This window comes from Jaculus jaculus, chromosome 1 (genome assembly GCF_020740685.1).
Source record: "Jaculus jaculus isolate mJacJac1 chromosome 1, mJacJac1.mat.Y.cur, whole genome shotgun sequence".
Taxonomy (NCBI): Eukaryota; Metazoa; Chordata; class Mammalia; order Rodentia; family Dipodidae; genus Jaculus; species Jaculus jaculus.
This window is the reverse complement of record NC_059102.1, coordinates 22,097,601-22,149,980: the sequence shown is the minus strand read 5'-3', so window position 1 is coordinate 22,149,980 and position 52,380 is coordinate 22,097,601. Positions and strand designations below refer to the sequence as shown.

At 43.9% G+C, this 52,380-nt stretch overlaps 1 pseudogene; it reads left to right on the top strand.

The window, feature by feature from the left end:
• The first annotated feature begins 35,453 nt into the window (after positions 1 to 35,453).
• LOC101612075 lies at positions 35,454 to 35,879 on the top strand (annotated as a pseudogene).
• The last annotated feature ends 16,501 nt before the right edge of the window (positions 35,880 to 52,380 follow it).

Genomic DNA, 52,380 nt, shown 5'->3' with positions numbered 1-52,380 from the left:
TGCCACAGAGCCACAATCCAGCTAGAAGGCTAGAACCTAGCTTTCCCTTTCGTGCCCCTCTTCCCACCGGCCACATTCCCTATGGGCCTAAACAAGCTGCAGGGGGGCTGAGGCGTGCGTTGGAGGGGCCATCCTCATGAGATAGGAGAGTGGAGCAGAAGAGGGTGGAGAAAGGATCTGAAGTCAGAGGCATATGAGGGACTCATCCTTCCCATAGCCCTGCTCAGCCAGGAACTATTGGTATTTCCATTTTGTTCGGAGGGTAAACTGAGGCAGGGGAGAAGCTCAGATGAATTGACAAGGCAGGATGCTCGTGCGAATTCAGATCTACGTGACACCATAGCTCAAGGACAAAAGTGGTATATGTCATTTAACTCTCCCAGATGGCAGGCTGTAGTTAAGGCCGGGCCACCAGGTCGTAACCTTGAGAAAACAGGACTTGCTATGAAGCCATGCTGCCTGGAGGACCCCAGTACTCAGACGGGGTTGACTGAAGAAATGGGCTACTTGCTGGGCAATCAGGGGGCTCCCCTGAGTCCTCCTAACAGAACGCCGAGAGCTCTGTGAGGACTGCGTAGCCAGGTCGCCTCTGTCTACTCCTGGGTCACCTACCTCTCTGAGCCCTCAGCTCATGTATTGGGGACATTAATTTAATATCTTTCACTTATTGATTAGGTCCATTGTGAGGTTAAGATAGAATAGAATTTAGGTAAAATAATGAGCCGAATATCTGCCAGTGATTGATAGTGACTGTAATACCTCTTGTTAGGATTTGCATAGATGTCACATCCCAGGGCTAGGGTGCAAGACCTTAAGCTTGGAAAACATGCTTCTTATTGAGTCTTTGGGGACAAAGATTTGAATCCTAGCCAAAAAAAAAAACACCTCTTACAACTTCAAAAATCCCTCAAGGTTTGTTTTCTGAGAAGAGTTTCTCTAGGTCAATCAAGATGAACTAAGTCAGTACACAGCAACAAATGAATCAGCACCTTCAGACAACAAAGTCTGTTTCTTGCAGATGTTGCATGTTAACTGTAGGTTTTTCCAGGGGCTTTGCTCTTAAAGGTCACTGACTAACCCAGACTAAAGGAAGCCGTATGCTGACATGCACCTCTGTAATTGCCGAGGCTGGGAAAGAAGGCGGTGGACTCTGCACCCATTCCATATACCACTTCTGTTCACATTTCACTAGCAAAATTAGTCCTGCCGTGCCAGGCATGGTGATGCACGCCTTTAATCCCAGCTCTTGGGACACAGAGGTAGGAGAACTGCTGCGAGTTCGAGGCCAACCCGAGACTACTTACATAGTGTATTCCAGGTCAGCCTGGGCTACATCAAGGCCCTACCTTGAAAAACAAAAACAAACAAACAAACAAAAAATCCTGCCAACCCCAAGTGAAGCTGCTGTAAATGAACTCCAGATGCCTGCACCACCTTGTGTATCTGGATTTACATGGGCACTGGGGAGTTGAATTCAGGCCCTTAGCCTTTCCAGACAAGTGTGTTAAATGCTAAGCCATCTCTCCAGCACCCCCATCTGTCCTTCTTATCTGATTCAAATCCATTCAGTTTGCTGTGCCTATTAAATTACCCTCAAATATTTATGTTCATGCCTGTTAATTACTGCTGTTCTCAACTTTGGTCACAGAAACTTCTTTTTGCAGTCGGCAGTGACTCCTAGGAAGACCCAAAACTAACTGTTGATTGCTCAGTGCTAAATACTAAGTATATCACCCCTCCAAGGCTTGGGGAAAATGGTGAAGAAGAGGGTGGAGAGTCAAAGAGCCAGAGGAGAGGGAAGAATCTGTGGGAGCCTGTCTTCTGGACTGAACATGGCCATTGTATTCAAAAACTCATGGTGGCTGTGGTTTCCTGCATGAGACCTGCATGATCTTGGACTCCTCAGCAATCAATCACGAATGGCGAAAGAAGGGACAAGGCCCCATCGTCCTGGAGGAGTGAGTGGCAGCTAAGAATTGCGGTGGGGGGGGAGGCATTTTCTTCAGTAGGGTTGACAGTGACAAGTTATCTGCGCTTTAGTAAATAACCCCTCACCCATGTCCATGAGAGCAACCCTAATTAACAATGGAACACACACATGCATCATCATCATCATCATCATCGTATAGAAGGGGTTATACTTCAGGTAGAAGCGGTTCAGTAGGAGAAGTGGAGGAAAAAGAATGTAGTGGGAGGTAATTATGATCAATATATTGTAACCATGTGTATAAATTGTCAATAAATAAATATATATAAATATGGAGCCTGGAGAGATGCCTTAGTGATTAAGGCACTTGCCTGTGAAGCCTAAGGACCCAGGTTTGATTCCCCAGAACCCACATACACCAGATGGACAAGATGGCACACGCATCTGGAGTTCGCTTGCAGTGCCTGGAAGCCCTGGCATGCTCACCCCTCCCTCTGTCTCATAAATAAAAGTTTCAAAAAATTAAAAATACATATAGATAAAAATCGTTTCAGTCATCCCTTGTAGGTTTGGGAACATGCATTAAAATCCTGAGCATATCTCCTGCTACTTGACATGGCTTTTTCTTGTCAAGCTCTTCCTCATCTCTTCTCATTCAGTCTGTCTTCGAATTTAACCACTCTGACCTCTTTTCAGCTCCTCAAGAATCTAAGGTAGGTCTCTACTGCCCTTGCACATACTGATCTCTCCTTGCAATGGTCCCCCCACCCTAAGTTTTTCTCTCCAATTCACACTTATTTTATTTCATTATTTTATCTTTTAATTTTTTTATTAATTAGTTTTGTACTCAGTGAATACAGTCAAGTTGGTACCATTATTAGGCTCGTCCATGTCCTACCCTCTCCCCCTGGCCCCTCCTTGTTGAGGTATATGGGTCATGCATTGCGGAGTTAGCCCACAGTTATGGGTAGGAGAAATGTTTCTGTGTATCATGACCCAACATGTGGCTCTGACATTCTTTCCGCCCCCTCTTCTGAAAAATTTCCCTGAGCCATGTTGGGTTCATTTTGTGTCTGCTTCAGTGATAATGTGTTGGGAGCCTCTGGGTCTCTGGATATCTGATTTGGTAGGAGTTGATTGTTCTCTGTTGTCTTTTAGTTTTTGAGGCAAGGTCTCACTGTAGCCCAGGCTGACCTGGAATTCACTCTGTAGCCCTAGCCTGGCCCCAAATTCTCAGTGATCCCTCTACCTCAGCTTCCTGAGTGCTGCGATTAAAAGCTTGTGCTACCACGTCCAGCTCAATTCATGCCTCCTCCCACCCCACCCTACCCAGCTTTTTTTTTTTGTTGCTTTTCTGATTTGTTTGGTTTGGTTTGTTTTTTGTTTTGTTTTGTTTTGTTTCAAGGTATTATTTTGCTCTAGCTGAGGCTGACCTGGAATTCACTATGGAGTCTCAGGCTAGCCTGGAACTCACAGCGATCCTCCTACCTCTGCCTCCCGTGTTCTGGGATTAAAGATGAGCCACCATGCCTGGCTTCAATTCACATATAATGAAGCTCAGATCTCACCTTCTCATGAAGATCTATGTACTTTTCAGACTAAATTGAGCCTTTTTTCATGCGCTTCTTTCACATGGGGTATATCACAATGATAATTCAATCCTTATGTTTTGATCTCTTCCTCTCCCTCTGAAGTGTCATTCTTGACTTTCCCCACCTCCTTTCCCTACATTCCTAGCATGGAATGCCTTGTACAAAGCACATACTGAATATCTTCTTGTCAAATTCCTAAATGCAAGACACGATCAACTATGTAATGAAGAAGAGTATGAATGGCTCTTTACCTTGGTCAGCCTGCTCAGGCAAGGAAGGCTCTAGAAATTACAGGGATTCCAGGAGAGATACAAAACTCATAGAGAATAAGGGATCAGGACCTCATGGGTCTTGGGGCAGTCATGTATCCCAGTTTGACATCAAAGTAGGAAGTAGATTTCTTATTCATCCCCTATCTCTAATAGTATTCCGAGTCAGAGTTGAGGCGACAGTTTAGGTGCAAGGGAGAATAAGGGCCTAGATCCCCAGTGGTGACCAGCCACACAAGGTGGGGGTGTGTCACCACTGAATAGAATTTCACCACAGTCCAGAGCAAGGCAAAGCTGAAGCTTGGAGGTAGGTAAGTACATACATGCAGATCTCAAAGGAAGGCCCTTTCAAATATATTACAAGGAAACTAGAAATGGCCAGAGATAGCCTTATCTTCATCTTTTCTCTCTGGGAGCCAGTGTTTGTCAAAAAGAAAAGAATTTTCATGAACAAGAGGAACAGAGTTACTTTTCAGGGTTCCCCCCACTTTTCTAGTGAGTTCAAAGTAAATAAGGACGGCACTCAGTAAGTGTCATTGGGGAGGAAGATCAATTTAAATTCAAACTAAGACTCACTTTTAGAAGATTTCTTAAGAAACTTAATTTTATTACTTTCAAGGGCATATAAAAGCTCAAAGATTTTCTCTTAGAAAATGTATTCATTTGGGCATTGTAAACATACTTTATGTAACTGTCTTTGGCTTTTAACTTACAAATTTCCCAAAAGAAATAGCTTCCCAAGTAAAGGATCAGTCATCAACCCAGTTTCCAATTATTTAAATTACCCGATTAAAAAAAAAAGCCTGGCTATTAAGTCAAATCACAATTGACTGTGGTTTTAATTAAATCTATTCCAGCTGTCAGTCATCCTCACACTACTAAGTGGCCTCCAGCTTAGAAGCAAGATACTGGGGAACATTCTCTGAGGTTACAGGGTGCAGGTCCTTCTCAGCTCCTCTCATTACAGGCCTGGTTGGATCATGGAGCCAACTTGTTCCTCCCTCCATCTTATTGCTCATTCAGTTCTGCTTATGAGAAGGCAGAACTCCCCCTCCCGTAACAATCACAGCACAGCAACTGCTCCCAGGAGCTTCGCTTCTGCTCCTGCGACCCTGACCCTTCTTCATCTCCATCAACCACTGGACACGCACAAATCACACACAAGAACTGCAGAATTCCTAGTCACCGCTTGAGGCTATGGATGGACTAAATAAATGATAACGCCTGTAACGCTGGCTTTTCTCTAGGATATTCATAAGTGGTGCCCTTAGAGTAGTCTGTATCAATGCCTAGGTCACTCGCTCATTAACTGGTGAATAAATATAATCTAGACAAAGAGTGCATGGTATCTGAAGCCTCGTCAATTGATCAAATCCTGCCATGAATGAAATTTTAACCTTGCAGAGATAAACTTTCCTTGACTTTCAGCACTGCGGAGTTCTGACATGCCTGTGTACACAGTGTAATTTTTTAGTAGTGATAATAGTAACAAAAATAAAGCTACCTGATTGGCTAGTTAATACCCCCCTCCTTTTTGGGCTACAGTGAGTCTTAGACACACTGTGATTAAATAGCACGGTCAACTGGCTCTCCTCAACATATGACCTGGTAAACCAGAGGTGGCACATATACACATATGTATCCTGTTATTAAGTAGGCATCTGCTTCAGGGTTACAACATGGCTTCTGTTCAGATGTGTCCAGAATTATAATTATTCTGAACCTATAATTATAGCCAGACCAACTACATTATCCACACTTGTGAAGGCATGTTGAATGTAAATTCAATTTGTGGTTTTTATTTCTCTCCCTGCTTCATTTTCCTCATCTGTAAAACAAAGCTAATAATAATAATGCTGCCTTTAGAGTGTAACAAGGAATAAGAGTGAACTTGTGCCATGCTTTTAACTCTAGTGCTGAAGCAGTTAAGTCTGGGGGATTGCTGAGAGTTTGAAGTCATCCTGGCTACATAACAAGACTTTGTTTCAGGGCTGGAGAGATGGCTTATGGTTAAGATGCTTGCCTATGAAGCCTAAGGGTCCAGGTTCAATACCTCAGTAGTCACGTGAGTCAGATGCACAAAGTGGTACATGGGTTTGGAGTTCATTTGCAGTGGCTAGAGGCCCTGGTGCACCCATTTCTCTCTCTCTATCTCCTTCATAAATAATAAAGAAATACCCTTGTATCAAAAGAGAAAGAGAGAGAGAGAGAACATAAAGTATAAGTCATTGAGACAGTACCTGGTACACAGCAGATACCACATGGGTACCTGTTGAAGATTTGAAGCAGGTATCATTCACATTTGCTTCAGTGAATCCTAGTGGACAAAGGGGGAGTTTAAGAACCACAGCTGCCCCAGCTTCAAACCCAGCACATTTTCCTCCTCACTTACCAACTTGGGGTTTTTCTTTTGTAACATTAACAAGACCATTGACAAAGTCAGTGAGGCCTGTGAAGCAGCCATTCCTGACTGCTTGATGTAAGTAAAAAAATCAGATGAGCTGGGCGTGGTGGTGTATGTCTTTAATCCCAGCACTCGGGAGGCAGAGGTAGGAGGATTGCTATGAGTTCAAGGCCACCTTGAGAAAACATACTGAATTCCAGGTCAGTCTCAGCTAGAGTGATACCCTACATCGAAAGTCCAAGAACACACACACAAAAAAATAGAACCAGATGGATGGAATGTCACTCTCAGACTATCCCCCAGGAAAACTAAGTACATAAAAGTTTGTATCCCTGTTCAGCCGCCTCATAATCCCCCTCTAATGTCATTAATGGACTTTGGATTTAACAATGTGTGTTTGTAGTAAGGCTGTCATGGAAAACAGTATGGTAGTCCCTCAAAAAATTAAAAATAGAGCAGGGTGTTGTGGTGCATGCCTTTAATCCCAACATGAATGCTATTAGGTTTGAGGCCTGCCTGAGACTACAGAGAGAGAGGTCCAGGACAGCCTGGGCTAGAGTGACACCTACCTCAAAATAAAAAATAAAAAAAATACAAATAGAATTATCTATTCTCTCTGTGTGTCTCTAATTATCTCTCTTTCTCTCTGTCTCTCACTCTGAAAAATATAAAGAGCTGAAAAGATAGCTTAGTGGTTAAAGCATTTGCTAGGAAGCCTAAGGGCCTGTGTTTGATTGATTCTCCAGATCCCACATAAGCCATACTCACAAAAGTTAGGCAAATGTAAGGTTGTACATGCCCACTAGGTGGCGAAAGTGTCTGGAGTTTGATTGCAGTGGCTGAGGCCTTGGCATGCCTATTCTCCCTCTTTCTCTCTGTCTCTCTCTCACTATAAATATAAAAAATAAAATTTAATAAAAATAGAATTATCTTCTGGTTGTGTGTCCAAAGGAAATGAAATTAGTGTGCTGTAGAGACATCTGCACTCCCATGTCCACTGAAACATATTCACAATAGTCAACCCCAATTTCCATTTGATGGATGAATGTTTGTGTATATACACAATGGAACACTATTCGGCCTCAAAAGAAGGAAATGCTATCATTTGTAAAGACATTGGTGAACAAAGTATATTTTACTAAGCGAAATGGGTCAGGACCCCAAAACTGAATACTGCATGATCTCACTTGTATATTGGATCTAAAGATGTTGAGCTCATATATGTACTGTGGGAGGAGGCAAGCAACTGAAAGAGGCTGACAAAGGATATGCATTTCAGTTAGGCATAAAAAGCAAGTTTTGGGGCTGGAGAGGTGGCCCAGTGATTAAAGGTACTTGCTTGCAAAGCCTGATGGCCTGGGTTCAATTCCCCAGATGCACAAAGTGATGCATGCATCTGGAGTTCATTTGCAGCGGCAAGAAACCCTGTCATGTCCATCTATTCTCTCTTTCTCTCTCTTTTTGCAAATAAAAATAAAATATACATATATATATGTATGTATGTGTGTATGTATATACACATATATATATGTATATATATATAATTTTTTTTTTGATTTTTCAAGGTAAGGTCTCACTCTAGCCCAGACTGACCTGACCTGGAATTCACTATGTCATCTCAGGGTGGCCTCAAACTCACAGCGATCCTCATACCTCTGCCTACCAGGTGCTGGGATTAAAGGTATGCGCCACCATGCGCGGCTTAAAATATTTTTTTAAAGTCAGTTTTGTATATTGTATTATATATTATAGTGTGCATTAAGGCAACTATAATTAAGATTAACACCCAGGAAAAGGCGACAAGAAAATTAGCAGTCCAAGATAAGTCTTGGCTATACAAAAAAGTTGAGGCTAGCTTGGGCCAGGAGGAAGGAAATACTGTCATTTTTTTTTTTTTTTAATTTTTTATTTATTTATTTGAGAGTGACAGACACAGAGAGAAAGACAGGTAGAGGGAGAGAGAGAGAATGGGCGCGCCAGGGCTTCCAGCCTCTGCAAACGAACTCCAGACGCGTGCGCCCCTTTGTGCATCTGGCTAATGTGGGACCTGGGGAACCGAGCCTCGAACCGGGGTCCTTAGGCTTCACAGGCAAGCGCTTAACCGCTAAGCCATCTCTCCAGCCCAATACTGTCATTTTTAAAGACATTGGTGAGCAAAGTATATTTTACTAAGCGAAATGGGCCAGGACCCCAAAACTGAATACTGCATGATCTCACTTTTATATTGGATCACAAAATAAATAAAAAAATATAAATTAAGTATGTGAGGCAAAGATATGTTATCTTGAAATGTATGTTTGCATGCAACTTCTAGTGTGTGTGTGTGTTGTTGTTGTTGTTGTTGTTGTTGTTTGTTGTTATTGTGGATTGAATCCCAGGGCCTTAATTATACATGCCAGGCAAGCACTCTAGAGGTCGCTGAACTACATTCCACAGCCCTCCTGCTATGATCTAAATGTGATTTGACTCTCTGGTCTTGTGCAGGTTAATCAGCATGTCATATGTAAATAGTAATAAGAGGGTGGAAACTTAATCCAAGCATGATTTTTAGAGGTGGGGCTTTGGGGAAAGAATTAGGGTTACATAAGGCAATTGGTAGGGAGACCCTCCTCCCCAATGACTGGATCCTGGCAGCTTTAAGAAAAGTGGAAAAGGGCCACAGATACATGTGTGTGGGTTCCTTGTCTCTTGCTGTGTGACACACTCAGGATTCTATTAGCAAGAAGCTCATCATCATACATGGCTTCTAGATCTTTTACTTCCAGAACTGTGCTCTTTTCTTCATAAAGTTAGTTTGCCACAGACGTTTTGTTATAAATGACAAAAGGCTGATTCATACACACTTCAATAAAGGGTTGATTTTGAGGCTGATGAAGATGATGGAGGAGGAAAAGAGGAGAAGAAAAAAAAAACATCCAAAGTCACCAGCGGTAGGGGTTATGGTTTGAATGTAAAAGTTCCCCTTATGTGTTTAAACACTTGGTTCCCAATAGGTTGCTCTGTTTGGGATGGTTCTGGAATCTTAGAGATGCAGGCTTAACCGGAGAATGTAGGTCACTATGAGTGGGCCTTGAAGATTACAGCCCAGCCTCCTACTGACCCCTGAGATCTTGCTTTCTGAGCCAGTGCAGCAGCCGCAGTTCCCTACTCCAATGGACGATATCCTCAGACACTGTGAGTCAAAATCAGCCCCTGTTCTCTTAAGATGCTTCTGTTAGGTATTTTGTGTTGGTAACAAGAAAAGTAACTAATACAGCAGGAAAACCAAAGGTATACTCTCACCTCCCGGTAAGCAGTAGGGCTTCGTGACTGTGGCCACTGTATGGCGACTATTAGCAGTAAAGGCAGTCTGAGTAACTGATGGTATCTCAGGCCTTCTTTCAAAGCCTCAAACAGGTAAAACATTATCACTAAGGCCCTTCAGGCTGGTTCAGCAAATCAGACAGAATGGAAATGCTAATTATGAGAACCAGAGCTATGAATTCTGAGGGACCCTGGGGAGAAAATGTTTATCTAGTAGTCTTATGTTGCTAGGGTTTTTATTAGAGACTTTAAGATTGCATTAAGTGATGCTCAGCTTAAGTGCTTTATCTGGAGATGCATTAAAAGCTTCTGATAAGGAATGCTTTCAAAGAGGTAGCAGCATTGGTTTGAAGGTTTGTGGGGTGAGTTAGGGGCACTGTAAGGAGGAAGGCCCGGGAGGCGGCTGGGTCCAATGGAGCACTGTAATGGGCTTGCTACAACCAAGAGCTGCCACTTTAACCAAGCCTCATGGTTCCCCTATTCATCCCTAGTTCCAATGATGACCAATGGCAGGACCGTGAGGGGAATAACCTTACCTCCAAGAAAGACCCCAGAACGAGGCCAGAGACACTCTTTCGTTTCTGCCCCATCATGGTCTCAGATTGCCAGGATCCTGAGTGCTGCACCTTCCTAAGGGCACAGGCTCTGGCCTGTTCTTACCCTGCCTGCTGCTCTTCTCCCATCCCCTCGCTCAGGGCCACTGGTGCCAAGGCCGTCTCCCTCTCCCTGGACCATTCCAAGCTCATCCCTGGCTCAGGGCCTCCCTGCTTCTGGTCCCTCCTGCCAGGAACATTCCTTCTCGAGATATCTGTATGGCTGATTCATTCTTATTTTTAGCTCTCAGCTCCATTAGCAACTTTCTGTTCCTGGCCTTGCCACTCCCCGCCCCCCCCCCCCATCATTGTATTTTGTCTGTAGTATTTATCACTATCGGAAGTTAACCTGTTACTTGCTTTTCCTGGCTCATTGTCCGTCCCCAGCCCCGGGAGCTCCCATCCCCATTAGGACAGGGACTTGCCGTCTTCATCACTAGGTTACAGAAATCCATTTGCTGGCTAGAAGAATGGATGATTATCCCTGTTTATTGATGATTTTTTTTTTCTGCCAGGCCCAGGGCTGTACTGTCTTTATAGATGCTAACTCCACATAGCAACCCTAAATAAAATAAATAAAAGGTAACCATTTACTTATCATCCTCACAGGACAGATCAGGTTTCACGGAGAGGTGATGCAGTTCTCCTGATGTCACTGTGAATGCGAACCTCACTTGAACTTGGCCATGTCTGCTCCTCCAGCACTCTGACTCTTGAGTTAGGAGTCAGCATTTTTTTTTTTTGTTGTTTTTTGTCTGCAAAGCGTCAGATAGTAAACATTTTGAACTTTGCCAGCCGTAGGTTTCTGTCACAAGTACTCAATTCTGTCATCATGTGAAAGAGGCAATAAATAAGCAAATCAATGGGACTGCATACCCATTCAACTTGATGCATCTTACAGGTGGTGGGCAGGAGGTGGCCCAGAGGCTACAGTTAGCTGATCCCTTCTCTTTTTTTGTGTGGGGGGGAGGGTTTATTTTGGTTTAAAGACTTGGGGGAAGCTCCACAATGTGGGGCAAACAACATGACCAGAGGGTGGATATCACTCCCAAGCCCATATAATGTGGACGATAGCAATAGGAAAGTGTGCCAAACACTGGCATGGGGAAACTGGATATAATAGTCATAAGCCCACCCCCAACAATATACCTCCTCCAAAAGGCTTTCATTTCCAGTTGTCGTCAGCAGGGGAACCTGGCATCCAGAACACCTAAGTTTATTGGGGAGACCTGAATCAAACCACCACAGTTTGATTATACATAGATTAAGAATAATGCAGAACCTGGTTGAACTAAAACAGATTGTTTAGTTTATAATCCTCTACAAATGTACTTGGAAAGAGAAAAGCAGTCAGATGAGTGAAGTTTCTGTCTACTCTTGGAAGAGAATATCACAATCTGACATACATTAGCTGATCCCTTCTTAAGTCCTCATTCTCTGTTATGCTAGAAAGGGGTTAAAATGAGGAGTTGGTGGAATGAAAGAGAAGCACTAAATGTGTGCTCTGTGAAAAGCAAGTCCCTTCGAATAAGGATAGCAGGTAGATAAACATTTAACCAAGGTTATAACCAGACCTGATTTCACATGCCAATACCCTCAAATGCTACATAAACTTCGATCCCAAGCAGGCCCCAAATAGTCATCATTGAAGCCAAAGTATCCTTAGTCACTATGTGAAACGCTGCCTCTTCCAACCATTGAGGCTGGACACTTGTTGAGTTTCTTTTTTTTTTTTTTTCCCTACCAGGCAAACTTAGGAGTTATTGATAACAGATCAAAGGCAGAGTGAGCCAGCCCAGAGCAACATCTCGCACTCTCATTGTGAAGATGAAAATCACTGATTGATAAGTAGTTGGTTAGTAATGTAGAATGGCTCTCTCTCAACATGGACTGTCAGCACTAAAGCCCATGGTCCACTCACCAGTCTCCTGGCTCCAGGCTGGGAGGCGAAGGCTGAACTCAGAGAAGGTGGGAGACCCAGGAACTAGGCAGAAGGGTTCTGAGGTGCTGTGCTGTGCTTGGGCAACATCAGTGTGGGTGAGATCCTTCGAGGGCTTGTCCTCCTTGAAAGAGACAGTGGATCGAGTGTGTACATGCACGTGGGCAGGTGCACTGGCAGATGTGAGGGGTGTGTAGTGTGCAGCAGGGACTGAGAGGGGCTAGCAAGGATGTGGTGTATATGTGTGGTACATGTATATGTGTAGTATGCGTGGCATGTACGTGTGATGTGAGCGTGATGTGTATGGTGTTCGTGGCGTGTGTGATATATGGCATGTACGTGTGATGCATGTGTGGCATATTGTGTGTCTGCGTGATGTATAAATGTGGAATGTGTGGTGTACATGTGTGTGAAATGGGTAGAGTTTGTATGGCGTGTATGTGTGATATGTGGTGTGCGTGTGTGTGCGTGTGTGTGTGTGTGTGTGTGTGTGTGTGTGATGCAATACTCAGCCTGTTCTTCCGGCTCAGATGGAAAATTAGGAACTCCCTTCCCTGGCGTAGCCCTAAGTCACCAGAGACATATTGGAGAAAATATTCATTTCTTTCTGATCCCAAAGATCAGAGTTCCACTAGCAGCAGCCAGTGAGCAAAATTCTCTCTGCAACCTGCACGTGATTCTCAGCTTTATTTCTTCAACTTTTGTGCGGTTTACTAGGCATGGACATTAAATATTTGAGTAAGAATACAGCCCGAGTGCGGCAGAGCCAGCGTCTCCCTGGGACAGCAGAGATGTATAATCAGCACTTAGGGCCTGGGAACGGCTCCTTAATCTTGGCCTCCCAAGCTTGTTTCCTTATCAGTAAAGGAATGAGTCAGCCTCATGCCTTCCTATCCACCCATTCTCTGGTGTCCTTAGTTGTCTGCTTGACCTCCGCTGCCTTTATTATTGTTTATAGCTATGTTTTTTTAAGATGGTACATGCCATTAACAATGGTCTCTATGGTACACTTGGAAGCTATAGGGTTGTGCTATCTTCCACGTGTTTTCCGTGTATAATAGTATTTATTAGTTCTCACAACTGCCTTAACCAGGGATGGACCTTTTAGCCACAGGCTTCTCTGATATGTAGCTAAGGTTCTAGAAGGAGACATGAGTTTCTCAAGACGACACAGAGAGTAGTTGGTAGAGCTGGGATTTGAGTCAGAGCTGATGTTGTTAAGAACTGCAGTTTTTAAACGCTCTGTAGGCCCTGATCTGACTAGACTCCTTCTGTTATTTTTTGTTAATTGGTTTTTATAATGTTATGCATGTATAAAATGTACTCCCTCATTACCCTCTTTGGTCTCCCTCCCCCTCCTGCTGAACTTAAGCCTCTTCTCAAATAGTCCTTCTACTTTTGTGACCTGTGTGTGTGAGAGAGAGGGACCCAGTAGGTTACTTGCATAAGCATGGTGGGGACTGTTTACAAAAGCATGAACAACTTACCAGAGGCTACACCACTAAGAAAATGTCTCCTCCAGCCAGGCATAGTGACCACGCCTTTAAGCCCAGCACTGGAGTGGCAGAGGTAGGAGGATCACTATAAGTTTGAGGCCAGAATAAGACTACATAGTAAATTCCAGGTCAAGTCTGGGCTAGAGCGAGACCCTACCTTGAAAAACCAAAAAAAAAAAAAAAAAAAAAAAAAAAAGGCTCCCCCTTGTTCCCTGTGATCCCCTCTCCTCTCTGTGAGAGAATGTTGACATTCCCAGTCTTGTGCAGATCCTGTCAGGTAACCATAGCTGTGGTGACTTCATGAGCACAAAGGCCACGTCAGATTCCATACAGAGTTCCACAGCACTCTCCTCTTTTTCTGGCTCTATTTCTACCCCCGCTTCCACCATGTTAAGTAGGAAGCAGTGGCACGTGTCCCACGTACAGCTGTCACCTCATAGTTCCTGACTAGTGGTTGATTTTGCTCCCCAAGGGAATCTGGAAATGTGTCAGTTGTCACAAATGAGAGAAGGGGTCCCATTGGCAGCCAGTGGGTAGAGGCCCAGATATTGATAAGCATCCTACAATGTACAAGTCAGTCACACAATAGAGAATTATCTGACCCAAGATATCATAATGCCAGAGATGCAAAGATTCTGATCTGAGCCAGATGTGGTGGAGCACGCCTTTAGACTATGGAGGCACAGATAGGATCGCCGTGAGTTCGAGGCCACCCTGAGACTCCATAGTGAATTCCAGGTCAGCCTGGACTACAGTGAGACCCTACCTCAAAAAAAAAAGCAAAAAAGAGATTCTGATCTAATGAGACACATTCTGCATATGAAGAACTCAAGACCCAAAAAGATGAGACACTCAGTCCAGGCATGATTGTACTCTGGAGGCCAAGGCAGAAAGATGGACACATGTTCAAGGCCATCATGGTCTACATAGTGAACTCCAGGTGGACTGGGATGCATAGAATAAAACCCTGTCTCCAAAAACAAACAAACTTAAAAATAGACATATGCTCAGGCTGTATCCAAGTCGATGGCTAAGTCCCGGTGAGATTGCCCACTGAAGCCTTTCTCCCATGTTCTGACCATAATGCCAAACAGCTGGGCACCAGAGGACCACTTGCTACAAGGGATGAGTTCAGTGGGAAAGGCTGTGCTGGTGCAGGAGTCCAAGGAAACCAAGAGCAAATAAGTTGCACCTATTGCTCTTTAGTTTATACACATCTCTGATTAAGCACCCAGGAAGCTTCCAGAAGATTAGGAGTACAAATCAAAGAAAACTTTTAAAAAATATTTTATTGGGCTGGAGAGATGGCTTAGAGGTTAAGTGCTTGCCTATGAAGACGAAGGACCCTGGTTCGAGGCTTGATTCCCCAGGACCCACGTTAGCCAGATACACAAGGGGGCGCAAGCATCTGGCGTTCATTTGCAGTGGCTAGAGGCCTGGTGCACCCATTCTCTCTCTCTCTCTCTCTCTCTCTCTGTCATTCTCAAATAAAATGAAAAAAAAAATTTTATTTATTTATTTGAAAGAGAGAAAGAGAAAGAGGCAGAGAAAGAAAGAGTCATTGCAAACGAACTCTAGACAAATGCATCCCCTTGTGCATCTGACTTATGTGGATCTTGGGGAATCGAACCGGGGATCTTAGGTTTCTCAGGCAAACACCGTAACTGCTAAACCATTTCCCCAGCCTAAAGAAAACTTTCTAATAACTAAATACTCAAGTTAAAAAGAATGATAAAGAGCTGGGCATGGTGGTGCATGCCTTTAATCCCAGCATTTGGGAGGCAGAGGTAGGAGGATAGCTGTGAGTTTGAGGCCATCCTGAGATGACATAATTCCAGGTAAGTCAGGGCTAGAATGAGACCCTACCTTGAGAAAACAAAACAAAACAAAACAAAACAAAACAAAAAGAATGATAAGGTCATATAGGTCAAGGTCAAAATCAATAGAAACTGATTCTCTCTAAAGTATATTGTATTATTGTTATTACCAACAGCCACTTTTTAATATTTATTTATTTTATTCACTTACTTGAAGGAGAGGCATGGAGATAGAGAGAGAGATAATGGACATGCCAGGGCCTCCATCCACTGCAAACAAACTCCAGACCCATGTGCCACCTTGTGCATCTGGCTTATGTGGGTCCTGGGGAATCAAACCTGGGCCCTTAGGCTTTGCAGACAAGCACCTTAACTACTAAGCAAGCACTCTAACCCTACTTTTGTTTTTGCACTAAAAGATGTGCTGTGTTCAAGGAAGAAATGGACAAGAACATGACAGCGTTTACCAACATCAGGGACAAGGCATGTCTTTGACCTCACGAGAGCTTGGTATTTTCCTGCATAGTTGCTACCACAGTGCAATGCCAACCTTGCATCCATGACCAGACCCAAACCTGCCTCATTGATGAACGTCTAAGCTTAGTGAGACTTGCTTATTTTAAGCAACTGATTATACAAAATCAACTGCAGCCCAAGAACTAACTATTGGGATCTGATGTGCCCTCTGGTCATTTTCTCTTCTTCATCAGGCTGTATGGGGGACTGCCAACACTCTGGACCACACTGACAGCATCAGGATAACTAGATGTATTCTGAGGCTTCATGTATCCAGAGCAGATCCTGTGACCTTGAGATAGGTGGACAGAGGCCCCTACCTTCAGCCCAGGCCAGGGACCCATCGGCTTCTGCAGCCATCTGTGAGTTGCCTCTAGGTGGAGGCTGGTGACCTGGGTTAACACAACTCTGAAGATCAACTTTTATCTTGAAATACCAATGAAAAATTCAGCAGCCTGCTAACATTGGGCACTAATGGCTTATATTTCCATTGCAACTGCTTTCTGAGATGGATCACTCCCTTTGAGATTTTCATGAGTTTGGCCCAGAAAGCAGATACTTGAGGCATTAAACATACAGGAGCTTGGGACGCCAAGAAAACAGTAGGTTCTATTTAAGGATCTGACTGTCACTGGCAGCTAAGTATGTTGGGGAAGTGAATGATATTTGACTATATCAACCCTGCCCCCTGCTATTGTGTGGGTAATCAGAAACTATGAACAGATCCCAAGGGCTTCTGCTTGAGTTTGAACAGGGGTGTTAGCCTCAGCGATAAGCAAGGTGTTGGACAGGATTTCCCAGGTTCTGAGGGAGCATAAAACAAAGAAGGATTGATTTTTCAAGTAATTTTTAATATATTTAATTTGTTTATTGGAGAGAGAGGAAGAGAGAGAAAGAGAGAATGGGCATGCTAGGGCCTCTAGCCACTGCAAAGGAATCCCATATACATGGGCCATCTTGTGCATCTGGCTTACATGGGTCCTAGGGAATCAATCTTGGGTCCTTCGGCTTCACAGGGAAGCACGTAAACTACTAAGCCATCTTTCCAGTCCGAGGATTAACTTTTGTTTGTTTGTTTGTTTTTCAAGGTAGGGTCTTTCTCTAGCCCAGGCTGACCTGGAATTCATTCTGTAGTCTCAGGGTGGTCTCAAATTTGCTGCGATCCTCCTACCTCTGCCTCCCAAGTGCTGGGATTAAAGGCGTGCTCCACCATGCCCAGTTAGGATTGACTTTTTAATTCTGCCCAATCATTGTATTAAATTATGCATAAATTGTCAATGGACAAACACTACCAGTTGATAAAAGAAAGAATATTTTATCATTCCAATACACACAGAGGCAGACTCTCAGAAAGGGAAGTTCCTTAGAAACCTGCCATGTTATCTTTAGTTCTTTTGTCACACCGTGCTGGGGGGGGGGGGGGCAGGCGGAAGTCTGCAGTCCATGTGGTTGCATGGGTGTTAAGGAATTCTTGGATGGAGGTGACTGCAGAGGATTTATGAGACTCAGCTGAATAAAAAGATATTCCAGGACAAGAGCAAACTGGGGAACAGTCACACTTTCCCCTCTGTAATGTCATACTCAACTGCTTGTCTAAGTACCCGTCCCTTCCACTGGACTGTGGGTTCCTTGAGAGCAACTGTGCCTTGTTGCTGAGTCCCAGGGCTAATTAGACGTGGAGCAGGGATCAGTGGCGTAGGGAGGGGCCACTGAAGGAGAAAGCACCCCAGGCACAGCGATGCTTCCCAGACCCATGAAACCTGAGCAGCAGAGGGGCACCTCTTCTCTGACACACGGCTCTAGTCCACACTGTTCTGCCGGGCGAGTGGTACTCCTACCCTATCCTGCAGATCCGCTTTGAGCATCAGCCCGTAACATACTTAAATGTGCCCTAAGGGAAGCTTGCTAAAGGTAGAGCGACTGTAAGGTGCCTGGGTCCCTGTGGGCAGAAGTTCAGCTCTTCTTCTGTCTAGGTCCCTATACTGTACAGGCCCTGGAGGGAACAGGGTGTGTGAGGCAGGGGATGGAGGGTGAGGGCAGGGAAAGCTAGCCTCAATCTGCTGCCTGGTCCCCTAGTTTCCATAGCAAAGTCCAATGTTCCCGTTTTCCCAGGCCCTTGTGCCTCAGAGCCGCCTTTTGGAATTGATTCAACAAACAAACAAATAATGGTGTTACCAGCAGCAGCTCTCAGAGTTCCCATCCACAGCAACCACCCCTTCTCTACAGAGAAACGCCAGCCCATAGGGAGAGGGATGGCTCAGCCTTTCAAGAGTTATTTAGGGTGTTTCTCTGGCCACCTTGGTTTCTGGCAAGAAGTGGAAGCCTGGTGCACAGCCACATTCCTGCCCTGGGCATGGCGGGAGAGAAGGCAGAGCTTCCTAAGAACATGGGGTGAGGCAGGAGGATGGATGGGGAAGTGAGGAAAGAGGACCTGCCTCCCCTCCCCTCCCCCTCCCATCTCTCCTGCCCCTCCCCCTCCCTCCTCCTCCCTCCTCCTCTTGCTTCTCCTCCAGCTGCTGCCGAAGCCGCACCAATAGTGATGGCATGCTTTCACTATTAGCACGTTCATGACACCCCGGAGCCCATCTCACATATGAAATCCTACTAGGAGTTGGAGAACTGGATTCCATCCACATGGGATTAGCAAGGCTACACAGGTTTTAGGAACCAAGTGGTGCCAATGAACTTCCCTCTTCTGAGCTGAGGGCTTTGGGCAGTTGCCTTGGGGTGTAACTTGCTATTGGGTCTTTGGACATGCTCTTCTTGGTGTAGGGTTTTCCAGTATAGCCGCCCAGTTCCTTTCACAAGGCCCAGTCCTCTGAGTCCCCCCCCCCCCCCACCGCCCGACCCCCATCAAATGTGGAGTTTCCAAATCCAGAATTCAAATGGTAAAAGGCTTGTGCACTTTAAATACTCTGTCCTCTTCCATCTTTTCACAATGCCTGTCTCCCTAGAGCATCATTGGCTGGAATAACCTATGGCCCCTGGGAGGTCTCTCTATGCACTGTGCTTGGAGAGCAATGGGCAGAGATTGACTATGGATAGGGGAGTAGGAGGGAGGCCTCAGCACAGAAAGAAGAGATGGTGAAGGGGTTCATAGAGGCTGGGGCACAGGATGTACCTCCACTGGGAAGGTGGGAGGCAATTAGAGATCCTTTCTTTCAGGAGCCTCAGGCACTGCCTTTCCTTTCTTCCTGTAGGCTTAGCCTTCCAACCACCTCCCAGGCACTGGCTTTGTCTGGAAAAAATGCTAACCAGCTCTTAACAAGTGCAGCTGCTAGCATCCTGGCCTGAAAATAAGACTGTGCCAGAACATGACGTTCCTGGGGCAGGACGAGTGGGCAGCTTGGGGAGCACGCATGAACAGTCAAGGAACAGAGCATGAGAGCATCCACAGACCCTCAGCCCCTGGCTCACCTGGCCACCTTCTGTTCTCAGAACTTCCTCAGCAGACAGTAGAGCTCTGGGCGGGTTCATCACAAAGGCCGCATGTTTGGGATTTGGGGAGAAAGAATACAGAGAATTGTGGCCTCAGGAGGGACATAGCTCCTGAGAAAGGTCAAGGGAGTCCCCAGGAAAGTGACCGTCACACTGTGGACAATGCAGGGGAGAGGGGTGCTGAAGGTGCTTTGGTGGAGATGGAGTGGACCAGCTCCTCTTCTTGGGCCACTGTGAAGGGGAGGGAGGTACACAGCTCTCTCCTGCCATGTGCTTTGCTGGGGATCAAGAGTAGCACTGAAGTGGCCACTCAGTTTTAGGGACAACTTAGTCCAGTTCCTCCCTTTTGTTCTCAGACTCTGAGGCTCCAGGTAAGCAGGTCCCCAGGTAGACTGGTGCCAACTGAGCCCATGCTGCATTCGAGATGAAGTGGGGCATGAGGCTGTCAAATGTGTTGGTTCGGGCTGGAGAGATGGCTTAGCGGTTAAGCGCTTGCCTGTGAAGCCTAAGGACCCTGGTTCGAGGCTCGGTTCCCCAGGTCCCACATTAGCCAGATGCACAAGGGGGCGCACGCGTCTGGAGTTCGTTTGCAGAGGCTGGAAGCCCTGGCGCGCCCATTCTCTCTCTCTCCCTCTATCTGTCTTTCTCTCTGTGTCTGTCGCTCTCAAATAAATAAATAAATAAAAATTAAAAAAAAATTTTAAAAAAAGTGTGTTGGTTCACCAAAGAGCCTTTTTTTGCTTGACTTGCTCCTACCTCCTTCTAAATCAGGTCCTTTGTCCTTTTTCTCTTCCCAGAAGGGAATGGCCTATCTATCTGTATGCTGCTTCTAATGCCTGTTGCCCAATTCAGCATTCATGAGGACAGGTGGCTTTCTCAGGGTGCCTGTCCGTCCTCTGTCCCCCATGCCACACACATAGGTACATCTCAGAATCTCTAGTTTCAAAGTCATCCCATGAAATTAAAAATCACATCTATTCTACAACTGAGGAAACAAAAGTTTTGGCTATTTAAATACTCAGGATTAAAAACAGGATTGAACCATAGATCTAACTGGCCTTCTGTCCCACAATCTATTATTTTTTTTTTCTAATAAGATCGGCACAACTAGGACAGTCCCTTAGACTAAGGGCCTTCACTTAAAACCAAATGTCCCAAGACCATTTCCTGGGAGAAGAGAGGAGGAGAGGTAGCTCAGAGAGGGCTCCTAATGTATAAGTCTGGTCACACAGCACTAGGAGTCAGAGCAGGCCCAGAGAAGAAAGGCGAGTCCAAGGAGTTTCCAACAGGAAGGGAGAGATCCCTCAGCTATAGGGAAGTCAGACAGTGCAGGGATATCTATATGATTGGAATATTAAGGGGCCAAGTCAGAAGAATGCAGTAAAGCCCAAAGCCAAGAGTCTAAGGAACACTCCTGGCAGGTGGCGAGGCCACAGGCTGAAGCTGGACCTGCCTAGTGTTGAATCCAGCTCTAGCGCTCACAGGTGTGGACAAGTTACTTCCCTCTTGGTGTGCTCCTCTAAACCCAGGGTGATGCCAACCCCTCCACCTCTTAGGAGGATACGTGAGATTCACCAAAGCGAAGCACCGTGGAAGTCAGATGCAAAGTCCCTCTCAGTCCCTAAGATGACTGTGGGTAGATGAACTTGGCTCTGGAGGCAGGTGGACGGCTCACAGAGCCAGCAGATCCTGACAGATGGGGTGCAGGACCAAAAGTGTCTCAGTCTGGGCTCGGCAGCAATGTATGTTATCATCATATATCCCCACCAAGGCTGCAGCCTGGTACACGGTTGGTGCTCACGGGCTTGTGGAAAGGCCCAGTGGAGCCTGTGAGAGACTCATCATGCTCTTACCGGGCCCCTGCTTTCACGCATGTGTGGTTTGTACACTCAGTCCCTCCACAGCACCGTGGAGCAAAAGCCTGGGCTCTGAAGTGTCCAGAGGTTGTGCTTGCTTATACATTGTCCTTAACTTACAGTTTGCTTATCTGCAAAAAGTACACATGTGTGCATGTGCATCCCTGTCCTGGGGACCGAGTCCACCAGTGCAAACCACTCAGAAGAGGGCTGGGCTGGCAGAAGGCCCCTCATCATGCGGGCTGTTATGACCACCAAGTCTCCTACTTGTCAGACACTATGGGGCTCCAGGACCTGGCTGGCTAATCAGACTCTCTCTACCAGCATTGAGCTGTCAGTGCAGAACAGGCAAAAGTGTTGGAACTAGCAATCACAAGGCAACATATAGTACTCCAGAGACCCAATTGTTCTCTTGACTTGGCCAGACCCTAGGGGTGGGGTGAGTGGGAAGGAGAAAGCTCCAAGTAGAAAGGACAAAATGTGATAGGGTTATGGCCATGGTGCATGCATAAAACTAAAATTAGGGCCTGGAGAAATGGTTTAGTGGTTAAAGCACTTGCCTGTGAAGCCTAAGAACACAGGTTCAATTCTTCAGTACCCAAGTAAAGCCAGATGTACAAGGTAGTGAATGCATCTGGAATTCATTTGCAGTGAGTAGAGGCCCTGCCTTGGCCATTCTCTCTCTCTCTCTCCTCTTTCTCTCTTTTTCATAAATAAATAGTGTGTGTGTGTGTGTGTGTGTGTGTGTGTGTGTGTGTAAACTAAACCACATTCATGTGGCCAGACAGGGATGGAAAAGGGCAAGGCAGTAGGTTGGATCCAAGCCATCCAGGACACGGAGAAGGGAGGAATGTTCCCCAAACAGCAGAGAGGAATCAGGCCCAGAGGTAAGCCCCTGCAAGGGTTTGCCCTCTGCCTCTCAGCATAGCTCTTAAACCATGAGGGGAGCGGGATTCACTCCAGTGAGCGTGGCAGACCTGTGGCTCTCATGTTTCAAGGAAGGAGGATGAGGCTCCAGAGAGGAAGGTCTTGCAGAGTGGTAAGCAGGAAGGAGACCCCACCATCAGCAGAGACCATATGGAGCACAGAGAGAGCTATGATCTCCTCCAACCACAGCTAAGAAGCAGCAATCTAGATGCAGGCATTTGAGAACTGAGACAAGAAGGGAACTATGGGGAATGCAATGGCAATGAAGATTGTGCCCAAGGCTAGGAACAGGAAATGCTGTTGGTGTGATTATTCTTTGACCCACAACTCACAGGGGCAAATCAGTTTTTAAGAATCACAAAGAAACACGAAAGCATTCTTTCTCACTCAACTAGACACCAAAATGGAATTGTTTTCTTTTGTTTTTACATCTTACCCTCTCCTCAGCCTCTCGTAAGTCGAAAGTTCATCTACATCCCCGGTGGTTCCATCCTGGCTGGATCAACCTGGAGCCCAGTTCTCTTCTGTAGGACTAAATCCTCTGACACAAACTGTCTGCCTGACCCAAACTCAGAAAGCACCACCCGGGTGGGTCTGTGTTGGGATGATAACAGACATGGCCCATCAAACACAGATCTCAGGCAAAGTGGGAAAGAAAGGAAGAAATGAGGCGCTCGGCTCTTTTGTTCTGTATTGTCAGAGGGTGCACACAAAGGCTTGGATTGTGTCACTCAGCAGAGTCTTTGAAGGCCGTGTCTCACTTACAAATCAGATTTGATGGTGTTTTAAGCCAAAGCAGAGTGTAGCGCCCGAGACACAGTGAGCACCCAGCTTCCTTCAAGGCCAGATATGAAGCCCCTCTCAGGAGAGACGGAGCTTGGAGAAGTGTGGCTCTGCAGGCAGATGGGATGCCAATGCGGCTCAGTTCGGGCTCAGCATCCACTCACTTCCGTGTCCCCATTACTTTTCATAAGTATCCCAAGATCTTCTCAAGGGCTGGGTGTTCCAAGCCAAGGTAATGGATTATACAAAGGCCCAAAGAGTAGCTACGTCCAGGACAATTGCCATGGGGCACCAGTGAACAAACTCAGATACAGGAGCTCCATTATAAATGTCCCTAATTCTCCAAAGCTGCAGGTAGCTCATGTCTAAGAACTCCCTGTGATCTTTCATGGTATTCCACCATTCTTTTCTCTTCCCTTGGTCTTTCTCCCTCCACCTGTATTTGCCTCTCATGTGTCCCACTTTGTGTCCCCACCCCCATCCCCAATTGCTTAAATACCTGTGTCCTTGACTGTGGTGTGTGAGGAATCACATCCCATCAGCGGGTCAGCAAAGATGACAGCTGTTGGGGACCACAACCCCAGGCCGCGGATGATTGAAAAGCTCCTCTGTGGGCCTATTTGTGTGGTCTGAGCCTAGGCCTTCAGGTGCTCGGCAGTAACCCCAGAATAGGCACCCCTGGCAGCAGCAAACACTCCCAGCACAGTTTTGCAACAGCAGAGTAGGAGGAGGAAGGCTCTTTCATCAAATAATAACCAGCTAGAGATAAGGCCTGCTAGGCTGACCCGGGCCAGCCAATCACAAGTTTCCTTGGGAACACAAGGACAGGCAGATTCTGGAGCAAGTTTCAGGCCTTGTTCTAATTTAATGATGCCGGGAGGGGGAGGGGATGTCTTCTGGTCGGGATTTTCTGACTGGGGAGTGAGGCTCTGAGCTCAATAGCTTCATTCTCTGTGGGGGCAGGAGCAGGGCAGCCCGAGGGGTCATGTGGAGTTCTAGGCTCTCAGCCTGGCTGCACCTACTTTGCCAAGAGTCCTTTCTCACTACTGCTGGGAAACTGCAAAGCAAGGCTTGAGTGGGGCTCAGCAGTGCCGGGGTTGGCAGGGGTGAGCGTGGCAGACAGCAAGTGCGCAGCTGCATGACGGCGATGCAGAGGAAGCTGTGGGAACCCCAATAGCTGGCCCTCCCTTGTTAGAAGTTGTAGTGACTGCACATGACCACACAGGACTAGTTCTCCATTCTTTATGAGCTACCGTTGCTTTTTTTTTTTTTTTAAGGCTGGATGATGCTTATGGTGTAAAGGATAGGTTCTGGGTTTAGCTGGCATCATGGCTCTACGTCTTATCAGCCTCTGGCTGAGTTACCACGAGGCTAAATGCAGGCACTCCCTGGGAAGCACAGATAAATCCATAACTGGTACAATTGAAACCTAAGAGGGACCCTGGCATGGTGAATCTCTTGTCCACTTAATTGGATCTAGGGTCACCTAGAAGACACATCTCTGCACATGTCTGTGAGGTAGTTTCTAGACTAGGTTAGTGAAGTGGGCAGAGCTACCTCCCACTGACACCGCTCCAGAGCTGAGGTCCTGGCCTGAATGAAAAGGGGGAAGCTAGTCGAGCTCCATCATCTCTCTTTCTGATCCTGACTGCAGATGCCTCACGCTCCCGTCGCCATGGCTTCTCCACCACGGCAGACTGTACCTGCCAGGGGAGCCAAAACAAACCCTGCCTTCCTCGAGCTGCTTTGCTTGTATTTGTCACAGCAAGGAGAGAATACAGGCTGTGCAACGGTTCTTTGGATAGCTGGCGTGTGCCTGGCTTCCCATCGTATGTCAGCTCCTGTGGAGAGAAATGAGCTCTCGTGACCGGGAAAACTGCTGTACCACAGGCATTTCTGAGCACCGTGCTTGGGTTGGTGTCCCCATCCCAGGCAAGAAGTTCTGAACAAACATCTGATAACCACTGATGTATGTGTCCTAACCAAACAAGTGCCTTCTTCTATCTGGGCTCAACCTGCACTGCCTGAGGACCCACTGCGCACCCATTCAACCATACACACGTGTCAAATGAATGTGGAAACTAATCAGTGGGCCACAAAACCAAAAGCATCTTAGCACCAGACAGTAAATGTAGATGATCACATTGAATCAGATGTGACGACTGGGGAGTAGTGGGGACTGGGGTGAGATACATACATACACACACACACACACACATATATATATATGTATGTATACATATATATATATGTATGTATGTATATATGTATGTATCCTCCAGCTAAATATGAGGAAAATGTAGGCTTAAGCTCCCTAACATCAAGAGAGTCTGAAGATACCAGTTAATATAAAGTCTCCTGATTTTTAATTTGGCAATTATACAAAGGAAACTACTTTTCAGGTCCAGAAGCCCACACAGTTTTGCAACTGTGGGCTGCAGTTGTCCCCTTTCATGTGGACAAAATATGCACTTACAGATATGTGTTTACCAACTCCTGCACAGTGGCCAAAGGTTCTGCATGAGCCTTGACATTCCTCCCTTCTGATTGTGTGTGGGTTTATCATTTGATTCCTTGGGGTGCTATCTTCAAATGCTATCAGAGGACCCTTGTACCAGAAGTCTTAAGCAGTAAGTAAACACAGATTTCTAACTCCAGGAACCACAGGAACAGACAGAACTCAGAAACCTGCTGTTGTAGTCAAGTTCGCATCGCTGACAGAAAACACCTAACCAAGAGCAGCTTGTGGGGGGAAAAGGGTTATTTTGGCTTACAGACTCAAAGGGAAGCACAGGAAAATGATGGCATGAGCACAGGGTGGACATCACCTCCTGGCCAACATCAGGTGGACCATAGCAACAGGAGAGTATGACAAACACTGGTAAGGGGAAACTGGCTATAACCCCCATAAGCCTGCCCCCAAAAATACACCACCTCCAGGAGGCATTAATTCCCAAATCTCCATCAGCTGGGAACCTAGCATTCAGAATACCTAAGTTTATGGGGGACTCCTGACTCAAACAACCACATCTGCTTTCAGTTATTTAATTTTTATGACAGAATTGTATGTAACTGAGGCTGGCCTTGAACTTCCGATTCTCCTGCCTCTATTTCCCATGTATAGGGATTACAGATATATGTCACCATGTTTGGCTGAAATCTGCATTTTAACAGCATGCCTGTGCCCTGCACATATTCTGAAGTATATTACCATTTAAGAGTCACAGACGGGCTGGAGAGATGGCTTAGTGGTTAAGCGCTTGCCTGTGGACCCAAGTTAGCCAGATGCATAAGGGTGTGCATGCATCTGGAGTTCATTTGCAGTGGCTGAAGGCCCTGGCACATTTATTCTCTCCCTCTCTCTCCCTCTTTCTCCATCGCTCTCAAATAAATATATAAAAATTAAAAAATATAAAAAAAGAGTCACCGACTTCTGTCTATAACCATACCACACTGAACACACCAAAATCTCATCTGATCTTGGAAGCTAAACAGGGCTGGGCATGGTTAGTAGTTGGATGGGAGAATTACAGACTCTAAGCCCCAAAGGGACTTGGGTGTTAAGATAAAGCATTTCAGTGTGTTTTCAAAGCTCTGGAAAACCACTAAGCAAGACATGATTTAATTTTGTTTTAAAATAGATAGCTCCAATTAATCCTCACATACTTCAATAGAGCATTTCACATGTGGTCCAGGCACTGCCTACAGCAGAATTGTCTTGACATTCTGTGGAAGTTCTAAGTGTTAGACCCTTCCCTTCTCATTCATAATTTCTCCCTCCCTTCCTCCCTCCTTCCCTTCCTCCTTTTCTCCCTCCCTCTTCCCTCCCTCCCTCCCTTCCTTCCTTCTTCCCTTCCTTCCTTCCTTCCTTCCTATGTATTCCACAGCACACAAGTAGAGATCAGAGAACAACTTGGGTATCAGTCCTTACCTTCCATGTTATTTGACTCAGGGTCTCTCTTATTGTTTGAAAGTGTGAGCACCAGAGTAACCGTGCCAGGAGCTTCAGAGTCTCCTGACTGCCTCCCACTGCATATGTATATTAGGATTCTAAGTATGTGTGCTGTTTATGTCCAGCCTTATAAGTAGTCTGGGGATCTGAACTCTGGTCACCTGGCTTTCATAGCAAGCACGTTAACCACTGAGGAATCTTCCCCAGCCCCTCGCAGTTTGTTTTTTCTTTTCCCTCGCAATTTCTTTTACATGCTACATTCATAACAGGGAATGTTACTATGGTGCTAGGTACTGGGCTAATAACTTTATATAAAATATAGCTAAGAAGCTGGAAGAACAGATACTATTATGTCCATTTTACAGATAAATTGAGGCTTGGGAAGGTAAAACACATGATAGGAGAATTATGGTTATATTTTAACAATATTTTTTATGAGACAGAAAGAAGCAGGGAGAAAATAGGTACACTGGGGCCTCTAGCCACTGCAGATGAACTCCAGACACATGTACCACCATCTGGCTTTACATGGGTACTGGAGAATTGAACTCTGGTCCTTAGGCTTTGCAGGCAAGTGCCTTAACCACTGAGAAATCTCTGCAGCTGTGGATGTGCTTTCAAAGGAAAAAATAGTATTTTTATCTTTTAGAGATACATAATAAGAAACAATAAATAGAATTCCTGGTCACTTACCAAAATAATATTATGGTGAGGTCAATGATGAGAAAAAAAAAAAAAAACCTGCCTTGAGCTGATCATAGTTAAAGGTGGGTGGTGGGCATGTTTTGGGTTCATTATGACTCTATTCTATTTTTTAATTGCTCTATTTTTCCATAATTCATGGGAATAAAAGACTTCCTACTACGTTGTGTCTAACAGAGCTTAAGAAATATATGGTTGTGAAATAATGGCATTATTCATTGCTCGTGCCTACCTGTATTCTAGTTATTGAGTTCTCTCAAAATCCAGTAATCATGATTCAGGCCTGTCATCCCATTCTTCTGGGGGAATTGCAAGTTCAAGGCCAACCTCAGCTATGGAATATGTTCAAGACCAGCCTGAGAAACTAATGAGCCTGCTCAAAATTTACAAAAGGTAAAAAGAGGACTTTGTATATAGTTCAATGGTAGAACTCTTGCCAAGTATGTGCAAGACCCCGAGTTCAATTCCCAGTGGGGGACACAAAAAAAGCCCCTACAAAAAGCCAAACAAATCTATGTGGATTTTTACAAGTGACTTTTCAGTGTTTATAAGCCCCCTCAATATCATCATCTTTTTCTGGTCAAGGACTTGCTAATATTATCACCGTACCTAGCATGAAATCTTGAGCTTGTGTGATACTTGATGTGTGCCAAAGGGGTAGAGGCACCTCATGGGCACAGGGAATGCAGACCACCTGCACACACACCTAACCGAATGCCAAATGGGAACATCACAAGCTCTCCTCCTGGGGTTTCTCTTTGAACCCCTGAAACACCTTGATCCTGACATCTCAGACTTCCTTTCACCTCCCCCTTTAAAAAATTTGAGCCATCCCTCCAGCCCATTGCCTTTTTTTTTTGGTTTTTCGAGGTAGGATCTCACTCTAGTCCAGAGTGACCTGGAATTCACTATGGAGTCTTAGAGTGGCCTCAAACTCACAGCGATCCTCCTCACTCTGCCTCCCGAGTGCTGGGGCTAAAGCACGCCTGGCTCCATCACCTTTTTTAAATCATTGCCTTTTCTATTAGTGAACACATGTGTGCTTGCTGTAGTAGTTTCAATGTTCCTCATAGACTCATTTTTGAATACTTGGTCCCCAGCTGATGGCAACTTGGGGAAGTTGTAGAAGTTTTTGTGAGCCTTGCTGGAGGTGTTTTGTTGGAGGTGGACCATGAAATTTATTACTCCAGTCATACTGGATATTCCTAGCCAAGCACACTCTTGCTGCTTTCTCCCGCCTAATGTGACAAGATGCCTTGCCCCAGCTGTCTGTTCTGCCATGCTTTCCCTGCCATGATGAAACACCCTCTTGAATCTGTAAAAGCTGAAATAAATCCTGCTTCTGGCTGAGTGTTTTGTCCCAGCAACAAGAAGGTAGCTGCAACTCTTGCTCAAGGGTGTGTGCTTGGTCTTCCCAGCCAGGCCAAGAGTTCCCTGGAGATGGGAAAGATAATCTTCAGCTCTCTGTAGCCTCCAGAGCCAGTACAGAGCCTGGCCTTGAGAACATAGGCAGATAATTCCAGCCCTGGCAGTCACAAGGTGCCCTTTCCAGATCCCACTTCAGAGCCCCTGCTGGGAAAACATAGCTGACTGCCAGTCTCTAAGTGCTTCCTGTCTGGGTCCACCATGACACTCTGCCAAGGCCACAGTTTCCCCCAAAGCCACTCCTGCTACATTCTTGGAGTTTCCTTGGGATCTAAGGCTGCTCCTACCCACGCCTTCCTTCTCTCCTCTCTCTCTCTTTTTTCTTTACTATGCTCAGCACTGCACAATAGTCCATGTCTTACTATTGCTGCTCCCTGGCCCTGTTCCTACCAAAGTATATCCCACATAGATCACTTAACTCCTCATGCAAGTTACTTTTCTCATTGCTAAAACTGAATACCTGATGAGTGGCAACTTCTAAGGGAAGAAGGCTTTATTTTGGCTTACAATTGGAGGGAATAGATCATGGCAGGAATGGCTTGACAGCAGGAACATGAAGCAGCTTGTCACAGTCTGCAGTCAAACACCAGAAAACTAACCTGACTCCCAGCCCTAGGAGACTGGGGACAGACATGCTGATTAATCAAAACCTATCAAAACAGAAATCCAGAGGCTACAGAGAACTCAGCACTAAATCAAACTGTCAACAGACCAGCCATGGCTCAGGAAACATTGCAGGAAGAGGGGGCAAAAACCCTGTCATAGGGTGGGCAGGAGTATCCTGAGGCATGGTTCCAAGCTAACCTACAGGGACTGACTGAGGCCTTTGTGACCCCACAGTGAATACATAATCCCACTGAGGAAGGCCACCCAGGGTAACAGGAGCCAGGGTGACCACATCAAGAGCATAACCTGTTATAATTAATATAAAAATTAATATTAAAGAAACAGAAAGTGAGGTCGGGCATGGTGGCGCATGCCTTTAATCCCAACACTTGGGAGGCAGAGGTAGGAGGACCACCATGAGTTCAAGGCCACCCTGAGACTACATAGTGAATTCCAGGTCAGCTTGAGCTAGAGCAATGAGACTCTGCCTTAAAAAAAAAAAAACAAAAAACAAAAAACACCACCAGCAACAACACCAGGTAAACAACAAGAAAGTGATAAATGTTCAGCTAGCTTTTCCTTTTTATTCACTCCAGGACTCCAGCCTATGAGATGGTGCTACCCACACTTAAGGTGGGTCTTTCCACCTCAATTAACCTAATCTAGAAACTCCCTCACAGACATGCTCAGAGATTTGTCTCCTAGGTGACTTTAAGTCCAACCAAGTTGATGATTGACATTAACCACCACAATTCTCTTTAACATTGGCTCTGGAAGGGCCCACATTTGAATACTTGCTACAAGGCCTTACTATATAGTCTTGGCTGGCCTTGAACTCATAGTAATCCTCCTGATTCAATATTCAAGTGCTGGGATTACAAGTGTGAACCACCACACCTGTCTTGTTCAAATATCCTACTTTGAGGTGAATGAATTGAGGAGTCTATAGCCTTGTCCATTAGATCTGGTGGTGTGACCCTGTGTGAAACATATCTCTACCAGAGTACCTGTGTCTTCTGTTTTTGCATGTGTATGTGTGATGTGTGTGTACATGTATGTATGTGTGAGGACAGTGATTCAATATTAATAAATACAGAAGCAGGGCTGGAGAGATGGCTTAGTGGTTAAGCATTTGCCTGTGAAGCCTAAGGACCCCTGTTCGAGGCTCAATTCCCAGGACCCAGGTAAAGCTATATGCACAAAGTGGCACATGCATCTGGAGTTCATTTGCAGTGGCTGGAGGCCCTGGCACACGCCCATTCTCTCTCTCTCTCTCTCTCTCTCTCTCTCTCCTTCTCTCTCTGTTGCTTTCAAATAAATAAATAAAAATAAAAAAATTTTAAATGCAGAAGCATTTTAAAGTGGATAAAGTACTTTTACAATGCAAATATGCCCATCTAGAGTTAAAAAAAATAGTTATTTTAACAAAACTAAATAAAAAATTTAATTTAAATATACAAAATCATCATGATCATTTTCTGCAACAGGAAAAACTGGGCCTAAGGTAGGCTTTTCTTCTCATGCCTTGGGAGGCTGGCATTCATTCTTTCAGTCTGAATAGGTAAGTATTTTCTCTGTTTTATTGGTAGAAAATGGGACAGACTTCGTGGCCCTGGGCTCTAGTCCAAGAGGCAGGTCCTAGGTTCCCTCCTTAGAGTAGTACATATGGGGACAGGGATGCAAGCTGTCTCCACTCCTTCCAAGGAAAGCATCTGTGTTGCGAGCAGAGCCCACCTTGAGAGAACACATGGCAGGCACTTCCTGTCGACTCTCCTCCTCACAGCTGTCAGCCACTGCACTTTGGAAAGGCAACCTTGACATTTCCTCTCTTTCAACTTGTTCATCAGGAAGATCAAAGCCTTCTTTAAAACATACTGCCACTCAGGCCTGGAAATGGACTCTCCTGCCCATAGGAAGCCAACATCCTCATGAATATTAAATAGGTGAACCTCTGACATTTGGTGCCAACCATTCCATTTGGAGTCTAATGGTAACCATGGAGCTTCTCTATAGCCAAGGCAATACACTATAGTCACCCCCAAGTTCCCCAGCCTGTGGAATCATCTTGTTGTTTATATCCACACAACACTAACGCCAGGCCACTTACTAGCATAATCATTGTGATGGTTCATGTTGATTGTCAAGTTGACAGGACCTAGAATCACCTGTGAAGGAGAGATCACCTAGGTTAGCTTGGCCTTTGTGCAGGTCTGTGAAGGATTATCTTGAATGGGTTAATTAAGGTGGGAAGACAAACGCTGTGGGGGGGCACAAATCCAAGGGTTGGGTGTCCTGGACTGTTTGAAAAGGAGAGAGCTGTTGAGCAGCAGCGGTCAGCGTTGTCACTCTCTGCTTCCTCACCATTGGGCTGATTGTGACCGACAACTGTCACCCTTTCCTGTCATAATGGACTGTAACCTGGAACTGTTAGCTGAACTTTCTCCCTCAAGCTAGTTTTTGTCAGTTACTCTGCTTTAGCAATGAGTTGACTGGTACAGTCATGAAACAGACGAGCTGGGTTCTTCTGTTAGGAACCCATGCCTTTGGATGCTCCATCTGGTCCGGGCCTCCCCAGGGACCGCTTGTGGATCACAGCTTGGTTTACCTGACAGGGAAGTCTCCCAGGAGTCTCTCCTAGACTTGAGTGGACGCTGCTGCAGAAGGGACAGCAGACTGCACCCGGGACTGCAGCGTGTGTTACGTTGGCACTATCCACACCCCCAACCCATACACCCTGGCTCGAATATGCCACAATGTCAGATTTCAGAATCCTAGACAAAATCCCAAGTCTAGCATAGACCTCCTCATGGCCTCATCTGAGAGCCATCAGCTTCTGGACAGCAGAGGCCCAAGGTGGAGACTGCTGAGAAAGTTCTGGCAAGCAGCAGACTAACTTAGTCCATGGTCATGAGCCGCCTGGGTCTAGCATGTCACTAGATATATTTTCACTTGACAATGCCACTCCTGCCAGTCTGATTTCACTATCAGGATGCCCACTTGGGCAAACAAAAGCAAAAGAATATTCGGGAAGCAATGAGTTGGAGGAGCCTGAGAAGGACCCACTGACACTGTGATCTGTTCTTAAAGTAAGTTACAGGCCCTCAACATGTAAAATGTTAATTTCTTTCCACACTGCTCCCACTGAGCACCTCTCTCTCTTAGCCTCCTCGTTTCCCTCTGCTACACAAATCACCATAAATCACTCTATCATAATTAAGTACAGAAAAGTTGGACATTGTGGCACACACCTTTAATCCCAGCACTTGGGAGGCAGAGGTAGGAGGATCACCATGAGCTCGAGGCCACTCTGAGACTATATAGTTGAATTCCAGGTCAGCCTCAGCTAGAGTGACACCTCCCCCATTACCTCGAAAAACCAAAACAAAACAACAACAACAAAGAAAACAAAAATTACAGAAAGAAGAGCTAGGGAGATGGCTCAGTTGCTGCACAATTTGCTGACTTGGGATCCTCAGGACCCAGGCAAAAGCTCAAAGCTATCATGGGCATCTCTATCTGCACTCCCAGTGTGCCTGTGGCAAGAAAGGAGGCAGAGAATGGAGAATTTCCCAGAAGTGATGAACAACAAAAAGACAGCCGGATTGGGTTTCTAATAGTTTTCTGAATATAGTTTTGCTCTGAAGTGCGGGGGCAGGAGGCTGACATTGCCTGAATAAGTACTGTGTTTATAACACAAGATAACTTCTCTTCTGTGACCAAGAGTGTCCTCAGCCAGCTGAGGTTAGAGGGGGAGTGTCTAGCATTGTGCAGGTATCAGGACCCACAGGATGAAGTGAAGTGGGAGCTGACGCCCATAGGAAGTGTAAAAGAGGGCTCAGGAGAGAAGTGCTGAAGGATCACAGGCCCTGGTGTAAAGATGCTCAGTTTCACCCTGAACCCTGCGACCTTGGACACTCTTCTCCGCCTACTCCATGTTTCTATATCAGCATCAGTAATTCCTGGCCTAAAAGACCTCTCAGGTGCCAAATTCTGTGTGATGCAGCCTGGAAAGACGGCCTGGAAAATAAAGTACATGCCACACAGGAGTGAAGACCTGAGGTTAAATGCCCAGATCCCACATAAAGCCAGGCATGGTGGAGCAAGTGACTGTTACCCCAACATTCCTACAGCAGAATGGGACATCAAAAGACGGGAGAATCCAGAGAAGTTCACAGGCCAGATAGCCTGGCACACACAATGGCCAGTACCAGTAGACCTGCCTCAAGGTGGAAGGTGAGGACCAGTATTTGAGGCAGTCCCCTGGCCTCCCTATGTACACCATGGCATGCATGTCTGCCCTCCTACACACGAACACACACGCAGCATGCTCCTCCCTTACTCCCTCAAGGCCACCCTGACACCTCAGTACAGAACATAACTATGGCGTGTAAACTGTGCTTTTTTTTTTTTTGCAATACAGGAGGGTCCATTAAACTTAAAGTTTGATTCCTTAGACCAAATTCAGAGAGGGGTGAAGGAACATAGAAGAGCTCAGGCATTTCTCCATTCCTCACCACCTAAATCTAGAGCTTTCTGTCCACTGCACCCTCTCTGTTGGGGCCACCTCCTCCCAGAGCTCAACCATTGGTTGTCCTCATTCTTCTCTTGCTCAAGTGGTTTGTCTGATTGCCATGAAGTTCAAAGCCTATCAGGCTCCTAAAGTTAGCAAGAGACCTTGACTTCCAGCCCTTTAGCCTGCCACAGGCAGAAGCCAACAAGACTTGCATCTTGAGCAACTTCTCCCTCATCATGCTGGTCCCAACCACCAAAGATGGATTGAGCCAGGGAAAGACAAGAGTTCAAGACACACATTGAGCAATGTTCCCTTGTCTTGCAATCGCAGATGGCCAGGAAAAGTTGAAGGCTCCTCGCCTTCACCCCACCATCTGCCCATTTGCACACAAGGAGAACTGTATGGCAGGAGTCCGGTGGCTTTTGGAACCACAAATAGTCTGGATCAATTTGTTCTGAAGGGTTGTTGGGTAACCACACTGGCTCTTCCCTCATTGCCAGGCCATGAGGCTCCCTGCTGACTCACAGCATGTACAGCCAGCCAAAAACACCAGTCCCTCAAAGATAAGGAACTGAGATGTACAAAACTCATTTTATCTAAATGACCATATCCATTTGTAATTAAGGTGACAGAGCATGAGGAAAACCATTATCTCATCACTAATAATTCCCAGGTCTTTTCAATACCCTTTCTTTCAAAACATGTCATCCTACCACCAGACTGACATGTGTTGCTAACATTATTTGAGTGATGGATGACAGATGAAATTATATATATATATATATTGAGGTAAGGTCTTGCTCTAGCCGAGGCTGACCTGGTATTTACCATGCAGTCTCAGGCTGACCTTGAACTCACAGCTGTCCTCCTACCTCAGCCTGGGACTAAAGGTGTGCACCACTACTTCTGACCAAAATGATCCCTAAATCAAAGAATATGACAGTGTCAGTTTGACAGTTTTGCTTACTATTTTGAAAACAAACACTTTGTTTTTGTGGAATCTGTAAAGATATTTAAATTCATAGTATGTAGACTATAAAAGTAGTAAAAACAAAACCCCAAAAGATTCAATAAGTAAGTGGGCAAATAAACTGAAGAACCAATTCTCAGTAAGGAAGTTCATCAAGAAGCTAAAATTAGAACAAACATATGGTCCAGCTACACTACTTCTGGGTATATACCTGAAGAGTTCAAAGTTGGCATACCATGGAGAAGCTGCACACTAAAGTTTATTGCAGCAGTACTCACAGTAGCTAAGTTATGGAATCAGCCTAAAAAAGATGGCTTATATATGGAGTTTTAGTCAATCATAAAGAAGAATGAAATTATGTCATTTTCTGGAAAAATGGATAGAACTGGAGCTCATGGTATTAATGAAAAAGAAGGTTGAACAAGATGGCGGTCTCCACAGGAGTTAAAGCTCCTCTTAATTTTCACTTATCGGAAGAACTGGGAGAATGCCAATAAGGGGTGCGCAATGATACGGTTAGCTGGGACCTAGAAGATGATGAAGACATGACAAGTACAAGGTGGACAGGCATGATTATCGGACCACCAAGGACAAACTATGAAAGTAGAATATATAGACTGAAAATAAAATGTGGACCTGAATACCCAGGAGCTCCTCCATCAGTTAGATTTGTAACAAAAATTAATATGAATGGAATAAATAATTCCAGTGGAATTCTTTTATTATTATTACAATTATTATTACAGAGAATAGCAATGTTAACAAAATGGCAAAATTCATATAGCATTAAAGCTGTACTTCAAGAGCTAAGATATCTAATGATGTCCAAAGAAAATATGAAGCTTCCCTAGCCATCAGGACAGACGTTCAACAATTAATCTTAGTGGCTCTCAAACTTGTTTTAAATCAACATTCTACTTATATTAATGTCTTGATTAAACATCACAATGCAAAAATATCCACACTTAAGTAAAAGAGTTCCAACTGGTAAACATGACCTAGACATTTGTAAGAATATATTTAATATATGTACACCCATTATGTTCTCAGGTAACAAGAGGAAAAATGCAGCATAATTTTTCTTTCTCTCTTTAAAGCACTGTCATTTAAACATGAACTTGGCATATTCAAGATACCAAATTCAGGTCTACAAGATGAAAGTGTTGCAAGAAGTCTTAGATGGCAGTGGGATCCTGTGCTTCTGAAAAGGAAATCGCAAGAAGGAAAATCAAATGGTAGCTTTATCCATCTTGCTCAGACAGCTGCAGTTGAACTTGTTTAAAGTGGCAGGTACCATAAATATTATCACAAACTGTGCTAATTTTTGAAGTGGTATGCTTGCTGACTACCAGTAGTATCAAAAATAGGTTCAGAATTGCTTCAATACCTGTATTTATAATAAAAAGATGTATTGCATTTCTGTTACAAGATGTTCTTGTTTGGTACATGTAGCAGATATGATAAATATTTGTTTACAGTCTTTGTTTAATAAACTATGCATTTAGGTTTGAAATGAAATCAATGAAAAGGAAATAGGTGTATGGATGTGTATTTTGAGGTCATAGTTAGTCTTAAAATATAAATAAATGTGGAACATATCCTCAGGGTAAAAAAGAATATAAATGTATCATATATTTTTATATATATATACATATATATACATATATATATATATATATATATATATATGGAGAGAGAGAGAGGAGAAAGAGAGAAGAAAGGGTAATGGGCATGGGATGAGCAACAAGATATACATGTATAAAAATATTATAATGAAACCTATCATTTTGTTTAATGATTATACACTAATTTTAAAAATGCATAAAAGGTGTGTAGATCCATAGTCTCAAAAATCCTGTAACTAAAAATCAAAAAGTTTATACCAACACTAATATTTATTGAGCACTTACATTCACAGGCACTGTGCTGTGGGTTTGACACACAAAGCATCTAGCACAGTCTTTGACTTGGAGACGTGAGTTGGCCACTGTGCTAGCCCATTTTGTGTTGATGTGACAAAATACTTGAGGCTGGGTATTGTATAAAGAAAAGTGTTTTGTTATTATTAGCACCAAGCTCTGACCTAAGTAAAGAGGTTCATTCAGCTCACAGTTTGGAAGCTGAAAGTTCAAGACCAGGTGATCCCATCTGCTCCGCCTCTGAGGGTCTCCTAGCTGCATCACAGCATGGCCGAGAAATAGGAAAGGAAGCAGCCACTTTCAGGAGGGACCGACTATGTAAGATGGCCTCACTTGCTCACAACAGTTTCCCCAAGAGCTCCCACACAAAAACAGCATTAAGTCCTTCTGAAAGCAGCATCCTCAAAGACCTAATAACACCTGTTCTTAAAGGTTCCATCAGGCAAGGTAACTACACCAAAAACAGTGTCCAGCACATGCACCTCTGATAAAAAGCCACCTGCTGGTCACAGACATCACTGCCTGGGATCTGGAGGCAGAGAAGTCGCGTGGCCTAAATAAAAACTGGTGGTTGGAAACTCCCACTGAAATAAATATTTGAAATAAAGTCTTGGCTGGATGAAGGACATTGTTGAGAATGTGGCCCCAAGAAGGTCGAATATCTGAGCCGATAATTTGTCACAAAGCAGAGAGAAATCGAGGGCAGGTGAGAGTGATAATGAGACTTGATCAAATGTCATTCACCAGTCAAGAATCAGTTTGGAGGGTAGACAGGGCAAGGCACAGAAAACCCTCAAGTTGTAGCTCAAACAACTATAGGTAACAGTTCATCATTTATCAAGATTTCAATAAGGATCACTGAAGCAACTGCCATGGAAGCCACCACTCACCTCTGTTTCCACAATACAGCATCTTCTGTTTCTGGAGTTTTGTCTTCTTGATTTTAAAAAAGCTGAAATGTTTTATGCATCAGACCCACATTCCAAGGAAGAGAGAGAGAAGTGTAAATGTAAAAGACCTCTCTTTAAGCTATTTTCTTTTTATTTGCGAACACCTCCTCAGGTATCCTCACACCAGGCCTAACCACATGGGCTCCCTAGCTGCAAGGGAACAGTATTCTGTACATGGCAAGCTCCATGGGAGAAAGGCGAGAGAAAAATGGTTTAAATAGACTTCCCTGGACCAATAGCATCTGGTGCACGATCATCACATAATAATTACATAAAGAACAAGCTTCAATTGATTTTATCTGGATATACGATAAGAGGCTAGTTTCCTGGCCTCAATGAACATACAACATAAAACATGACCTTGTTTAACCTTTTAAAAAAATAAGGTTTTAAACAAAAATAGTTTTTCAATGAATATTGACTACAAATCTATGCATCTTTCATATATCTTGTTGCTGTTTGTTGTTTCTTTTTGAGACAGGGTCTCAAACTTGCAATTGTTTTGCCTCAGCCTCCCAAGTGCAGGGATCATGAATGTGCAACAGCACACAGCTAAGAATACAGCTTCTAGAACAATTGTATTCATACTTCGTGGTAATTGTCTCCGAATGGTGAAATTATAGGTACTTTTCTCTGTGCAACCTGGCTTTTTTTGGTTTGGTCTTTACCTTTTTATTTTTCTATACCAGAAGTATAGTAGGTAAACAAAATATTCTTAAGAATATTCGTGGTTGTCCATGGTATACGGTCATGAAACAGAAGTATATATGTGTTCACATTTCCACAAATCTATATGAAAAAAGCAAGTCTGGAGAATTGCCTCCAAATGCTACAAATATAGATTATTATTTTCATTTTCTCCCTCAGTTTTTTGGTGTTTTCCAAGTCTGTCTGTCAGTCTTGTCTATTTCTCTATCATCTATCTATTTATCTATCATCTGAAACAAATAACATTCAAGAGTGAAGCAACTGTCCTTGATTTTATTGGAACAAACTGAAAAATAGGTATTGGGAACAATGAGAGAGGAGGTGAGAAAGGGGAGAGAGGAGACTAAGAGAGAGAGAATTCCACTAAGGAACAGGCCCTGTTTTGTTAAGACCAAACAGGGCACAGTAAAATTTTGACACACTCTCCCTGCTCCCCATTCCACTCTGTTTCCTTTCTCCAAAGGCATTTTTCACTGAGAAACACAAAACCCCCTTAACATTCTTCAGGAGATTCTCAAGTCTGGAGCTCAGAGCCACAGATAGAGAGCTGTTTGTTCTTGTGGAGAGTCCGCTGTGAAATGTGGCTCATTGTCTCAGCAAACATGGCCACAGGAAGGGGCACTTTCAAGGTGCCTTTGTTTTCATGTGGCTGAGAAGCTGGGGAACAGCAGCCATTCCCTAATCCTCCCTCTCCCTTCTCTTCCCCCCCACTCCCTCCCCGCCATTCAGTAAACATTCTGCTGTCTCCCAGAAAACAAGAGGTTAGCTACATTTCTCTTAAATTTATAGAACCAAAGTCATAATCCAAACAGGCAGGCAAATTAACAGTGTGGCTAAAGGATCTCCTCAGGACTAGCCTCAGAAGGTGAGACCTGTTCCTTAGGTATTTGTGCATTGACTCACTCATTGTCTCTGCAATAGCACCTGGCGTGGGGATGCAGTGAGACTAGGCAGGTTAAACTTCCTTCAGAGAGTGGGCCTCAGTAGTGAATATCAGAAAGTGATCTCAGAATATGCCAACATGCTATAAGGGATATAAAGCAGTGTGGATTCTAGAGTCACAAAGAGGAAAGCAGGCAGTCAGGAAAGGGTCTCTGAGAAGGTGACATTTAACACGAGACTTGAATGGTGTGAAGGAGGGCACCATAAGGTCAGGCAGGGCACAGGCAGGCATCAGTAGAGTGCTGGAGGGGCAAGGGTCAGAGGCAGGACCAGAGAGGTAGTGTAGGTGCACAGGGACTGAGAAGCTGTAGGGACAATCTTGGATTCAGGAGCAAGTGGCTTCTATGGGGCACTGGGGAGCAGACGCAACAGGTCGCAAGCAGCCATGCTCCTACCCAGCAGCTCTGAATTTTCAGTCCTGCCACAGGGGCGTGTAACAGGCTGGGTTTAAAGATCCCTGCGGCGAGGCTGGAGAAATGGCTCAATGGGTAAAGTCCCTGTGAAGAGAAGTTCAGATCCCCACCACCCACTTAAAGTGCCAGGTGTGGGGCCACACACCCGTGGTCCCAGGAGTAGCCCCCAAGGCTTTCTGACTAGCCTGTCTATCCAAATCAGTGAGTTCTCAGTTCAGTGGAAGATTCTGTCTCATGCAAATAGGTACAGAAAGAAAAGATACAGACTCTGGGCTATTCGTGCATGCACTTACACATGTACATGCACACATATACAGACATGTACATACCCTCACATACATACATATACAACACACACACACACACACACACACACACACACACACACACACAAATAAATCAACCTTGCTTCCTCAGAGCTTCCAGTGGGCATAGACAGGAAGAACGCCGCCTGCAGGCATGGGACAACGGAAATAAGTTGCGTGGTTCTAATTCCACACCAAGGGTCTCTTAGCCACTCACCTGAAGCTCGCAAACCTTCTCAAACCAGCATTGCAGGCTGGTGCCCAGCAAATGAAGGTTAGGACAGAAAGAAAGCTCTAGCCAGAACCAGATGGGGGTTGTGTCAGGGAAACTGAAGGGAGAAACTGAGGACAGCCTGGAGCTGGAACAGGAGTTACATTCAGTGACAATGAAGACAATGGTTCCTTCAGCAGAACGTGTACTAAAGGTGGAAGGCAAGGAAGAGAGGAGTGGGGGTGGCGAGAGATCCTGTGTGTCTGGGGTCACAAGGCCAAGGGAGAAGAAGCTGGGAAAATGGCCATAGCGGGCCGTGGGCACTGGGTAAACCATTTGGCCGTGGTGCGGCCATGACTCTGCAGGGCTTCAGCGGGAGCAAGGAGGGATCAGAGGTCAGCTGCTAACGTTGGCGGCTTCACTACAAACCAGAGCCCACACGTGGTTCTCAAGGCTGTTTGGAGAACAAAGGACCCGGGCTCGGGTGATGTCAGGGTTGGAGACAAGGGGCTGGCTTGGAGGCTGCTTAGATGAATTTCCTCATAATTACTGACTAGCTATAAAGGTAGGGAAAGGAGTCAAGGATGGAGTCTAACTTCTTTGAGTCCCTGGGTCCTCTCGGTGGCCAGGGGAAAATAGAATCCCACAAGCCCAGTGAGTGTGAGCTTTCAGATTTGCACACACAGGACACCTGCAGCACCTGAAGCTAGGCCAGATAAAGCCCACCTGCTAATGCGGACTTGACACAGCACCTTCCGTCAGCTTTCTCTTGCATCAGACCTCAAGGAAGTTGTCCACACAGCCCTTCACATCCGGGATATCTCGTTTTTCATAGCAACAGCCCACGTTTTGGAAGCTACTCAACATTCTCATCTGTTGGTATCCCATCCTTGCTGAGGGTGGTCAAAAGCTCAGAGAAAGAAGCTGTTTCTCAGAGACCCTTTCCTGACTGCCTATTTTGCTCTTTGTGACTCTTGAATCCACACTGCTTTATGTCCTTTATAGCATGTTGGCATATTCTGAGATCACTTTATGATATTCACTACTGAGGCCCACTCTCTGAAGAAAGTTTAACCTGCCTGGTCTCACTGCATCACCATGCCAGGTGCGGAGACAAAGATGTTATTCGAGGTCTCACAGGAAGGGATCACAGAGTGAAAAGCAAACATGGGGACTGGGGAGAAAGTTACTGGGTAAAGCACTTGCCCACAAGCATGAGGACGTGAGTTTGGACCCCCAGCACCCGTGTAAATGCCAGGCTCATACAGCAGCCACTGTAACCCTAGTACTCTGGAAATGAAGACAGGGATCTAATTGGCTTCCTAGAAACAGCAAGCGCTGGGTTTAAATGGGCAAACCATACCTCAGTAAAAATAAGGTGGATTCGTTTTAGGTTTATTTCAATGATGGGCTGTTAGAAGCCTCTGGATCTCTGCTATGGTAGGTGTTGAGTGTCCTCAGTGTCTATCTCCTTCACCCTTGTGCTGATATAGGTTCACTGAGAAAGCAGCACTCTTGCTCATTTCCCTAATTATTCTATGGTTTTAGCTGGGGCCCTGGTGAGGTGCGATGGGTCGTTTCTCTCCTCGGGTTCAGCTCCCATCTAAAAAAGAGAAGCAGATTCTCCATGGAGAGTGAAATTGGCACAGGTTAAATGGGATAAATATTGTTAGCTTAGAGAGAGTTGAATGGGTATAGCTCCTCTTGTAGCCCAAGATTGGTAGGAGCTTGACATTGCAGAGCAAACTTGTTATCTGGATATGACTCTGACACACACATACACACCACACACACCACGGCCTCGTTTACTAGGCCACTTGTTCCTCAAGACCTCAAGTAAACTGTTCACCTTTGTTTAAACAAACATCCCAAATGAGTGAGAAAACAAGGTGGCCTTGAAGTCAACTCCATCCACTGCATGAACAAACTTCAAGGTTTGTCTGTAGTGTGAGAGACGGGTAGACAGGAACCACAACACCTATGTACATCCTAGTTCTTCCCTTATTCCACTTCCTCTAATAACTGAGATTCAAGCATGATCCAGTTCTGAAACATGACATTTGACCAGCTCTTCAACCCTGGAAATGAGTGGTGGTGGGGTACGGTTGCACTTCCAAACCTCAGCTTTCCTCCTAGTTTTCCAGAAAGGGCCCCTGAGCACCTACTGTGCACTAGGGACAGCTCATCTCCATCCTGTGCAGCTGACGCCCTCCACTCTATGACTGTCCATTTCTTAGTTGCCATAGGGAAGGAGGCTCAGTTCCTAGGGTGTCGAATACAGCTTCCACCATTCTAACTTCGTGATCTTAGCCAAACCCTTGGACATGCCTAACCTCACTGGCCTCATCTATGGTGTCATAGGAGGCCCAGATATAATGCACATGGCCCTCCAAAGCCCACTGATTCTCTTGTTCCTCCTGGTTGCCCTGGTTCCAACTTCTACACAAAGCCTAAGCCCTGAGCAAGTTTATATTTGGACAGCCCCGACTCCGACCACAGCTTGTTCTCCTGACCCCTCCACAGACTCACAGTATCTCACTCTAAACATATTCCTATCTTGGCATCCTGGCATTTTCTAGTAGTCCCCAGTTTGGAGTGCTCTTCTGTGGGTCTAGTCCATTAAGTTCCTCCCAATACCTCTAGGAAGTCTTACCCCTGCCCAACATGACTCCTTCCCCTGCCTCACAATACCTACCCCAGGTGCCCTCTGTCTGATTCAGGAGCCAGCCTCTGCTAACATGGACCCACTCACTGCAAGACCAGCCAAAGTATAGGAGATTCTGGAGAGAGGAACTTACTACTGTTAGAGCCCTAGCATCTAGAACACTTGAGGTGTTTAATAGCTAATTACTGAATGATTAGAACAAACAAAAGGAAAAAAGAGAAAGAAAGAAAAAATTTAAAAAGTATGGCATAGCCCTACAGTGTCCAAATTACTATCCAGTAGAGATTTCCCCACTGGGCCTTGTCAGCCTCTGGGACCCCAGCATCTCTTTCAATACCCCTTCTTTTCCTGCCTCCAGGCCTCTATGTGTCTCACCAGGTACATTTTTGTTTGTTTGCGCTGGATGTGTTGTGTACATGCCTGTGGCAGGACAGAGGAGAACATCGGGCGTCTTCCTCTATCACGCCACTCTTCTTCTTTAGAGTCTCTCAGTGAACCTGGAGCTGCTCTGTTCTGTTTGTGATGTTATGTTCTGTTCTGTCTGGCTGAGCAGAGAGCCCCAGCAATCACTGTCTCAGGACAAGGTTATGGATCAAATGCAAGACTTCATGCTTGCACAGCCAGGGTTCTTTACCTGCTAAGCCATATCTCTAGTCTCTTGTTGGGTATGCAGTAAAATAACTTAGCTCCTTTGAATTTAAATATCCCATGCTCAGCAGCCCAGAAGGGCTCAGAAGGCCCTGCCCTATGCAAGGTGCTTGAAAGAGGCCTGAGCTGACTGACAGCAAATCCTGTGTGTGGGGCTGAGGACAGAGCCTGGTGCACAGTGGGCACTAAAGGTGCCATCTCAGTGAGGCCAGGGTGTTCCTATTATTATCACAGCTATCATTGATCATTCACTCGTGTACACATTTATTCAAGAGTGTTGATGGCTCTTTTACATGGTAAGGATGCCACAATGAACAAGTTATAGATGCATGGTATGTCTATACAACAAAACAGTTAACAATAAGAAGACATGCATTATTGGTGCATGCTATAACATGGAAAAAAAAAAACCAGACACAGCAGTCTGAATATTGTATGGTTTGATTTCTATGCAATGCCAAGAATAGGCAAAGAAGATAGGAAATAGTTTAATGGTTGCCCAGAAACAGTAGAAGGGGCTAGTGGTAAAAAGTGAAGAGTGATTTCTAAAAAATAAAGAGTTTATTTTAGATATGACAAAAAATGCTCTAAAATGAACTGTGGTGATGGTTGGACAACCTCATATATTTACTAAAAAGCACTGAATATCATACCACTTTAAATGGGTAAATTATATGATATGTGAATTATGTCTTAATAAAGCTATTGTTTTTAGAGTGAGAAAGTGAGCAAGCGAATTTCTAATTCATGGTTTCTTTTTTCCTCATGTTTCCCACTCCAGGTTTTTCTTTTTAAAAATTTTGTCTGTTTATTTATTTGCATGGACAGAGAGGGTGGGGGAAGAATGGGTGTGCCAGGGCCTCCTGCCACTGCAAACGAACTCCACACGCCGGTGCCACTTTGTGTAGCCAGCTTTTCATGGGCAGTGGGGAATCAAGCCCAGCTTGTTAGACTTTACAGATAGGAGAGAGAGGTTACAAACAGCATATGGGCAAAATGAATAGTTTGTCTACAGAAAAGTGAAATTTATGTATATTGATGTAATTAAATCATGTAAGAACTAATAGTGTTATGTACATTTGCATGGTTTGACCTGGGGCTTATTCTAAACATAAGTTTAAGTGAACAGAGTGTTAAGAATACCCAAAAACTGCTTCTCAGGAATTATGACCTATTAAAAGAGTTTAGCAAATAGTCACCACCAATGAAACTCTCAGAAGCTGCCTCCCAATTTAGTTCTGTAGTTTAAAAAAAAAAAAGATTTTATTTTTATTTATTTATTAGAGACAGAGAGAAGGAGAGAGAGACAGAGAATGAGAGAGAGTGAGAACAGATGTGCCAGGGCCTCTAGCCACTGCAAACAAACTCCAGACGCATGCGCCACCATGTGTGTGTGGCTTATGTGGGACCTGGAGAATCGAACCGAGGTCCTTAGACTTCACAGGCATGCGCCTCAACCGCCAAGCGATCTCTCCAGCCCCAGCTCTGTAGTTTTTAAGGGAACCATACTATTTCATCTGTGACTGTGCACTTAAAGAAGCATTTCATTGACACATTAGGGGAAAAGGTCCATATCCAATACAAAATACGAAGCAAATACCCTACAGCACACAAATCTTACACCATATACGTGGTGAAAGATTCCATAAAATGTGTTTGAAGGCACATTTTCTTCCCTTCTAGTTCAGTAAGTAAAATGTACTTTTGAGATCACTGGTTAGTATATACATACTTAGAATTATAGGAAATTTTGTAGTGTGTTCAATTCAACTAACAACTTACTAACAAGTCAGTCAGTCACAGAAAGTTCATCTTCTCAATTTCCTGTCTTCATACAATGTTATACTTTTTTGGTATTTCAGCCTTTAAAAAATGAAAATCAGCCAAATACTTAAAGCAGGATGTACATCTACATTTTTGGTGGTGGTTTGTATTTTAAAAGAAACAGCCACCTTACAGTCCACCTCAAGTTTTGGTGGAAATGCTTACACAGAAGTAGGAACAAAAACCAAGAGAAGTACATTCCAAACACTGATTTAGTTTGGTAGCAAATGGTGTCCTTTGATGACAAATGAAGGTAGACAAAATCCATTAAAGTGAAGTAGGCTATTTCAGATATTCGGTACTTCACATAATTTTTTAATTGTTTTTTTAAAGAGCTGTGTCTGTATTTACTGATAGCAATGCAAAACCCAGTGTTTGATGACATTAAACAAACAAATAGAAACTGCCCATAAGAAAAAAAAAGGTTTCATTTTCTCTAAATTTACTTTCAGTCAACACTACAGTAACATTTTATTCTCGATACAATACTCCCTCTCTCTACAAGGCTGTTCCTGGGAGCCAGACAGCTTAGGAAACAACAAAATGAAGGTAGGCAAGTAATTACATAAAGTTTTAAATAGATATTAACTTTTTGCTTCCCTCTTAATGTGCTAATAGCTGTGTCTAAAAAGAATATGCAATTCTTTAAAAGGCACCATTTCTGATTTCTTTACTTTCTGTAACTTTTAGAAACTAATCACATGAAGCTACAAAATTAACAAATGTCTTGAAATCTGTATATAAAACATAAATTACCTCTAATTTAAAACTCTCATTTATTAGGGTTCCACTCAATCTTATTATTATTATTTTTTATTAACAACTTCCATGATTACAAACAATATCCATGGTAATGCCCTCCCTCCCCCCACTTTCCATTTGAAACTCCATTCTCCATCATCTCCCCTCTCCCTCTCAATCAGTCTCTCTTCTATTTTGCTGTCATGATCTTTTCCTCCTATTATGATGGTCTTCTGTAGGTAGTGTCAGGCACTGTGAAGTCATGGATATCCAGGCCATTTTGTGTCTGGGGGGAGCACATTGTAAGGAGTCCTACCCTTCCTTTGGCTCTTACATTCTTTCTGCCACCTCTTCCACATTAGACCCTGAGCCTTGGAAGGTGTGATAGAGATATTACAGAACTGAGCACTTCGGTCACTTCTTTCCAGCACCATGATACCTTCTGAGTCATCCCAAGGTCACTGCCATCTGAAAAGAGAAGATTCTCTACCAAAAGTGAGAGTAGCATTAATATAAGGGTATGAACATTAAGAGAAGTGCTTACTGGGAAGTTTGATAGGCATAGTATATACATTTAGCCAGACAGCAGCAGGCGTTACACCCCTAGGACTCATGACTACCCCTGTTTTAAGTTTTCAATATCAGGGATGTATTCCCTCCCATGGAGCAGGCCTCCAGTCCAATTAGAGGGAAGTTTCTTTCCACCATGATAGACATGCCACTATTGCACTTATTGGCTCATTTGGCCTGGCTTGCCAAATATAAGGCTTGCAGTGTCCACTGTCGAGTATCTTCATTGGTGATTTCTCTTTCTCCCATTGAACTACATGCAGAATGGTTTCTTCCAGCTTTCTGTCAGCTGGTCTATATGGAGGATGTTATCAGCTCAGTTCCAGTAGGATTTCTCAGTGGTCTTGAATCCCAAATATGTGGCGTCTTCAGCAATAGGGTCTTACCATCTATTCCTGGTAAGAAACCAAGGGCCTTGGCAATGGCCTATAATGTTTTGGGGGAATCAGGGATCTCCCTGGCCAACAACTCACTGGAAGTTATCCCATCCCTGGCACTTTTTTCTAGCAAGAATCTATGGTTCCTGAGTGTTCCATTGTCCAAAAAAGTAGGATTCCATATTATTCTGATTAGCTCTCCCTCCACCTTTTCTTTACTCAATCTCTTCCCCTGACCTCACTTGGGCCTTTTCACCCCGCATTAATCTATTCTTCTACTTACACATATACAATACCATCCTTTTAAGTAACCCCCTCCCTTACTTTCTCTTCCCTTTATATCTCTTTTCTAGCTTACTGGCCTCTGCTACTGAGTTTTCTTCCTACTCACATAGAAGTCCAATCATCTGTAGCTAGGATCCACATATGAGAGAGAACATGCAACACTTGGCTTTCTGGGCCTGAGTTACCTCATTTAGTATAATCCTTTCCAGATCCATCCATTTTCCTGAAAATTTCATAACTTCATTTTTCTTTACCACTCAGTAGAACTCCCTTTTATAAATGTGCCATATCTTCGTCATCCACTCATTAATTGAGGGACATCTAGGCTGGTTCCATTTCCCAGGTATTGTGAATTGAGAAGCAATAAACATGGTTGAGCAAGTATCTATAAGGTAATGAGATGAGTCCTTAGGATATATGCCTAGAAATGCTATAGCTGGGTCATATGATATATCTATTTTTAGCTGTCTTAGGAACCTCCACATTGATTTCCACAATGGCTGGATCAGGTTGCATTCCCACCAACAGTGTAGAAGGGTTCCTCTTTTCCACATTCTCACCAGCAGTTATGTTAATTTGTTTTCATGATAGTAGCCAATCTGACAGAAGTGAGATGGAATCTGAAGGGTAGTTTCAATCTTCATTTCCCTGATGACTAGGGATGTAGAACATTTTTTTAGATGTGTATATGCCATTTGTGGTTTTTTTTTGTTGTTGTTGTTTTTTTGGAGAACACTCTATTTAGTTCCCTAGCCCATTTTTTAATTGGCTTGTTTGATTTCTTATTATTTAATTTTTTGAGTTCTTTGTATATCCTAGATATTAATCCTCTATCAGATGTATAGCTGGCAAAGATTTTTTCCCATTATGTAAGTTGCCTCTTTGCTTTATTCATAGTGTCCTTTGCCATACAAAATCTTTGTAATTTCATGAGGTCCCAGTAAATAATCTGTGGTATTATTGCCTGAGCAATTGGGGTTATATTCAGAAAGTCTTTGCCAAGACCAATATTTTAAGTGTTTCCCTTACTTTTTCCTCTAGCAGTATCACAGTTTCAGGTCTGATATTAAGGTCTTTAATCCATTCGGACTTAATTCTTGTGCATGGAGAGAGATAAGGATCTATTTTCATCCTTCTACAGATACATATCCAATTTTCCCAGCACCATTTGCTGAAGAGGCTGTCTTTTCTTCAATGAGTATTTTTGGCATTTTTGTCAAATATCAGGTGGCCATAGCTACCTGGACTTACATCTGGGTCCTCTATTCTGTTCCATTGGCCACTCAATCTTGAAAAATAAAATAAAAAAGTAGAAAAGGCGGCTCCAAAGATAGTCTTATTGGCACAAGACTTTTTTCTTTAAAAAAAAGAAACTGTTCCTTTTAAGTTTACACCTACTCCCCTCCCAATTTCAAAAAGCATCATTTAATTGTCTTGGTCATGCACATTTCTGAGATGGGATCTTATGTTTTGTCCCCACAGTTTCTGGTTATCAGAAGACCCATGCTTCCCCTTATTGAAGGAATTTCTTTCTACTGATATTGACATATCCCTTCCAATATTCTTCATCCTCATCTAATACAGCTATTTTTTAAATAATTTATTTGTATTTATTTATTTGGTAGAGATAAAGAGGCAGAGAGACAGAGAGAGAGGGAGAGAATGGGCATCCATGGCCTACAGCTGCTGCAAACTTTATGCATCTGGTTTATGTGGGTTCTGGGGAATCAAACCTGGGTCCTTTGGCTTTTCAGGCAAGCGCCTTAACTGCTAGGTCATCCCTCCAGCCCTAATACAGCTATTTTATTTTTTTTTTATTTTTTTTTTTTTTAAATTTTAATTACTTTTTTTTGTTTTTTTTTTGTTTTTTTTTTTAATTTTTATTAACATTTTCCATGATTATAAAATATATCCCATGGTAATTCCCTCCCTCCCCACCCCCACACTTTCCCGTTTGAAATTCCATTCTCAATCATATTACCTCCCCATTACAATCATTGTAATTACATATATACAATATCAACCTATTAAGTATCCTCCTCCCTTCCTTTCTCCACCCTTTGTGTCTCCTTTTCAACTTACTGGCCTCTGCTACTAAGTATTTTCATTCTCACACAGAAGCCCAGTCATCTGTAGCTAGGATCCCCATATGAGGGAGAACATGTGGCGCTTGGCTTTCTGGGCCTGGGTTACCTGACTTAGTATAATACTTTCCAGGTCCATCCATTTTTCTGCAAATTTCATAACTTCATTTTTCTTTACCGCTGAGTAGAACTCCATTGTATAAATGTACCACATCTTCATTATCCACTCATCTGTTGAGGGACATCTAGGCTGGTTCCATTTCCCAGCTATTATAAATTGAGCAGCAATAAACATGGTTGAGCATGTACTTCTAAGGAAATGAGATGAATCCTTTGGATATATGCCTAGGAGTGCTATAGCTGGGTCATATGGTAGATCAATCTCTAGCTGCTTTAGGAACCTCCACACTGTTTTCCACAATGGCTGGACCAGATTGCATTCCCACCAGCAGTGCAGAAGGGTTCCTTTTTTTCCACATCCCCGCCAACATTTATGATCATTTGTTTTCATGATGGTGGCCAATCTGACAGGAGTGAGATGGAATCTCAATGTAGTTTTAATCTGCATTTCCCTGATGACTAGTGACGTAGAACATTTTTTTAGGTGCTTATATGCCATTCGTATTTCTTCCTTTGAGAACTCTCTATTTAGCTCCTTAGCCCATTTTTTGATTGGCCTGTTTGATTCCTTATTAGTTATCTTTTTGAGTTCTTTGTATATCCTAGATATTAATCCTTTATCAGATATATAGCTGGCGAAGATTTTTTCCCATTCTGTAGGTTGCCTCTTTGCTTTTTTCACTGTGTCCTTTGCGGTGCAAAATCTTTGTAATTTCATTAGGTCCCAGTGGTTAATCTGTGGTTTTATTGCCTGAGCAATTGGGGTTGTATTTAGAAAGTCTTTGCCAAGACCAATATGTTGGAGGGTTTCCCCAACTTTTTCCTCTAGCAGTTTCAAAGTTTCCGGTCTGATGTTAAGGTCTTTAATCCATTTGGACTTAATTCTTGTGCATGGCGAGAGAGAAGAATCTATTTTCATCCTTCTGCAGATATTTATCCAGTTTTCAAAACACCATTTGCTGAAGAGGCTGTCTCTTCTCCAATGAGTATTTTTGGCATTTTTATCGAATATCAGGTGGCTATAGCTACTTGGGCTTACATCTGGGTCCTCTATTCTGTTCCACTGATCTACATGTCTGTTTTTGTGCCAGTACCATGCTGTTTTTGTTACTATGGCTCTGTAGTATAGGTTAAAATCAGGTATGGTGATACCACCAGCCTCTTTTTTGTTGCTCAGTATTATTTTAGATATTCGAGGTTTTTTATGATTCCAAATGAATTTTTGGATTGTTTTTTCTATTTCCATGAAGAAAGCCTTTGGAATTTTGATAGGGATTGCATTAAATGTGTAGATTGCTTTAGGTAAGATTGCCATTTTCACTATATTGATTCTTCCAAGCCAGGAACAAGGGATGTTTCTCCACTTTCTAGTGTCTTCTGCAATTTCTCGCTTGAGTGTCTTAAAGTTCTCATTGTATAGATTCTTTACTTCCTTAGTTAGGTTTATTCCAAGGTATTTTATTTTTTTTGATGCAATTGTGAATGGGAGTGATTCTCTGATTTCATCCTCTGTGTGTTTGTTGTTAGCATATATGAAGGCTACTGATTTCTGTGTATTTATTTTGTATCCTGCTACATTGCTGTAGGTTTTGATTAGCTCTAACAGCTTGCTAGTAGAGTCTTTAGGGTCCTTTATGTATAGAATCATGTCATCTGCAAATAATGATAGCTTGATTTCTTCCTTTCCAATTTGTATCCCTTTTATGTGTGTCTCTTGCCTTATTGCTATGGCTAAGACTTCCAAAACTATATTAAATAGAAGTGGAGACAGTGGACACCCTTGTCTTGTTCCTGATTTTAGTGGAAAAGCTTCCAGTTTTTCCCCATTTAGTAATATGTTGGCTGTAGGCTTGTCATAAATAGCCTTTATTATATTGAGATATGTTCCTTCTATTCCCAGTCTCTGTAGGACTTTTATCATGAAGGGATGTTGGATTTTGTCAAATGCTTTCTCTGCATCTAATGAGATGATCATGTGATTTTTGTCCTTCAACCCATTTATGTAATGTATTACATTTATAGATTTGCGTATGTTGAACCATCCCTGCGTCTCTGGGATAAAGCCTACTTGGTCAGGGTGAATGATCTTTTTGATATACTCTTGTATTCTGTTTGCCAATATTTTGTTGAGAATTTTTGCATCTATGTTCATGAGGGAGATTGGTCTGTAATTTTCTTTTTTTGTTCTATCTTTGCCTGGTTTTGGTATCAGGGTGATGCTGGCCTCATAGAAGGAGTTTGGTAGGATTCCTTCTTTTTCTATTTCCTGGAAAAGCTTAAGAAGCAATGGTGTTAGCTCTTCCTTAAAAGTCTGGTAAAATTCAGCAGTGAATCCATCCGGGCCTGGGCTTTTTTTAGTTGGGAGATTATTGATAACTGCTCGGATCTCCATGTTTGTTATAGGTCTATTTAAGTGATTAATCTCATTTTGATTTAATTTAGGTAGGTCATATAGATCAAGGAAATCATCCATTTCTTTCAGATTTTCATACTTTGTGGAGTATATGCTTTTATAGTATGTCCCTATAATTTTTTGAATTTCTCTGGAATCTGTTGTGATGTTACCTTGTTCATCTCTGATTTTATTAAT